This window comes from Hippopotamus amphibius, chromosome 6 (assembly GCF_030028045.1).
Source record: "Hippopotamus amphibius kiboko isolate mHipAmp2 chromosome 6, mHipAmp2.hap2, whole genome shotgun sequence".
In the NCBI taxonomy this organism is placed as follows: Eukaryota; Metazoa; Chordata; class Mammalia; order Artiodactyla; family Hippopotamidae; genus Hippopotamus; species Hippopotamus amphibius.
The window spans coordinates 128099098-128171186 of NC_080191.1; the positions used below are offsets into that span (position 1 = coordinate 128099098).

The window sequence follows — 72089 nt, forward strand, 5'->3', positions numbered from 1 at the left end:
GGACTGAAACAAATATAAAGCTTATGCTGTGTGCTGTGCTTGCTTAATAAAGTCCTTCAATTTTGATCCAGGAGTTTTGTCTTCTACCAGCATCTATGAAACTGGCTAGGTAACCTTTTATCTTGTAAGTAGGATAATATCTCGGACCCTTTATAGTTATTGAAAAAGACCCAGATTAATGTGCAGAGATAACATGCTTATAAGAAGGAAGACTCAAAAGTATAATTGCATCAATTCTCCCCAAACTGATCTATAGATCAGTATAATACCAATCAAAATTCCAGCAAGATTTTTCACAGAAGTTGACAAGTTGACACTGAAATATATATGTAAGTGTAAAGTACTTAGAATAGCCAAACAATCTTGGAAAAGAACTAAACTGGAGGATTTATACACTCTCTGATCTTAAGACTTACTATAAAGTATAGTAATTAATACATTGTGATAGTTGTAGGAACTTATAGAAATGGATCTATGGGACACAATATGAAGTCCAGAAATTACACTGCATATATACGGCCAAATGAATGTGACAGAGACATCAACTATAATTCAATGGGGAAAGAAAAGCCTTCTTAACAAATAGTACTGGATCTACTGGATACCTGTATTTTTTTAAATGTGTTGGTCCATATCTTACATTATGCATAATGACCTAAACCACAAAGCTCCTATAAGAAAACAGGCAAATATGTTTGAGGCCTTGGGACAGTCAAAGATTTCCTGGAAAAATGTAAAGACACAAATTATAAAAGAAAAACAATAACAAAAAGGCAAACAACCGATTTATTTTAAAACGCAAAAGACTTCAATAGATGCTTCACAAAAGAGCAATTAAAATGGCCAAAAAAATTTATGGTAAGATGTTTAAAATCATTGGCATCAGGGAAATATGAATTAAAACCACAATTAGATACCACTGCACACTCAGTAAAATTACCAAAATGAAAGACTAATAATAATACCAAAATGTTGGAGAGAATACAGAGCAACTGGATACTGGGGAAAGTTTAAAATGATACACCCACTGTGGGAAAATGTTTGGCAGAATCTTAGAGTGAAACCCTCACCTACACTTATTATTTAACAATTCCATTCTTATATTTACCTCCCCCAAAATGAAAACATATGTCTACCAAAGGACTTGTATACAAGATTTATTGCAGCTTTATTCATAATAACACAAAACTGAAAACAATACAAATATCCACCAACAGGAAAATAAACTATAGTATACAATAAAACATCACTTGTTAATAAAAAAGGAACAAATCAATATAATACAAACAAAACACTAATAAATCTCAAAAACATCTTGAATGAAAGAAGCCAGACACAAATAAATATATACCATATGCCCTCATCTATACAAAGCTTTAGTACAGACAAAATTAACGCATGAAGCTAGAAATCAGAATAGCGGTTGCCTGAGGGGAGTACAGAAATAGACTAGAAAGACACTCAGAGGACCTTCTTAGGGTGATGAAAATGTTCTATACTTTGATTGGGATGTTTATTACATGGGTACATATATTTGTCAAAACTCATCAAACTCTGCACTTAAATCTATAGAATTTGTTCTATGTAAGTCTCAAATCAAAAAAAATTTTAAAGGCCACAAAATAGATTTTATTTAAAATTCCTTTACCTCTGTCCTATTCAAGGTCTGACATCCAAATCAGACAGGCTGAACTTCAGATTATTTGCTCTGTTTCCACAGGTGTTGAGAGAGATATACTCTCAGACTTTACACAGCTACCAAGGCAAAAATGCCAGGAAAACCATTAATCAAGATTTGATAGTGCCTGTTTGCAGTCAGGAGAAGAAAACAAAGAACACTCTGGATTATAAAAGCAGGCGAAACCCATCGAAAGACTTAGTCAGGCACAATGTTGGCGTTCTTGATTCTCGTGACCGTGACCCTAGCATCTGCTCACCATTCTGGTGAGCACTTTGAAGGGTAAGTAACCAACACCTTAAATGAGAAAGTCCTTCCTGGCTAGCCAAAAAATTTGAACACATTACCCAATTCTAAATTTTCTCTTCTTCTTCTGTATCTCACCATTCAGTGAGAAGGTGTTCCGTGTCAATGTTGAAGATGAAAATGACATCAACTTACTCCGTGAGTTGGCCAGCACCAGGCAGGTAAATAACAATTCTATGCTATAGGTTTCCGCCACACTTATTTTAAAATCTTAGATTGCACTATGATTCCAACAAAGGAAGAATGACATGAAATATTAACCACAGCACTTTTGTAGCAAGAAATAAAAACTTGAAAAACATTTAGTGCCCCCATGCCTTCTTTTTCTGCCTAAATTAGATTGCCATAAGCCCTACAGTATTATAAATCCAGGGTAACTTTTTAAAGAGCTGCCAGAGCATGACAACTGGATGAGTTGGAACTGTTGTAAAGGTCACAGAACATCTAATGTACAGTAACTTCCCTTCTAAAGCAAAAGAGAAAAAATGATCAACTTGGATATTACAGAAAAACTGGGCTTTTGTCCAACTTGAAATTCATTTCCACATCCCATGTATCATCTGTTCTCTTTGATTTTCTTTCATTCCAAATCAAACAGCTTGAGTTTTCATGACCTTGATTCAGGCCCTCTTAATGATGTGACATGAGAGGGGTAAAGAAGGTAAAAAGCCATGAGTGATTTTCATACTTATATTTTACTTTCAAGAAACCAAAATCTCTAGGCTACTTTATAAAAAATTCCACTGTATATCGGATGAAAACTGACATTTTTAATTATATACATAGTGTGGCTATTGCTGACCACAAATAGTTTACTTGATCCAATGCTGCCTTTTCATGAATATAGAAACCAAAATAGTCTACTAGCTCCTAAGTATCTATCCATCCACCCATCTATCTATCTTTCTACAGTTATCTTTTTAGCTTTTAAGATGTGGAGGAAAAAAGAAGGTAGTGTCATAATCTGAAACAGATTCAGAAGGTTAGAATTGAAAGAGAATATAAAGTCATCTATTGCAGCCATCTACTCAAACTGAACTTCCTCAGTGGAAATAGCATCCCTGGTTACTAGCCCTAATAAAACCTGGATATTAAGAATACTGCTTTTTCAAAGTAGCAAATTTGCCTTACAAATCGTTTTAATCGTTATACTGAGCTGAAAGCTACCTTCTCTAACTTTGACCCAATGGACCTAGCTGAGTCAAATATTGTCTCACTTCTAAGATTTATCTTTTCCAGGCCTTCCATCATTCCTCTTAGCACTGGTTTACAGACACTTGATTATTCTGGTCACCTCTGGATATAGCTCAATCTTTCTGTCTATATTTCTTTTTTAAAATGTAGCTCTCAGAATTGACAATGGACCTCCAGGTGTGCTCTGATTAATACATACTGTAGGACCACTGCCTGCTCTCATTTGTAAAGCAGACACTTATTAATGGGGCCTAAGATTCTTTTTAGCATCTTGAACAGTTAGAATGCTCTTAGCTTATAGTAAACCTATTGCCAGTCAAAACTATTAGGCTATTTTTTTCTCACATGAATCACCCTCAAGCAAGGTATTCTTCCTTCTATACTTGCCTAATTGATTTTTTAACCTAAATGCAGGATTTTAGATTTACTCTGTTAAAAATGATCTTGATAGCATATTGAGATGGTTTTAAAAATTAATTCACTCATCCAGGGAAATAATTCTTCGCCCTAACTTTGTATCACCAGCAAGTTTGATAAACACGCCTTCTTGACTTTTATTTTTGTCACTGATTAAGGAAAAATATTAAGTCAGGGATCAGCACAGAATTAGAGGCACCCTTCATGATTCATTCATTTAATACCTATTTATCATGAGTCTCCAATATGCCAGACACAGTGTTAAGCACTGAAGGTGATTCATTAAGCAACTCTCCTCAGATGAGTTTGCTCTACTACTCATGTTACTGTGGTGTTACCTACAGCTAACAACGTGCTTTCCAGCTTGTAAAGAAGAACATAAATGCAGAGACTTAGTCAAATGCTTTGCGAAGATCTAGATTCAGGCTAGTGGTCTCTTTCAATAACAACGTGAAGTTAATTGGGCTTGACTTATTCTTGCTTTAAACCATGCTGGCTCCCAAGGATCACAGTTTCCTTTTCTGAGATTTCACAGCCCATCTGCTTCCAGTTTACTTTGCCAGTATCCATGCCAGGGCCCTGGAGCTCCTGCTTCTGGGATTCACATGCCTTACTGTTTATGAAATCCAAGACATGCCCCCTTCACTCTTCAGTGATCTCTTCAAGCTCTGATTTCTCCAAGATTGCTGAGAAAGTTCTGCAATCACCTCCCCAGTATTTTTTTTAGTTACCTAAAATTCAGCATTTCCTGGTGGTCAAGAGCAGAGAATCTGGACTCAGACTTCCTGGGTTCAATTCCTGGCTCTACCACTTGCTAGCTGGACCTTGAATGCCTCTCTGGGTCTCAACTTTCTCATTTGTCAAATAAGGACAATAAGAGCATTTATCTTAAAGGATTGTTGTGAGATTTAAAAGAATATCAGCAAAGCACTTAGAAAGAATTTATATAGTAAAAACTACACAAGCATTTGCTACTATTACCATCATTAGATCCAGGATTTTGAATGCAATTTGCATGACCAGACTAATCCCCTCTCTCCTTATCTAACCTGGGTATCAATGTTCTCTTTCTAAAGAAGGTATTTCTGCTAAAATCATAAAATTTCAAAAATTATTTATGGTAATTTCATCTCTCAGTAGAAGTAGAAAAAAACAAAAGATAGTATAACTCCTTAGAAAAAAGCCAAACAGGAGTTAAATATGGCTATTTCCTCTCTTCCAGCTGCAAACATGATGCTTTAGCTCCAAGCAGTAGGACTGCATGTTTCTTCTTTATTCATTTTATTTCCAACATGAATGAAAAAGAGATTTTTTTACACTCCTTAGCGATCTTGCAAGTGCAGCATATTCTGGACTGTAGCCTTCCTGATAAGATCATTACAAGGGCATCTAGTCTTTGTATTCATCCTTGGCCATGTGTCCTTCCTCCCAGCTTTGAACATGTCCTTTTTAAAAGTTGAATGTAATGGAGAGAATTGTGACCACACGGGACTCTAGCAGGCTCCCTCTTTTCATATGTAATTGTATAGTAAGGGTTTTATTTTATCTCCCTGTTCCTTTGTTGGAGACATTCACCACAAAACCTATCCTCTTTTCTTGGTTCTTTCTTGAACTCTGTTTCTCTAGTTTCAGGTGTATGCCCAAAGTAACATGGCTACAGTCTTCCAATGTTCCTATCACTTCCATTACAATCGTAGGTTCCTCCCTGCTGTCTGGAACTAGGCCTAGAGTAGAAGTCATTTCCTGTTCCAAGAAGAAAGGATAATTCCATCAAGATAAATGAAGAGTCTGTCATGTGCTCAACTTATAGTCAAACGTAATGTGAAGAAACAAATTTGTATAAATATGTAAAAAACCAAAATTCCCCAATACCAATATTTATTCTTTTATGCGTCCTTCTTATTCCCAAAAGAATTAAAAGTGAATACACTACTTTATCTTGCTTTTGTGCTGGTTTTGTAATATATTTTAGGAAGGACTCTTTAGTCATTAGCCAGCTGGCTGATTAAGTTGACATTCCCACAGTGTTATCACTTAAAGATATTCCTTTATCCTTCAACAAATGTTCTTTATGGTTCTTTTTCACTTAGGTTCCTGGATTCCTAATTATAAAACCTCAGTTTTATAACTCCTTTACATATAATTCAATTCCCCACATCTTGTATCACACATTTTACTCCACTTCCATATTTTAAATGTAGACCTTACTCACAAAATGTTGGTAATTACTGAAATTTATATTTATCTCCTTGTACCAATATTTTAAGCTTATTATTTGTAACCATACTTTATGCTTTGTAAACATCTATGAGGCTATAGTGTTGCTCCTGATTTTTGGCTCCATTTCCCCTAAGAAGAACTGGGGACTAACTCCAGGTTACTAAATCTACATCATATTTGCAGGACTCCATAGTGTTGGATGTTGGTATGTTTGCTGACCAGTTTTCTCCTTGTCAAACTGAAGTTTTTATGGGACCTCAGGTTAGGTCTGCAAGTCTTCTGTCAAACACGCTTATGAGATTTCTCTACCCCATTTAAAATATATATATTTTTTTCTCCCAATATTTGGCAGAGCCAGAACAAATGTACAAGAGGTTAGAAGATTAGCGAAGGCAACTTTCAACTTAATATCAAAAAGAAAACCATCCAGTAGGCAATTAGGCTGTTCTGAGGTGTTACTAGATACACTCAAGACTGTATTAGAACCATCACCAAGGATATTGCGCAGGCATTTGTTACTCTAAGTGGAAAGTTAGCATCTTAATGTAGGTTCTTCCAGAGCAGACCCTTAGACAAAGATTCAAGGACAAAGATTTCATTTGGAAAGTACAGGGAGCATGGGTGGAGAAGTGAGGAGTGATACAGAGAAGGGAGGGCAGCCAACGAAAGGGGCACTATTAAGCCAGCTACCACAGAGGATGACTCGGGCTTAATGCTACAAAGAAATTCTAGGAAAGGGTGCAAGTCACATGCTTCAAAATTTTCCTGGAATATTTAGACACCTACTTCCTAGGGTCATTGATTAAGCACTTCTCTGGAAAGAGTTATTTCTTGGCACCTCCTGCCTGCTGTGAGCTGTTAGGCTTTTTCCAGTTCTGGGGGAGCTTTCAAGCATGGCGATGCACATCTTGGCAGTGGGGAGTCTCCTGAGCATGCTAAAAGGTCCCAGTATTAAGTATGAGTGGGGCGCTATCAAGTTGCCTACAGATGCTTGGAGGACTTTATGTGCTATACCAATTCTAAACCTCCGTGTCTATAATAAAGACACATTTCTCTCTCCCATCACACCACAGAATTTATTAAGAACACAAATTCAGAGTTAACTTTTAAAAATACACTTTCTTCTATAATGTGCTTGTCTTCATGGCCCTTCTCTTTACAACGCTCGCTAGCTTGAATTCATCACCAGCCTTTGCTTTCTCTATCCTTAACATGATAAGCCTTTGTACTTCCTCCACTGTCTTTTAGCCTCTCATCTTTATCCTCTCATCTTTGACTCAACAGATCACATTCTGTAGCCAATCCTTATCAAATTATCAATACTCTTTCCTTTCAATACCTTAATGACAACCACGCTCACACTATTTCTTCTGGAATTCCTCCTGTGTAATACTAATATCCCTACCTCCCATTGCCCTGACATTCCCTATGACCCTGACTCATGATTCAGCACCCTGTAGACATCTACAATGGTTTGAAGATTACCGGGATGGGATTTAGGCTACTGGATTCTCCACAGGTATATCGAAAATTGAGTGATTTTAATATCTTACATCATCAGTTTCTAATGAATAACCTCTAAGTCTGCCCAAACTCCCTTCTAAGTTCCAAAGCAATCATCCCAAATACCACCACCTGTCACATCTCCAGCCTGACACTAGCTCATAATCATCTAAATAGGTTGGGTGAGACACAAGGCAGAGAAAGATCCAATGTCAGGGTCACCTCAGGCTTCTAGGCCTTTACTCAGCTCAAGGAAAGGACAGAAAAGCAGAGACTTAGTAGAGGCAGGATGTCCTTGTTTAAAGTTTTCCCAAGAATAAAGGAGATTTGAAACCCACATATCCACAAAAAAAAAAAAAAAATTAGAATTATCAAATATGTCATCCTACTTTTGTGCACAATTTCCTCTAAAATCCCCTCATGTTTGATTTGCTCACTAGTGTATTCCTAGTCTCAGGCGCAGAGCCTAGCACACAGTAGAGCCTCAGTAACAGGTGGTGAATAACGGAACAAATGAAAATGTCAGCATATTATTGGGTCCTCGAGAATATTCTGTTTCTGGCCATGGTGCCAAGATGACCACTGTGGAAAGATGCATTTTTCCTCCCTGGTGGATCTTCCACAGGTTAGGGATGCTCCTAGTTCCACACATTACTGTGACTTGTACAACACTGAGTTCCAAGATAAACTCATGAGTCCACTAAAAAGTAAAAGGGAAAGCCCAATTTCTCTCTATTAAATTTTGTGGCTCCAGTTCATTCATCACCATTCACTTAGCACATATGTCCATTACCACAAACATTGCTGTCACAATAAGCAACTGCTCTAGAAAATAAATAAATAGAGCAGTTATAGAATGCTGCAGTTAACTAACACTGGGGAGATAATTATACGCTCTTCATGCTTGTTGATAATCAATCAATGTTATGTATGTATGTACGTGTAAACACTTTTACTGACATCTAACTGCTTGTTCCCAACTCTTGTTCACTCAAAGGAGATATTTTTTTAAAATTTCATGGATAATTTGAGTCTGAAAATAACTTGTTGGCATAGAGCAATAGTGTGCTTTCTGGTGATAATCCACCCACTGAATTATAGGTGTCCAATACATCTTATTCTTTATCCAGATTGACTTCTGGAAACCAGATTCTGTCACACAAATGAAACCTCACAGTACAGCTGACTTCCGTGTTAAAGCAGAAGATATTGTTTCTGTGGAAGACTTTCTGAAGCAGAATGGACTACAATACGAGTAAGTTTTTTAGTTATGAAAATTCTCTCTCATGTATGCTCTCATCCTGGTCTCCAAAAAACCCTAGGAAGGTAAAAGTAAGACCAAGACAATGGCTTCCCCAAGGCCCCATAAATAGGTCATGGCAGAGCTGGCACTGACTTCCAAGTCTTAAGACATCAGGCCTGGTAGAATTTGTGTTTAGCTATTGCTCTAATAAAAACAGGTTTGACTCTTTAATCACAAATCTTCAGCCAGATATTTGACCTGCTACTGGGTTACAAGTGATACACAGACTAAAGGCCAAACCAATGGATATTCTATTATCAGTCAGACACAGTTTTAGTCCCAAACTATATCAAATCTTCTTTCCAGGTGAGCACCAGACCCACTGTGAGCCGTGAGAGTTCTTCGTGCTCCTTTAAATTAAGGTTCAGACTAGAGTCAGACTGAGTAGTCCTTCTGTCCTTTTGCCTCCCAAAATCCCCAACTATCTCTAATGGTAGGAGACGGCATGGAGAGAAGGACTGAAAGAACAGAAAGTGGTTCCCCAAAGGCCTATGAGTAGAGTTGGCTAAGCCGATCACTCCATGTATCTTCCCCAAATACCTCGCTGATCCATCTAAGCCTCTTAAGATGAGACTGTCCTCTAAGTGGAGGCAGTTGTGCATCTGTTGATCCAACAAATAGACAGTGAGTGCCTACATATAACAAATGCTGAGAAAATAGATAGGGCCCACCCCCTTCATAGGAAAATGAACAAAAAAATTGCAATATGTGTAATGGATGTCAAGAAGAGTAAAGAGCTAGAGCTTCAGGGGAATAGATCAAATCTAGGGATCATGGAGGGCCATAGGAAAGGAGGCTTCAGCTGAGAACTAAAAAACAAGGAATTAGATAGATAAAAACAAGGAAAAATCATACTCTAGGCAGAGAACAGACTTCCAGTCCTAAACATTCAAATGTTTATCCAACAATCCCCTACCACAAGCTCAAGTCTCCATTATATTTTGAGAAACTACGATCTACATAATTTTAACAGAAATCTTCTCTTATTTGTCACATCTTAAAAATATAAATAGTATTTATGCTAGTAAAGATATCAGAATTGTCACCTATAAAATCTGCACCTCCATCAGGAGATGTGGTACAGCATAATGCAATAAGCAAATGCTTTGGGAAAAAGGACAAGACTTAAATGCTGATTCTGCAACTTCCTGGCTGTGTGACCTTGGATAATTTGCTTAACCTTTCTGAGCTTCAGTTTCCTTGTCTTTATAAGGAAAGCATCTTTATAACTATATCTTCATAAAGTGAAGCTATATATATATATAATACCACTCTCAAAGGGCTGTTGTGAAGATGAAATAAAACAATATGTAAATAAATTACAACTGATATTGTTATTGCTGTGAATGCTGCTATGGTTTATTACCGCACAAAGAGGTAGATTATACATCTTTTAAAGGTCAACAGAAACTGTTTTGTTTAACCCCATCATCATGCTTCACACAGCTTAGCTATCTGCTTCTGCCTGAGGGAAGTGTCAAAATGTGACCTTAAGAATTGACTGTGTTTTTAAAACAAAGATATAATACAAGAAGTTTCAAAATGTGATTAAGATTCATGTCTGTGATAGTTTGCTCTTTTTATTACACTAGGAAGGACTTCTAAAATCCTAGCCTTTAGGAGCCCTCAGTAATATTCAAAAAGATGACAGTTTCTTTATAATTATTTAAGAAAAATAAAAGGAATATCAGCAACCATAAGCCAACCCTAACCACCGGAACTGATGTCCTGTTTCTACTTAGATCACAAAGCAGTAAAATGGGGCTTCTAATCAGGTATCAATCTCCTTTTACCAGGTAGAAAATTCATGTCCTTTTGGGGAACTGTGTATGAATGCTGTCTCATGGGTAAACTTTTGGGGAATTGTGTATGAATGCTGTCTCATGGAGAACACAGGATGTTCCCTGAGGGCTAACATCTTGTTAACTTTTGCTTAGCACATTTGTGGCATATAATTTTCTAAATATTAACTAATAATAAGTCCCTAGAAATTCTGGAGGAGCACACCAGCAATATCCTTGCCGGGGCTGCAAGCAGTCCCTGTGCATCCCATTATTACCTCATATGATAACTAATCTGTATTTAGATGGTTTTCTGCCAGCAAGAATTTGCAGTTGTTTTTTTATGTAAGAGGAACCATCTACTGCACAAGTTCCACCAAAATAGCTTTTCAGATTTTTTCAGTGGTTCCAACCCTCTTCATCAAGATTTTCATCATTTGGTAGTTCTAATCAGATTCTGAATTACCATGGAAAAAAATTCAAAATGTGTGCACCAAAAGAAATAACTGCATTTTTCAATGCTTATGTCACACCCTAAGTACAGAAAGACTAGGTATTGGATGGTGTAAATCTCCCACTTATGGTTCTGAAGCCAAGTTGACAGAACCCTTTGGTGGGTGGGCCTTCACAGAATTTCTTCCTATAAATTTCAGGAAGGTGGTCTATGCCCTATCCAATCCAGGAAGAGACTATCTGCCTATACCATCTTTCTGCATATTTCAGATCTGAACAGTAAAGTGTCCTTAGATAACAATGTGTACATAGCAATGTTCTTCATTAGCAATGGGTGTGTAGTCTGGGAACTGACCAAATACCCCTTTTTCAGGAATCTGAAAGGGGGAAAAAATTAAGTCATGTCTGTCCTCCTCAGACATTGTGTTTCTTGCTTTGTTGGGAGTCCCTGTTAACTACTTTGTCTGCATGCTAAAAGAAAAAAAAAAAAGTTGGATAGCACTATAAAAGGAACATATAAATGTACAAAATATGTAGCTGTCCAGTTTTCTCAGCACCATTTATTGAAGAGGCTGTCTTCTCCATTGTATATTCTTGCCTCCTTTGTCAAAGATAAGGTGACCATAGGTACATGGGTTTATCTCTGCTTCTATCCTGTACCATTGATCTATATTTCTGTTTTTGTGCCAGTACCATACTGTCTTGATTACTGTAGCTTTGTAGTTTAGTCTGAAGTCAGGGAGCCTGATTGTTCCAGCTGTGTTTTTCCTTTTTAAGACTGCTTTGGCTATTCAAGGTCTTTTGTGTTTCCATATAAATTGTAAAATTTTTGGTTCTAGTTCTGTGAAAAATGCCATTAGTAAGTTGGTGGGGATTGCACTGAACCTGTACATTGTTTTGGGTAGTATAGTCCTTTTCACAATGTTGATTCTTCTAATCCAAGAATATGGTATGTCTCTCCATCTGTCTGTATCATCTTTGATTTCTTTCATCAGTGTCTTACAATTTTCTGCATACAGGTTTTCTGCCTCCTTAGGTAGGTTTATTCCCAGGTATTTTATTCTTTTTGTTGCAATGGTAAATGGGAGTGTTTCCTTAACTTCTCTTTCTCATTTTTCATTGTTAATGTATAAGAATGCAAGAGATTTCTGTGCATTAATATTTTATCCTGCTACTTTACCAAATTCTTTGATTAGCTCTAGTAGTTTTCTGGTAGCATCTTTAGGGTTTTCTATATATAGTATCATGTCATCCACAAACAGTGACAGTTTTACTTCTTTTCCAATTTGGATTCCTTTTACTTCTTTTTCTTTTCTTATTGCTGTGGCTAAAACTTCCACAACTATGTTGAATCACAGTAGTGAGAGTAGACACCCTTGTCTTGTTCCTGATCTTAGAGGAAATGCTTTCAGTTTTTCACCATTGAGGATGATGTTGGCTGTGGGTTTGTCATATATGGTCTTTATTATGTGGAGGTAGGTTCCTTCTATGCCCACTTTCTGGAGAGTTTTTATCATAAGTGGATGTTGAATTTTGTTGAAAGCTTTTTTTGCCTCTATTGAGATGATCATATGGTTTTATCCTTCAATTTGTTAATACAGTGTATCACATTGATTGATCTGCATATATTGAAGAATCCTTGCATTCCTGGGATAAACCCCACTTGAATGAAATCAGAATGCTCCCTAACACCATACACAAAAAAAAAAACTCAAAATGGATTAAAGACCTAAATGTAAGGCCAGATACTATAAAACTCTTACAGGAAAACATAGGCAGAACACTCTATGACATAAACGACAGCAAGATCCTTTTTGACCCACTTCCTAGAGTAATGGAAATAAAAACAAAAATAAATGGGGCCTAATGAAACTTAAAAGTTTTTGCACAGCAAAGGAAACCATAAATAAGATGAAAAGACAACCCTCAGAATGGGAGAAAATATTTGCAAATGAAGCAACTGACAAAGGGTTAATCTCCAAAATATATAAACAGTTCATGCAGCTCAATATCAAAAACACAAACAGAAGACCTGAACAGACATTTCTTCAAAGAAGACATACAGATGGCCAACAAACACATGAAAAGATGCTCAACATCACTAATCATTAGAGAAATGCAAATCAAAACCACAATGAGGTATCACTTCACACCAGTCAGAAGGACCATCATTAAAAAATCTAGGAACAATAAATGCTGGAGAGGGTGTGGAGAAAAGGGAACCCTCCTGCAGTATTGGTGGAAATGTAACTTAATACAACCACTATGTAGAACAGTATGGAGGTTCCTTAAAAAACTAAAAATAGAACTACCATATGACCCAGCAATCCCATTACTGAGCATATACTCTGAGAAAACCGTAATTCAAAAAGACACATGTACCACAATGTTCATTGCAGCACTATTTACAATAGCCAGGACATGGAAGCAACCTAAATGCCCATCAACAGATGAATGGATAAAGAAGATGTGGCACATATATACAATGGAATATTACTCAGCCATAAAAAGGGATGAAACTGAGTTACTTGTAGTGAGGTGGATGGACCTAGAGTCTGTCATACAGAGTGAAGGAAGTCAGAGAAAAACAAATACGGTATGCTAACACATATATATGGAATCTATAAAAATGGTACTGATGAATCTAGTGGCAGAGGAAGAATAAAGACGCAGATGTAGAGAACAGACTTGAGGACACTGGCGGTGGTGGGGGCGGCGGGGTGGGCTGGAAAAAAGTAAGAGAGTAGCACTGACATATATACACTACGAAAGGTGAATAGATGGCTAGTGGGAAGCTGCTACATAACACAGGGAAATCAACTTGATGCTTGGTGATGACCTAGAGGGGTGGGATACGGAGGGTGGGAGGGAGGCTTAAAAGGGAGGGGATATGGGGATATATGTATAAATACAGCTGATTCACTTTGTTGTACAGTGGAAACTGGCACAACCATGTAAAGCAATTATACTCCACTAAAGATCTGAAAAAATAAATTAAAGTATAAAATAGTGTACATGCCTCTGTATTTTCGAGCTATAATGCAGTCCCTATTACATTCAGAGGCATTGTTTTAATCTCCAAGAATAGAAGCTCATTATTTAGTAATAATATTTTGTAATATAGCTAAAGTAGTACTTTATCCTAAATCTAATAAAATCAAATAGTCACAGGGCTGGAAAGGATCATTTAAGGTCAATCCCCCATCTTCAGGCAAAGGTCAGCAACACATTTCAACCTCATTCTGATACTCTTTTGCAAGTTACTAGAGGACACTTTTACTCTTGGGTGTCATCTTAAATCTAATTGGTTTTATTACATTTCTTTGTTTTGATTATTGATGAAAATGTTTAATATTTAACATAATAATAACTTTAACAGAATAGCTCTTCTTACTACCAAACAAAACACGAAACTCCACATAGTCACTTATTCTCCCAAATAATTTGAATTTGAGGATTGGATGCAAAAGAAAAGATACTGTAATATGCTGTGGAAGCCCTACTTCCCCTTCCACTCAGAGCTGGTTCCTGGTAGGTCAGAGATCACCATGGTTATGGTCTTTGATACAAATGTCTATTGAATGTCCAGAGGCTGTAGAATGCCTGGGAGCAAATAACTGATGATTTCTTTTCTCTGGGCACCCACTTAGAAGTCATGTGACCTAGATGATTATTTTACTCACTCACTGACAATGGAAAATCTTGTTAAAGTGAAAGTAGATGTAGTTTACATTACCTCTTGGATTTTTAGTTTTGCCATTCTGCCAGAGAAGTTCATCCTTGTTAGGCAGGATTTGTTCTTTTAAATTGACGATCTTGGAATATAGTTGTTTTCTTAAAGGTTTCTGTTGATTTTTAGTTTGCAAGGCTTTTTTTTACTTGTTTTGGTTTTGTTTGTTTTTAGTTTTTAGTTATATTTGAAAATCATTTTCCTAAACTATCTCTATTCTAGATGTTTCCCTGGAGTTTAAGGAGGTGGTAATTGGCAATGTTACTAAAGTTTAATTTTTTTTTCATAAACCTTAAAAGACATCTATGTAAATACTAAGGCCTATGGATTTGAGTCAAGTCGTTGCATTTTAGAACTGAAAAGGACACTGAATATCAGCTAATCAAATATCCCATTATAAAAATTATGAAATCAAGGTCCAGAGATTAAATGACTTTGCTGAAACCAATTTACATGTTAGGCAAAACTATGACCCTGATCTTTTGATTTCTAATTCTGGATTCTTTCTAATTCCACCCTATTCCCTAACAATCCAATCTGGGTGTTGAATATAATTAATTACAGTACTTACTACAATCATTGTTCCTAACTATAGCAAGCAGAATGACTGTCCCTCCAAAACATCTACATCCCAATCCCTAGAACATCTGAATATATTATGTTAATGGCAAAGAGAAGCTAGGATTGTAGATGGAATTAAGGTTGCTAAACAGCTGAACTTAAAATAGGTAGATTATCCTAGATTGTCCAGATAAATCCAAAGTAACCACAGGGTTCTTACAAGTGGAAGAGGGAGGTAGAAGAGGTGGTTAGAGTGATGAAACATGAGAAGGACTTGAGATGCTGTTGCTGGCTTTGAAGACGGAGAAGGGCAAAGAGCCAAGGAATGTGACAGCTCTAGAAGCTATAAAGGGCAAGGAATCAGATTCTCCCCTAGAGCTTCCAGGAGGAGCATGCCCTGTTGACATGCTGATTTTAAGCCCAGCGTGACCTGCGTTGGACTTCTAAACTGTAAAATAATAAAATCACGTTGTTTTAAGCCACTTAGTTTGTGGTAACTTATAGCAGCCATAGAAACGAAAACACTAACAAAGTACTGACGACTGCTTAATAGGAAATTTTCTTTCCACAGAAGAAATTTTAAACTCTTCTCCTTTTCCTTTATTTTTTTTTAAATGCTACCTTAAGGCAGTTAAGACCTTAACATGGTATTTGCCTCTTGATAGGAAACAAATATCATTTAGTATTAATTTATTGCATTTTCCATTCACAGACTCAAGTTCATGCCCAAGTTAACCAAACGAAGGAGAGACCAGGAGGGAGGTTCAGAGGATGTCCCTGACATACTTCATCAGAATGCCCTTGGGGCAGCCAGAGGAGAAGCAGACTTTTGATGTGCAGCTACAATTTTCTGTGTGTCAGATAAAAACATTTCAAGGCTTGACTGTGGATAACACAAGTTTCTGCAAACTAGCTACTGCCCATAATATTTACAGTGCTATAATCAAGGACATTAATGCTCATAAAATTTTGTCCCTTCAGAACATACTTTCCACTCAAAAGTAGCAAAGAGAAACAGTCACACATACCCACACCTTCACACCTCCCTCTTCTAATAAGAACTTTCACCTGAATAAACTTTTTAGAAATAAGCAGTCCTCAAAGTTTCTGTCACCAATTTTCATATTATCTTGCTACAGAACCATTCTTAGATTACTTTAAACCAGCCAAAAGAAAGGCAGGTGGAAGCTGGTACTTTAAACTCAGTATTCTTTTGTCTAATAAATCTTTAGCTTGGTAATATTTCTGAATTTCCACCCATCAAACTATTTTTCTCAAAACCTAGAGAAAAGCCTCAGATGACCACCTGTTCCAATTTACCTGGGATTGAATAGGTTCCTGGGACATGGGACTTCCAGTGCTATAACAAGGAAAGTCTTGAGGAAGAAAGACCACAGATAAGTCTGAGGGGCATGCTTTTGTGTGGCAGCCTAAGGCCCTAACTTAGAATGCCCCAGGTGCCAGGGAAATCATTTTCCAAGTTTAAGGTCCAAGGACACCCAAACAGGTGAAGTGTGGGCCAAAGAAGCGCCTGCCTTGCTCACAGTCTCCAGTATCCTTCTCAATGATTAACTCACTTTGTGATGAGTAGCTCAAGCTGAAGAGCATAATCAGAGAACAGATCTGACTCCATGGAGAATGCACTATACCATCTGCTAAAGCAGAGGCTCTGGATTTTTGCCTATGTTCACTGAGAAACACGCTTATGTTCACAGGAGCACCCCCTTTGGTTTATTACAGGGTATTGATAAACAACCTGAGATCTGTGCTGGAGGCTCAGTTTGATAGCAGGGTCCGTGCAACTGGACACAGTTACAAGAAGTACAACAACTGGGAAACGGTATGATGTGCACATGATTTAGATAGACACTGCTTTCGGAACTAAACCAAGAATGTCACATTAATCCACAAATGTTCCATTTGGTAGATAGAGGCTTGGACTCAACAAGTCGCCAGTGAAAATCCAGACCTCATCTCTCGCCGTACCATCGGAACTACATTTTTAGGAAACACTATATACCTCCTCAAGGTAATCCTTTTTAACCACAACCTTGCCATGTCTGAGGGCTTTAAATCAATGAATTCTAACACATTAACATCTGTTTCACAGACATGTTCATCCCAAACATTGTTATAACTCTCTCCCTGCCTATATCCCCCAGGGAATCAAACAGATTCCTCAGATTCTTTTATCATATGTGAATTTTTTAATCATTATTTTTATTTATTCAAAAGGAAAAATGCAATAAAATAAGAGAGGTCCTATAAATTTAACCACATTCCTGTAAGGAATGTAAATGATCACCTACCTTGATGAAATTCTCCTCTCCCAGATGTTGTTTGCAAATCCATTTGCTAAAGAGGTTCATAAACTTCATGTCTATCAGACAACATCATACAGCATATCAACAATTTGTTTCTGTCGTCCTCTAATGCCATTTTTATCATGCAGTTCTAATGAAGAAAATAAAAAGACACAATAAATGGGAGAGAAGGAAAAATTCTTACAAGATTAGCAACAATCATGATTACTTTTAATTACTAATCCAGTTGCCTTGGTCATGTCACCTAATAATAGCAGCAGAAAATAACCTCCATGTGAGTACAATTAAGCAGGGTAATCAAGCATCTTCTGAAAATACGAGCTTGTCAAGCTTAATAAAAATAATAAACAGCCACGTAAGCCTTCAGCTCAAACATTGTGTCTAGAGGCAAGAACATACTGTGCTAGTATTACGTTTTAATTTAATCATGGAATATATCTCTTGCTGCTGTCAAGTTTCACCTGTTGAGTCCAGAGCCCAGGCATGTGGTGAATGTTAACCCCTGAATGTGATGAATCACAGTTTCCCTTGTCCTTTTGTTTGCAATAGGTTGGCAAATCTGGAGAAAATAAGCCTGCCATTTTCATGGACTGTGGTTTCCATGCCAGAGAGTGGATATCCCCCGCATTTTGCCAGTGGTTTGTGAGAGAGGTCAGTAAGTAGAATGATTACTGGGAGAAGAAAGTAGAAAGTATTTTTTCTTTATTTCCATCAATCTCTTATAACCTACCTATAATAAAGGAGAATAACAGCACAGAAAAAATTCATAATTCCAAATTCCAAGCTATAAAGGTCACCATGAGAACTTGATAAGGCAAACTTTTTAAATAGTTATTAAGTTGTAGTTATTTGAATTTCACTCATCTTAACTTTCTCACCCACTTTGGGTAGAAAGGCTAACAGGCGGTAGATATAGTGGACAGGTCACTGAAAAGTTCATGCTTGTGGATAAACCGCTAATTTGATCATTATCTCCTGGATAATAATCAACGTATACTTCAGAATAAAAGAAAATAATACACAGTAGTCCCCAGTCTAAATGATACTGTTTTTCACTCCTTTATAATTCTAATGGTAAGGTATAGGGGAAAACCCTTTTAAATATCCATGAGTCCATAATGATATAAAAAGATGATTCAATAAATAAAGAAAAGGGAGAGAAGGAACAGCTCTTTCTTATAAAAGAATTACAATTAATGGATGTACAAATGAACAAAATAGAAAGTTACCATTAGAACACCATGGCAATAACTACTTCATGAAAATCTACGGATGGATACAAAAATTAGTGGGTAAAAGTTTAAAGAGAAATAGGTTATTTGCAGCATCAAAGTATCTCTCAAAAATATGTATTATATTACAAAGGCAAAATTCACAGTGGAGAAACCTAACAGAAACTACTTGCACCAAGTGATCAAGGTTAACAACACCAGTAACACCACCAATATCATGTAACCCCTGATATTATGCACTAAAATGATATACCATCTTTTTGGTATTCTTTCCCCAAAATGCATATACTCCCTCTAAATCATTTAAAAAATCAAACAAACTCAAACTGAGGGACCTTCTGCAAAATACCCAGACCAGTACTCCTTAACAGTATCAAAGTCATAAAGGAAAGTCTGAGGAATTGTCACAGGTAAGAGGAGACTAAAGAGATGTGACAACCAAATACAATGTGGGATCCTAGATTGTATCCTACAATAGAAAAAGGACATAAGTGAAAAAATTAGTAAAGTCTGAACTAAAGCTTACAGTTTAGTTTATAGTACTGTACCAATATTAATTTCTTCACTTTGATCATTGTACCATGGTTATGTAACACGGTAATGTTCAGGGAAGCTAGGTGAAGGGTATATGGGAACTTCCCGTATTTGCAACTCTTCCATAAGTCTAAAATTATTTCAAAAGTAAAAGTTTAAAATATTGAAATATTAAAAATATAAGAATATCATTATATACAATATATTTTATTTTGTGTAAAGGACTTCTGTGTCTATTCATTGGCACCATTTAATTTCAGTGAGTATGTCACCATCTGCCCTCTAGAAGGAAAGAGCTTTCATCATTACTTTGGTTACCTCTAATTGCAGACCACTAACAGAACATGGTTCTACAGCTCTTCCAACCTAAAAAGCATACGCTTTATCATGTGTTATTTTAATAAACGTACATGTATAGAGCCATGAAGAATATATAAAAACTGTTCCTAAATAGAAGCCTTAAAAATCTTAAAAATCTATTCAAGCAAGCCTAGGGAAGAGTTGAATGTAAATTTAATATAATCCTGGGGCTGAAGAACTGTGACAAAGAGAACATAATAAACAGGTATGAGCCGCTATGAGAAGCCCGCACACAAAAAAGAAGAGTAGCCCCTGCTCACCACAACTAGAGAAAATCCGTATGTAGCAATGAAGACCCAACACAGCCAAAAAATATAAAATAATAATAATAAATAAATAAAATAGAGATAATAACATGCTATTTACTGTATGTCATCATGGAACTAATTAAACTAAGAAAAAATTAAAAAAAAAAAAAAGCACCTCACTGGTTACCAGGGCTAGAGGGAGGGGAAATGGGGAATGATTGCTAGGGGGACAGGGTTTCATTTTTAGGGTGATGAAAATGTTCTAAAGTTAGACAGTGGTGATGGTTGTACAACTGTGAGTATACTAAAAATTGTACATTTTTAAGGAATTTTATGGTATATTAATTATATCTCAATGAAAATTATTTAAAAAAAAGTCTCCTCCTTCCCCAAAATAAAAAATAAATAAATAAGTAAATAAATAAATGGGTATGAGGCCCTTCATTCATAGATAAGTGTCCACATCACTTAGCAGGGAGAGCTAGAACTTTAACAGAGTTCCCTTCTCAAGAAAGAGGAGTAGGAAGACTTCCATCATTATGCAACTTGGAGACTTGGTGAGAGCCTCTCCAAAATCCATCGGTGTTATCTCACTTCATAGTGGGAGGCTTTTTCATTCTTCTTCCTCTAGTGAGACCACCTACTGGAGGTCTCACCAAAATTAAACAAATTTCTAGATGATAGTACTTAGGAACATGCATAGCCATACATAGACACTCCTTACTTACTAGGAATAGGTCTTACCCTCATGTCCTACTAACTTTGAAAAAAAGTTATTACAATTACCTTCTCAAAGGAAATGAGTATTCATCTTCTTTAAAAGTCTTTAATTTTATTAAATTTTTGTTCACCTTTAAAGTAAAAAGTTAAAATAAAAAGTAATAATTATATGAGTTTTAGATGGATGAAAGAGTATCCTATAAACAGAGAAGAATTAGAAATTTTAAACATCTGTCAGTAATATTTTGCTATTTGTTTTTTAAATATTGAATATTAATAATATATACCTTAAAAGGGGATACCACTTTTGTTACCAAAGATAACATTTGGCTACTCTATGTAAATTTCAACAGCATAATACATTCCATTTTTCCATGAAATTCTGCTTTGTAATTTATACACAGGCTGTGTACACCTATGGACGTGAGATCCACATGACAGAACTTCTTGACAAGCTAGACTTTTACGTCTTGCCTGTGGTCAACATTGATGGTTACATCTACACCTGGACCCAGGTATATGAACCAATACTGAGAAAGGGGCTGATGAAATTAAAACCAACCACTTTCTATTATACTTGTCCTAACCATTTACTGCACTTTTCAGAACCGAATGTGGAGAAAGACCCGGTCCACCAATGCTGGATCTACCTGCATTGGCACAGACCCCAACAGAAACTTTGATGCAGGCTGGTGCAGTAAGTATCTAGCTGACAATTTTGCATGCATATTTTGAAATGCATAGGAAGTAACATAACATAGGGAAACACAACAGTGTCTAAAACAAGAAAAATGTATAAATTTTTATATTTAGAGTCCTAACTTTCTGAAAGCACAAACAATAGTTTGTTTATTCAGTCAACAAAAATGTATTGCTTATTCTATTGTATTCCCAGCTATGCTAGATGCTAGAAACATAAGACTGCAGAAACCAGATATAATTCCACTATTTGTGGAATGTACATTCTAGAGGAGACCATTATTAAATAATTAAACAATTATTTAAATAAAATTGATATAATTATAATTTTGCAATTCAACTCTCAGTAAATGATTACACTCGTATAGAAATTTCTCATGGATATTAGTTTGTCCCTACTTATTGATTTTCTTACACTATATTGATCTCATTGTTTAGCACAGGAACATATTGGTGATTTCACATGCAACTTTTTAGTCTGTTAGCTTAAAAACACCCTAATCTTTTGACTAAATGTATGTGTACTTTATAAAGTATACATACATGAGGATGATTATAAAAACTCCTGTGAAAACAACTTATTCTTTAACTCTCTAACTCTCTAATTTGAAGTTTTGAAACATGCCCTGTGGGAACATCAGTAGATGACCATTTGCCATTAACAACAATATGTTTTTCCAGGCATCGGAGCCTCTACAAACCCCTGTGATGAAACTTACTGTGGATCTGCTGCAGAGTCTGAAAAAGAGACGAAGGCCCTGGCTAATTTCATCCGAAACAACCTCTCTTCCATCAAAGCCTATCTGACAATCCACTCATACTCCCAGATGATGCTCTACCCTTACTCCTATGCTTACAAACTCCCCAAGAACAATGCTGAGTTGGTAAGTAGTCATGGTGGTAGATACAGTATTTCACTGTTGAGATTTTTAAATTCTATTCCTGGAAAAAAAATTATATGAACAATTTCTGGAAGTTCCATTATTGATTTTTGGTAACAGAAGCAAAAAACTTACCGCCACAGATTTACAAGGAACCTGTAATTGGCTAGATAAATTGGCTAGAAGAAATGTGATTTTGATTCAGGGAATGATCCCCAACATGTGGTTAATTCACTAATCTTCAAAATGACAACAGTTCCACTTCTTCCTGCTTCTCCACAATACTGACACACATGATGACTTCACATGCATCTGGGATGATCAACAAAGTTCCTTCACCTCATATGTGTATATAATCTTAATCGGAAAGTCAACTGTATCAAGTTGCCTTGAGCTGGATTTGACAGGCGTAGGCCGAGTATGGCAGATGTCATTAGGAATTTGGCACATTTGGTTGATAGCGGCTTAAGTGATAAGATCATAAAATTGCTTATTTCACTGTTGAATTAGGTGAGACAGATGTAAATCAATTATTGAACAAGTGATGTGAATGGTTCCTTACTAGATATGAGGAATAATGCAAAGAAAATGAAGTATCCCTGACTCAAAAAATTAGCAATCTTGTTGGAGAATCAAGATATAACCACATGAAAAGTTAAATGAGCGTTTTATAATAGTCAAATTAACAAATATGGTACATCAATGCATAATTTTTTTAAATAAGCAGGTTTGAATCCTTCAAAAAAAAATTTTTTTAATGAATGAACATCTGGCTGCCAGAAGTTGGGACCAATGATCTAAAAGAACAAGTATAAGATTTAAAGCATTTGAGTTATGACAAAAAAAAAAAAATTTCCACACAGACAATGACATAGATATTTGGCTTACCTAAATCCATAATTCAAAGACCTAGCAACTTTATCAACTGGAAATTGTTGTTTGCATTTTCAGATTCAGTCTTTCAGAGACCAAATAAAATGTAATGCTGTAAATATTTTGCAAAGAGCAACATGGAAAAATAACTCAGCCTCTTAGAAAACTGATAGCTAATAGTTAGCCAGGTTCTGTTCTTTAAAAAAAAAAAAAAAAAGCTATTTTTCAAAAAACTTCCCATTTTCCCTCTCTGTGGCCAAAAAACAGAAGAGGACATCATTAGCTGGAACCATTAAATATTTCAGTTTTCCAATCAGACTCAGTCTGTAAGTGTTCCCAGCAGTGGGTGTGCACAGGGATGGGTGTGGTTCCAGAGTTGGGTGTGGTCAGCTCATTTCAGTCCTAGATTTCTGGCCACCAGAGGAGAGGAGGTGGGGGTATGTTGTTTGCTTAATTCATGTGAATATGTTTAAACTGTAACATCAGAAGAGAAAAAGACAAAGCCATAAAAGCTAAGCACTAACGAGTTAGTAAAATATCAAAACTAAAATTATAAACCATATTAAATGTAACAGTGACCAATATATCCAGTTTGCTTAATAACTAGTTTTAAACATAAACCCTAAAATACTAACGCTAACAGAAAAGCTTAAAGTGTTCTTTGGAACTGAGCTGCTTCACAAAGTTTCTTATTTGGGGAGTAAGTTTAAGCCCTTTTAGCGAAGAAAACTTTGCTGCCCCACTGGTTCCATACAACAGTAATGTAGTATCTGGACTGCTTTAAAAGTCTACAAACTGTCCTTTAAAAAAAAAAAAAGGATCAATTAAGTTCTACCTTTAGAATCGCATGAATAATTCTTGCTACTTCCTATGGCTTCTCCAGGAAAAGACCCAAGACCCAGAGTAAGTGAGTTTAGTGGGCCAATTCAATATGTGCCCCAAATGCTGTGAAACTATTTCAGAGAATATGATCCACTGATACTTTTCTCTAAGAATCACTTCTTCACTTAAAATCAAGGCAAGAAAGGTAATAGTAAAAAAATATATATATATTAGAAATTCTATCCTCCAAATTGTTTTTAAATTCTAATTAACAAAGAAGTGAAACAGAACTATATCGAAGTAAAATATTCATAATCAATTCTCAAAAAAACATAAACCACAAAATAATCTTATCTCATTTATATTTATACTCACAAATACAATAAATTCAAGGAAAAGGACATGCTACTTCTTATGTTTTCTAGAGCATGATAAGCTAGGTGAATAAAATACAAACTTGTTTGCACTTATAGCACACTCATTGATTTAAAAGTTACTTTAATTTCTAATAATTTTTTCTGTGATTAAAATTTTGCCTAGTATCTTAAAAGAAAGACTTAAATGCCATCAGTAAAATCTAAGATGCATACTATTTGATTATTTGGTTCATTTGAGATCTGAATTTAGTTTGGCATCCCATAACAATTTAAATCATTTGAATAGTTAACTAGAAATCCTTTCAGTCTTTTTCTTAGTTTGTATAAATCCAATTCACTTACTTTCTAAGAATATTTTGCTAGAACAACTCATAACCATAACGTTATTACAAACACACGTACAGCCAAAAGAGAATTTGAGTCTCTCAAGAAGAAAGATATTGGCTTTTTCATGGTTTCCATTTTCATGGTCTTGATCTAGAAAGATGAATAGTCCACCCACCTCTAGTGCCTCCATATTAATTCTCAGAAAAATGTGACCCCACTGTAGAAAACAAAAGACAGCAAAAGATTAATAAGATGAATTATTGGCACCACACCACACTCCAGATAATTCAGAATTTTCTTAAAGTAATGCAAAGAAGACTTTGTCGTATACAGATTTTAGCATATATATATATATATATGATTCTTATTTTTCTTTATATGCATAAAACGTATAAGATCATATTTGTAACTAAAAAAAGTTTCAATTAAAAAATTGGAAGGAAATTTTTCTGTACAGAAACATTAGCACTCTCAGTCCAAATCTAGAACATACCATAAGTAACAATCCTTTGACATCTGAGTCGTGATGAAAATGTATGTGGCTTCATTTCTGACACCTTACATGTAGATTACCTGACAATTACTCATATCATGAGACAGCCTTCAGAGAGGGAAAGGCAGAGGTGGGAATGCAAAAGACCAATGAAGTAAAAGTACAGAAATAATAGCATGGATTACAAAGGCTACCAAAAAATATACTTTCAGCAGATGAGTAAAAAGTTTGAGAAAATACAAGAGTATCTACATGTATAATGCTTTCCTGATTGAAAACTGTTTTTACACACACTACATTATATACAGAAAGAATACAAAATGTGCTGTGAGTTTCCAATGACTTCATAAACTGTCCAGTCCCTCAGTGTTGACTTCTTCAATATAAAGCTATCAATATCTTCAAAGGAAGTTTTAAGATTCAGAAAAAGAATATACTTACATTTCCAAAATTCTAAAGCATAATGGAATACTGAGTTATATGACCTCTTTATTATCAGAGGAAATAAAAACTAGGAGACATAATTGAAAAGGCTCCAAAATCTATCCATATCTTTGTATTTACTGAGCATGGAAAAGCACCCAATCTTAGGTCTACCTTCCCCCCAAAGAGGCCTACGTGGCACCGTTAATAATAATTATTACTACAATACTACTTCTAAATTCAAAAGCAGGAACCCAGAAAAATAACCTATCAATGAAGTATCTTCACCCTACCCCAGACTGACCAAATGGAAAGCTGATGTATACTACACAAAGCTGCCAATCCAGGGCATGCATCTATCACTACATTTCTACATTAGAAGCACAGAATTTCACAGGTGGAAATCTTGGAATTTCTCTGGTTGTGCTTTCTCATTTTCCAGCTTAGACAATGAAGACTTGGCTAAGCCAACGCCAGTAGTAGAGGCAGCCTTGAACGTGGAGCTATTGGACGCTCGAGAATTTCCTAGGCTGCCCCAATTTCCAAAGACACACACATATTTGTGTGGTCATGTTCTATGTTGGTGCTCCATGTAGCTGGTTTGCAAAAGACTGCTCATTAAATGAAGTCTTTCATCCCACAAATATATCATTATTACCTGTGATTCTGGACAGTGCTAAGGATTTACACTGGTCAGCTAAGATCCCTGACTTCTCAGGGCCCAGTCTTTCTGATTCTGGCCCATAATTTCATGAGTATATATACATTAACCAGGAGAAATATGACAATAATTTATAAAAATTTAATGATAAATAATTTTTATTATTTAATAAAATAATTTCTGAAAAATTATTAAACTTGAGCAAATGATAGAAATCCATTCCTAAAATCTAACATCTTCTAGTCCTCTGACACCTCACTACCTCTTAATTAAAGTTTTAGTTAATGAGCCACCAAGATAGAAAACCACTGCTCCCCCCAAGCACGTGAGCATAAGCCAAGACTATGATTAGACACAAACATAAACATCAGAGGGAAGAAATGTTGTGATTAGGAGGTGGGCAACTGCGGGGTCATGCGCACACTCAGCCACAGCTGTCCCCATGTCCCTGCCTAATAACAAGAGGAACAGGGTCACAGTCCCTCTGTCAGGCAGGCTGCCAGCAGCTAAGGCAGACAGGACTTGAGGCACAGAACATTTGCTTCAGGAATCTTCTCAGAATTTCTAATCTCACTTATAAGATGAAAACATTTTAAATGACAACTGCAAAATTTCTTTGATTAGAGAAACCGGTTTCTGATGTACCATTATACATTTCAAGTGGCTTCTTGGCCTGTTAAAATCCTCTTGCAGGACCTGGTCAATACATGACTCATCAGGCAATCACCAGAAATTCCACCAAGCACCTATTAAGTGCTCGGCATAAACCATGGTTCCTGCCATGAGGAAGGGAGTAGAGGGGGGTCAGCCTGTTATGAGTGTTCTCTCAAGGAAGAGTGGGAGTGAGGGAACCAGACTATTGAGGGACTTGAATGTCAGAACAAATCCTGTGTCATAGCAGGCTCTGGAGCCACTGACCTGGTAAACAGAACTGCCAGGTCAAATACAGGACTCCCAGTTAGATCTGATTTCAGATAAACAACAAATAATTTTTAGTGTTTAAGTATGTTCCAAATATCAGATGAGATAGACTTATATTGCAAAAGCATTCATTGTTTATCTGAAATTTAAATTTAACTGGGCATCCTACATTTTGGGCTACATCTGGCAACCCTGCAGGTGAAGTGCTATTTTAGCAGGAGTGACCTAGCAGAGGTACTTAGGAGGCACTTGTACTATCATCAGCAGAGGAAAAGAAGGCATTCAGAGCACCTTTAAAACCAGTTGACTTCTTTTTCCATTTTTTTCTATAAAAGACTTTCTTCTTTAACATAATTATGTCTTTTATCTGACTTTCCTTTATGCTAATGTTGCATCCTGCCCTTTCCCCAGAGGACATCTGGCAATGTTGGGGGGCACTTTTGATTCTCATAACTGTGGGAGTGCTTCTGGCATGTAGTGGGCAGAGGCCAGGGGAGCCTGAGAAACACCCTACAATGCACAGCACAGCCCCCCCAACAAAGGAATATCCAGCCCACGTGTCAACAGCGCCGAGGTTGAGAAACCCAGCTTTAAGCACAGATAAGAAAAGTTTCATTCCTGGCCAAAGGTCCCTGGCTTGCACAGAATCCTACACCTCCTCACAAACAGTTTACAATTTTCTGCACATCTAAAATGCAGCAGAGTACATTCCCATTACACAGCATTTATTTTTGAACATTTATTTCGAAGAGGCTCCACTGCCACAAAAAAAATTAAAAAAACAAAAAAACTTTCTGGACTTTGCAACTTCAGCTGACTCACGGTTCACATCTTACTTGAATTTTAAAGAGCTTACAAATATGTATTCAGATCAGCCAAAGAAAGAACTTGGTTTACATCAGTGAAAGCACTGCCACGCTCCCCACGGGCTGTGCCGAGATAGGCAGGCTCCGCTCTCCTACAGCAGGCCTTTCCCACTCCTTGCCTTTTTTTTCATCTCAGGGCTTTGCAACCAGAGCCTGCACTGTCTCCTCCTTTTTCTCAGATACATATTTGTTTTTTCAAGTCCCAAAGGCTTTCTCCTCAGTCCCTGCCTCAGTAGGCCTTGGAGGCTTCTCCTTTTGCACCAAAATTATAGAAGTTCAGTTCCTCATAGGTCCCTTGGTATAAGTTGCCCATGATCACAGGACAGAAGGAAAGAAGCTGCAGCTAAAGATCATTTTGATGCTTCCATCATCACATGTATTCACCCAGAGGGATGGTTAAACTCAGAACTTCAAGTTAGAAACAAAGTTCTGAAGAAAATTTCCCTTGAATTGGTGTAAACCCTACTGTTGGTTTGGGGCTTTCGTTTTCTTGTACCGTAATAATGGACCAGTGGAAGATCAGAAGAGGCAGCCCCTGCTGTCATGACACTGGCTGTGTACGTAGAGGTTGCAATGAGGACCATGAGCACAGTCATGAGACAGGGGCTTCCTGATCACATGTTACCTGGGAATGCAGGTCAGTGGAAAAGAACACCCTGACCTTATTCATCTCACCAGCCCCCTGGGGCTCAGAGCCTAGGGAAACGTTACACTCGTTGGTCCTTTGTCTCTTGGGCTTTGAGTCAGACGTGACATTTTAGACTCTCTCTGTCTTTTGCTCTATGACCAAGGCTTCTTTTCAAGAAAACAGGTGACAAAAGAGAACATGCATAAGATGTGGTAGGAAACTCATATCTAAGGATTAATAAAGGCTGGCCATGTTTGGCCTTGACTGAAAGCAAAGTTTTCTCTGAGGCTGATTTATATTTAGCTTCCTTCTATTCTTTACAATTGGTAAAACCAGCTCTAGCAACACCTTTTGAAGTATTCCAAGGCCACAAGGAGAAGTGAAAAGAGCATAGGATGTAAAGCAAGAAGAACCTAGCTCAAGTAAGCCACTTCTGGGGCTGCGTGCCCTTGGGCAAGTTCTTTTATCCTCTCTGAGTTTCAGTTCTTTTATCTGTAAAATGGGGATAAAAATATCTAGCTCGTATCAAGAGCTCTTTGTAAAGTCTAAGGTTTTATGTAAATGTGAGTTCTTATTTTGAACCCACTGAGCAAGGATATAAGATCTCCCTCAAATGACAGGTTATATAGAAAGTGTCACTAATTAGAGTTTCAAGACACGGACCATACTCTCTGATGTACTAATGTTTCTGCCCGTCTTTCGTCAGCTGTCTTAGTCCCTTTTTACAGAAATGTACAAGGAAAAGGAGTTACCTCTCTAACATTTTAGCAAATTCAGGAATCACCTCTCTCTCTACCATTCCTGGCAGGGGTCAGTAGTCCAGCTTGGTTGGAACATTCCCATCAAGCGTGTTGCCCCACATGGCATTCCATTCTGCCAGAAAGTTCTGTGTTGATGAAATGTGGACAGATAATTCTGGGAAGATAAATGAGCAGCATTTGTAAAAGTATTTGAACTCTTCAAAAGAAAAGACCCACACTGATTCCTGGGATTTTTGTTATGCTAATTGGAATTTAAAATATGATATTTTGGTTGATTAATGTCTGTTCTGACTTTTTTGTCTCTTGGCCTTGGAGGGGCTGACAGAAAGGGTCCATAGACTTCACTTTTTTTTATTAAAGGAAATAATTGAAGTGCACAGCAGAGGTCAATGTCTAAAAGTGGTAACCCACCAACCATCAGTACATGGTACCACCATTCTCTCCACAAGCATTCTCAATCTCCGCTCAGGGGCGTCACAGTCCAGCCTTTGTAGAGCTCAGCACTCTGCACCCCCATCCAAGTCAGGCCCACCTGAAGCCCTAGGAAGAGACTCAATTCATCAACAACATACTAGGTGTTATGCAATCTGCTGAAGACACAAAACGAATAGCCGAGAATCCTTCCCACCCCACCAAAAAGCTCACCTGGGGGACAAATAGATGCAAAAACAAATGATTACAGCACAGAGTGATAGGCACTCTGATTGAGATGTGAGCCCTCACAAAGAAGGGGGGTTCATTGCTCCCTAAGAGTGTTGGGGGCGGCTTTGCAAAGAAGGTGACATTTAGACTGAATTTGGAAGAATAGCAATTCTCCTTGTGAACAAAGAGGGAAAGAGGATTCCTACAACGGGAGAAGGGCACCCAAAGTCATGGAAGTAAAGAGAGGCAGGGAAGTGTACAGAAAGTAGTTCAGGGACACCTGGCTTGGAAGGAACATGGGGATGCATGGCAAGCGATGCAGCCTGAGAGAGAAGGGAGGGACGAACTCACAAAGACTCTTTATGTCAAGAGAGGAGGCCAGACTTCAGTAGAAGGTGAGAGAGCCATTGCAGGATGTGGTGATGAGGTGATGGTCAAAGGATGAGTGATGAGGTAGACATCAAGATGAGAGAGCAACTAAGGACAAGGAGAATAAGGGCTGAGACACAGACTAAATGTTCCTTCAATGGAACAAATTAACAGCCTTAACATTAATCTTGGATATTGCTTCAGCATCACAGGCAGAGCAACTGTTTCCAAAAGATGCCTCTGAAGGCTTAGAAAGCACTTGGTTATTGCTCCGAAGAAAGGCAAACTAAACATTTTTGTGTGGCCCTAATGGTAGTTATGACTATATGAATAAGTTGACAAATCAAAACAGCTAACAGATCACAGGTACGCCCCTTCGATTTTGCCAGATAACTCAAATATTACATTACACCAATAAAAATACAGAGAGACTTAAAGGTCATCTGACACACTGGAGGTCAAGAGATAATGACAATGATCTTGCCTTAAATTGTCTACAGTTATCATAACTTTTCACATTTGCAACTAATCCTGAAGAATTTGCCTATTTTCCAGCTTTACTGGGATATAATTGAATATAACACTATGTGAATTTAAGGTATACAACGTGATGATTTGATACACGTATATACTGCAAAAATGTTTCCCACATTAGTTTACACACCGTCTACCTCACGTAATTGTCATTTTGTTGCTACGGTGAGAACATCAAAGCTCTACTCTCCTATCCATCTTCAAGTATACAATGCACTACTGTTAACTACATTCACAATGCTGTACATTACACGCCTGAACTTGTTAGAATCTTATTTCTACTAACTAAAAGTAAGGATTCAAGGCTTAAGGGGGGAAAAAGCAGAACAGAAGGCTGAGGAAGGTAGCTAGGGAAGGAATAACAGCTCTTTAGGATCAGAGGTTCTGCCTTACAGAAAAATAAGTAACTAGAAATTTCCTTGGATGAATCAGAAGTTAAAGAAACTGTAGAATATTAGGAAACATGCTGTTTACCTACCAAGAGAACTAGCAGCTCACCATGTTTCACACCTCTAAAAGATGATTTTAAATCTCTTCTGAGCATTGTGCAATGTTTACAGATTATTCTGATTTCAATTGGCAACAGGCCCTATACTAAAGGATGGAGAGAAGACCTAACTCTAGTATGTTGGTTAGAATAAGATTAAACAACAGAAACAATACCTTTACATCACAACAGTAAAGATTCCATACAGTATAAGAAAGCACATATTAGCTTACCAGTTTGGAAAAAAGGGAAGTGAAACCCTAAAATGTTCAAGTTACTGTCCCAAAACTCTAAGAATAATAACTTAGTTCCAAGAAGCTGATTGTGTCATTTCAGTGGACCAGACCAGAAAATCATGATTTAAGTTTTATAATTCCTTTTAAATGTTCACATTTACTACTTGTTCGATGAAGCATTAACGCTTTAGGAGCTGAAACTCTTGAAGTCTTACAGCCATGCCTTCACCAATTTGACTTTAAGACTTTACTAAACTGGTTTTAATATTAGAACAAGGATTAAGGGAAGTTCCTGTTTTGTAAAAACATAATTATCCTGATGTCATCACCAACCTCACAGTTTTCCAGACATACGTACAAGACAACTATGATGCCAAAGTATGAAATATAGCTAGTTTCATAGCCAGAATGAGTTACAGCTAATTCTCCTATAGTAAACAATGAGAGCCACAAATTTGTATTCTTCAGACAGAAAAGTAAAGCTTGCTCTCAAAGTGGTTCAGTTAAATAGACAGTATGTCACTGGACACCGGACAGGGAGGAGTTAAGTGCACAGCCCTCCTCCCTGAGAAGCTGGATGTAAGGGTAGGAGGGCAGCAGACCTAATGAGAAGGTGATGCTGTTTCTGAGAAAAAAAAAAAGAAAAAAAACACATAAGCTAACGCTTGCTACTTTTTTTTTTAATTCTGGAATTCAAATGTTCTGCATTTTGAAATAAAATAAATGTTCTCTGATTTTTCAGTTTAAAAAATCTTCCATGCTGGAACTACCACTGCTCCTTGGAACTGTCCATTCTTAAGCATTTTTATATTATCACTGAATGTTGCATTGACTATCCAACCATTTGTATGAGTGGTTTGTAACACTCCTGCCCCAACTCACATAATCCTATCATGACTTAATCTTGGCTTTATAACCTACCGTATTTCCAGGTAGGTTGTTTTGTTTGGAGTTACTTTGTATGTTTTTGATTTCTGTTTGTTTGCCTGTAATAGGTAGACAATCTCTTTGCACAACTGTAAAAACCTCCTTGCCTCCTACTTTTCTCTAACAACCTCCAGAGACAAGATAGATTTGCCAAATTAATCCTTAGCTATAACCTAATTCTTCATACATGGTGACATTTTACTATATCAATAAATGTGATATCTGGGACAGTTACAAATCACTATAGCCTCATTTCTCCAGCCTGAACTAAGGTTTAAAAAAAAAAAAAATGTTTAACAAGCCTAAATAAGAATTTCAGAAAAAAAAAAAAGAGCAACTAAATTCTATGTAAGTAAAAAAGAAAACAAAGTAAAAGAATAAACTCTGAATAAAACCAAATTTACAGCTAGCACCCAGATTTTACTGCAACAATGATTTAAAATAAATGTAAAGACCTAATTCTCAAATGATAGGGTGAGCAGAGCGCTAACCATCCTCAGAGTTTCGACAGTTACTGAGTAACCACTAAGTAACAAACCCTGGGCTAGGCCCTGAGGACACTGAGATAAAGGACAGAAAAAGTCACTGAGAACTCAGAGGGCAGCTAATGGTACTGACACAATATGATACACTCTGTGTGTGACAAAGGGAAGCTCAGAGTGAGTGCCTGGAGAGCGTGTTAGGGAAGACATCCTTCCACAAGAATCACTTGGATCATATGACAAAGTTCACCGGAAAATGGGGATGGGCACTGAATAAGCTTAAGACACTAACCAGAACTGTGATTTACATGTCTTCAATGTCTTAACAATAATGTACAGGTGTTTGTTTGCTTGTCAGTGTGTGCTTTTATTTCTTCGCTCACTTACTGCTGGCTCCTTTGCAGAATGCCCTGGCTAAAGCTGCCGTGAGTGAACTTGCCTCAGTGCATGGCACCAAGTACACATATGGCCCGGGAGCTTCAACAATCTGTAAGTCTTGGCTTCAGAACTGTGCAAAGAATCCACATGTTTAAAAGGCGACAAATGGTTCCCAGCGTCTTTTCTTTCTATCATTTAAAGCATGTGACTTTTGCCTGACAGTGAATTTTTTTATAAAATAAGTAAGCAGTTTTCTGTTCAGAAAAAGGGGGAGAAATATCCTTTTCAACCCATGGAAAGATCTGTTCTCTGTAAACATCTATTGAGCATCTACCACATGCCAGGCCCTCAATAGGTGCTAGGGGATACAGGAAGGAAGGATGGAGAGAAGGCAAGAGGGAAGGAGAAAGGAAGGAGGGGGACCAGAGCACTCGTAAAGAACCCACAGCAGGGAAGAGCGAAGAGTAAACATTAACTGTCATGAAGGTGCTAAGTGCTGTGACAGAGGGATGTACAAGAAAAGAGCACACCCAAAGACTAACCACCCCACCCCACAGTATCAGGAATGATATCCCAGGATGATGACACAGAAGCTTTACCTGAAGACAACTGCTGGAGGGAAGCAACAGAGGGAAGGTTTTCCTGGCTAAACAGACAGCCGTTTCAAAAGGCTAATTCAGGCTCAAGCTGCTTGCAAGGGGTGCAAGCAAGTGGCAAAAGAAAAGGAGTCAGGTAGGGGCTAGACCCCAGAGCCTTGGGTGCTGCAGTTTGGATTTCATTGGGAAGGCACATTCTGCAGGCCCCATTTTCAATTTCTACATATATTTGCCTTTGCATGATTTCCTTCTGCCCCAAGTCTTAAAGAACCAGAAATACAAGGGGAAAAAAGGCCAGTCCCATCATCAAGGGGACTTCAACGCAGTTGCAGAGGCTCCAGTCTTGAGGGGTTTTTTAAAAGCTTCATGTACAATCGTTTTCCATATTCCTGTCCCTTATTAAACTTCTCTGTATCAGATGGGGTACACTATTTTCTTAAGGAGTTTCTGTCAGAAATTACCCACCTATTCACACATTGTGAACTTCTTATAGGTTTTATTCAGGCTAGTTCAATGACGTTTCTTTTTCCATTACACTGTAAGCCCTTGGAGGGCAGGGGCCATGTCTTTCCTTAGTCCCAGCATCTCTAGAGTTGAGCACATGGCCTGCTGTTCACTGAGAGCTGTACAACTGTTGATTGAATAAACAAATGAGTGAACGAACGAGTGACTGAACAAATGAATGACATCCTGTTACTGCATGAATAACCGAATGAAAGCCTAATCTATGCCAGGGCATATGCTAGACCCTGAAGAAACAAAAAGGAAGGCACATCCCTGCCCTCAAGCTGTTCCAGTTTCATCATTCAGCACAGTTTCAGCAGGGTTTGGAGTCCTCTCCTCTCACCAGCCATCATGCAGTGTTCCTTATTCTTCCAGGAGATACACATTCTTTTACTAGAAACTGTATGCATTTTGTAAACAAATTACACAGTACATAGCATAGTCTACCACAGCATACAAGCACACTGAGAAGTTTATATATTACAAATTACATACTTCCTGGGGTACTAAACACATCATTCCCACTAAGTAGACTTAGAGGTAAGATTGGACTAAGTTTTTAAAACAGCCCCCAGAGCCTTTGTGATCCAGGTTAGTAGAAAATTTGCCTACCTATACTGTTTTGCACAGTGAAACATTTGTAATAATAAAAGAAAGTTCGTGGGGTTTTTAAATCTCCTTCCTAGAATTAAAGTTTTTTTCCTTTGGTTTACTATTTCAGATCCTGCTGCTGGTGGCTCTGATGACTGGGCTTATGATCAAGGAATCAAATATTCCTTCACCTTTGAACTCAGGGATAAAGGTAGATACGGCTTTGCCCTCCCTGAATCCCAGATCCAGGCAACCTGTGAGGAGACCATGCTGGCAATCAAATATGTTACCAGCTATGTCCTGGAACATCTGTACTAGTCCAGAGTGCTAAGAGCCTTATTTCTAAATGTTCTCTCTTTGTGTCTTTTCTATCCTGAATTCCTACTTTTGTTTGCCTGGATGTTTTCCAGATCTTCGTCTTTCTTTTAAGCTTCCAGGTCTATTAAACTACTTGGATCTTTACTATTGATCATAATAAAAGCATATCATTATAATAAAATTGAATCTGTCAGAAAAACCTGACAGATTGTCTACATCCTTGGGGGAAAAAAGATGTGAGCAAATGACTATGCAAGCCATGCACAACTGATGATGTAGGTCATCCATACTGGAGTTAAAGTCCTTGGGGTGTTGCCAACCCTGGCAGAGTGCAGAGGTGCACAGGCTATAGTAGGGGGCTGATGAGGAAGAAGACACATGGGGGAAAGCTAGGATTGTAAAATATGGTATAGGTAAAATTATCCAATCATTGTTTAGCTTTCATCTCAGCTCATTCAACTCATTTCCTGAGCTGTTTACCACATGCCAAACACTTTGCTAAGCAATTGAGGACAGAGGAATGATAAAGAAAGAAAACATTTCTGCCCTCAATGGTTGCACAGCCCATTTGAGAAGAGAGACATGAAACAAATAATTACTTAACTAATTATGTAATAATCAGTGATTTAATTTATATTACCTATCTGATGTGAAGGAAAAATCTCTCTCAGGAAGTGCTGAAACCTGAAGAATGATCCACAATTAGCTGGATGAAGGACGCACCCTTTATAACTATGCCCTGGAACTACACAGACGCTGTAAGAAGAAAGCCAGAGAGGGTGGAACTCAGAGAACTGAGGGAAGAGGGGCATGTGTAAGGGCCGAGGAGGGAGTTGGGGATCATATCAGGCAGGGTTAGAGGCCACGTTAAGGATTTGGAATGCTGGTCTGAGAACAATAGGATGCCTTAGAAGATGGATCCAAAAATACATTGCTGCAATTTGTGTCAAAGAGTGTTCTGCCTATGGTTTCCTCTAGGAGTTTTATAGTATCTGGTCTTACATTTAGGTCTTTAATTCATTTTGAGTTTATTTTTGTATATGGTATTAGAGAATATTCTAATTTCATTCTTTTACAAGTAGCTATCCAGTTTTCCCAGCATGACTTATTGAAGAGACTTTCTTCCATTGTACGTTCTTGCCTCCTTTGTCATAGATTAATAAGTAAAAGAATCAAAAGCAAAAATAAATGGGACCTAATTAAACTTAAAGGCTTTTGCACAGCAAAGGAAACTATCGGCAAAACAAAAAGACAACCTGCTGAATGGGAGAAGATATTGCAAATGATTTGACTGATGAGGGGTTAATATTCAACATATATAAACAGCTCATACAACTCGACATCAAAAAGATGAACAACCGGATTAAAAATGGGCTGAAGAACTGAATAGACATTTTCCCAAAGGGGAAGTGCAGATGGCCAACAGGCACATGAAAAGATGCTCAACATCACTAATCAACAGGGAAATGCAAATCAAAACAAGAATGAGATGTCACCTCATACCTGTCAGAATGGCTATCATCAAAAAGAACACAAATAACAAACGCTGCCGAGAATGTGGAGAACAGGGAACCCTCCTACACTATTGGTGGGAATGTAAATTGGTGCAGCCACTGTGAAAACAGCATGAAGGTTTCTCAGAAAACTAAAAACAGAACTACCATATGACCCAGCGATTCTACTCCTGGGTATATATATCCAAAAAATAAAAACACTAATGTGAAATGATACATGCACCCCAATGTTCACAGCAGCATCATCTACAATTGCCAATACATGGAAGTAACCTAAATTTCCATCAACAGAAAAATGGATAAAGAAGATGTGGTACATACATACAATGGAATACTACTCGTTCATTAAAAAGAATGAAATTTTGCCATTTGCAACAACATGGAGGGCATTATGTTGAGTGGAATAAGTCAGACAGAGAAACACAAATACTGTACGACATCACATATACAGAATCTAAAAACACAACAAACTAGTGAATAAAACAAAAAAGAAGCAGACTCAAAGATATAGAGAACAAACTAGTGGTTACCAGTGGGGAGAGGGAAGGGGGGAGGGGCGACACAGGGGTAGGGGGGAAAACGGGGTTATTGTGGGATTACATGAAACCATGTGTGTGAAATTTCTGAGAACTGTAAAGCACTATGGAATTTAAAGAATCTTTCGTTCAACAAAAAGAAAAATAAGAAGCCACTAAAGATGTTAAATTGTAAATGACATGATCAGTGGGTTTCTTTTAAACACCAGCCAGGCTGCAGTGTGGAGAGCAGATTGGAAGTGAAACAAAAAGGTGCCAGGGACCCTGGCTGGACCAGTTGGACCTAAAATTAAAGAGGCGAAAATAACTCTATGACTTGTATGTCAAACATGACTGGAAGTTTTCCAGAATTAAAACTGAACGTGCTAATAATGTTGGAGAGTATTGTGCAAAGTTCAAATTTTAAAATATAATAATATATATTTAGATTATAATTTGGGGGCATTGCTTACTTTAAAATCATAATATAAAACATTACCACATTGTTTTCCATGAATATTCAAGGAAAACAAGGTTCCATAACTAGCATAGCACATTGAAATATCTATAACACTGTTCTATTCAAAAACAGAATCAATTAAAGTCACAATGACTTGTTTGGAACTTGTCAGCCAAAGAATGATTAATTGCACTAATTGTCCACTAGATGGTAGCAGTGCAGCTGCTACAATGTGTCAGGCAATCATCTTCAAAATAATTTAGTAATACATCATTTAAATAGGCACAGAAAAAGAGAGACCCTTAAGGGCCAAAAAAGAAATTCCCATAAGTTCTTAAGCAGTATTGATGTTAACTTTAAAAACAGATGTAATTTTGCAAAATTACTGTGTCTTTCTCCCATTCTATTTAAGTTACATCCATGTGAATTACAAGGCTAACTTCAACCATAGTTACCTGAGTGAAGTTATCTTGCTGGAGCTGTATCATTCAACTCATAGACAGTTCCACAGGACCCTCCCTTACCCTACCTCTAGCAGGTGCCATCAACCTCTAACTAAGGGATGCTGTGGCCCAAAGTTCAGTGCTTTAAAACAGACATTAGGAATATACATGGGCTTTTCTAACATTCCAGGGAATTTTTAAGAAGAATAAGGAATAGGAAAGCAAAATAAAATCCACGTATCTGAGATATCCTGCACTGGAGACATCTTTGCTGTATCTCTTGCCAACTGAACGTTAACAGCTAGCAGGCTAGCAGTGCAACTTGCCTGAGCTCAACAGAAAAAAAGAAAAGAAGTTTCTGCTTTAGGCCTTCCAGTGCAATAGGACTGCATGCCCTCCTGCCTGGCTGACCAGACACTACTGCCTTGCCAGACCAGACGCGACCCAGCCTTGTCCACACAGGAGCCCCTGGCCGTAAGGGCACCTCTCTTCTTCCTTCCTTTGACTAATTCCCACCCTGAGAACCTAGGATAGGCTCTAAGCTCTTCCTTCAGTCCCTAACTCTCCACCTCCCCAAAGCAGCAATTAACAAACAGCCCAGGAATGGCCCCCTGGATCTTTCCTACCTCAAGCAGTGTTGCTACAAAAATAGCAAGACTGGTTTTTCCGTCTGGAATATGGGAGTTCTACATATCTAGAATCACATCCCATGTATTCATCTGCTTTGCCAGATAACTTACACGAATTGAGAATTTCAATCGAAATTCTATATGAAAGAGAGAATTTCAGGCATAGAAGGAAGACAGGAGGAACCATGACAGTTAATGAGGTTATTTGGGGGCCATACGGGGTCTTGATGGGCCTCTTAGGTCATCTCATTTGAGCAGGTAGTCACTGCCCCTCTAGCCAGGTCTGACACTGCCTGAATCACACATCCACATCTCTGTCAACAAATGCCACCTTTCCTGCAACTAATAAAGACAAGTTTCTCTCCAGCATCCTGCAGGGCAGTTTCACTTCAATGTTAAAAATCCAACATCCATAAACTAAAGGCAACAATTTTTTCTTTCAACATATCCTTTATGAGCTATCTAAAGGTATCCCAGAAGTTTACTATATTTGATTTGAAGATAGAGAATTATTTGAAAGATTTTAGTAAATCACAAGAGAACTTTCACTTCCATTTTCTAGGACATTTCTTTTATATTGATAATGTTTGAAAAATATGCAGAAAAGCATAGTTTAACAAATAAAGTGATATTTTTAACTATGTTTAGACATATAAAAATCCTAGAAGTACAAACATCCAGAAAGATGGAAAACTATTGTTGTATGAAGCATTCAGCTTTAAATATTTTAAAGAGATTAAATTAATCTATGAAACATCACACCACCTTACATAGCCAATCCTAAAATGATATGGTGTCTAACAGCTATTCATCCTACTCCATGCATATGCTAAGACCTTTCATAAATCTTGATGCAGTAATATAAGGTTGTACTGAACTAAGCTGCCAAGAAACCATACTTGTTCTGAGAAAGAGCTCCAAAATGTTCTTGAAATCCACCTATTGTACTGTTTTTCAGAGGCTAAATAGAAAAATTTGAAAATTAGAAAAACAGAAAAATTGAGGAAAATAGAAAAAAAAAAGAAAAAATTAGAAAAATAGAAAAATTTGTTGCCTTTAGTTATGGATATTGGATTTTCAACATTGAAGTGGGGGAGGAGTGGGAAGTCTAAAGCATCATTTGTGTATGTCCTATTCCAGAAACAAGGAATTAATATGCAACAGATATTAAGAAGTCAAAGATTATTTATCATCAAAGTCTTATCTTGAGAAATATCAGGATCCTTCAAATGTTTACTTAGATCCCCAAATAAAAGTATCCTTCCTAGTTGACCTGAAAAACAGACATAGAAGCCTTCTCTACACATTTTTAAAACTAGTCACACAGAAAAAGGCTTTAACACAGAAAATATATCAGAATGCTAGAGTTAAGAACGACTTCTATTTTCTTCCTCAGCTATTCTGTATTTTCCTAAATTATTTTCAATGGGCACTTATTACTTTTAGAATGCAGATAAAATTCCAAAAAACAAAGCTATAACATAAAAAAATTTCTTTTTTCTTTAAACAGTCCACATTAAAACAAACACAGAGAGATATTTTGGCCCTACAGGACACAGCCACCACTTCCACCTAACACACGACACATGCTGATACTCATCCATTCTGGCAGCCTGACAGTGCCCAGTAAGTCTGTTTATAGAACTTGACAATTGTATTAACTGCTTAGAGGACACGGGCATGTTTTTTGTACCTACCATCCACCAAGTCCCTTACATATGCATCTCATTTAGCCCTCACAGCCACTTGTTAGAGTCCTATTTCATCCCCATTTTACAGATGAGGCAACAAAGGCCTGGAATGACTAGGCAGCCTGCTCAAGGTAAAGTCGCTAGTGTTTGAGAGGTACTCTGAGGTTACATTTGCCTAACTCCAAAGTCAAGCTCTTCCTTTTCCTCTGTACTCCTGCCAAACACACCCTTAGAATCAATGGAGCAAGAATTTGCTTTGGGATTTTCTAGTGCTGATCAGCTTGTCTAATGTCAAGAACATGAAGGCATTTGTAAACCCCTCCTCTTCCTTAACTGCGGGGTTGCAGCAAGGGGACCCTCTTGGGGGACACGTCATATTGCACATCTATCAGATGGAAAGGAATGAAGCTATCGCTGTGATGTACATATAACAAGGGCATCTCCCCAACATTATTATTTTGAAAATAAAAATATACAACTATGACTCTGAGAAGTTTCATGTATGACCATTGGTCAATGTGAAGTGGCAGTTTTAAAGGAAATTCTAGTAAGTTATCTGATTAGATAAATTCACTCACTACATTAGGTTACCTACAATTCTGGGCAAAGGTGTTGCCTTCTCTAATCCATAATTAACTGAGTTGTGTTCAAGATTAAAGACCCCTCCCCTCCGACACTGTTTAAAATGGTTTATAAATGACTTTCACTAACAACTTTCAAAACGCATTTACTGAGCACCTACAGCGTCTAGACCCTAAAGAGAGCAGCCAATGAACAAACACTTGACCAACCATATTATCTTGCCCTCTAAATCTCCTCAAGTTGCTTTACGAATAGGGCCTCCCTCTGAGGACAGAGGAAAGAAAAGGGGAAAGGAGTGCGGATGTGAGTAATTTAGCGATTTCTGTAATGTTTACTTCTTTACCAAGAGAGGTACCAAGCAATGATGGCAAAAGTATAAAATCTAGACTGAACATATCAAACAAAGTATTCTTAGTATATTCAAAATAATTTATAATTTAAGTGTTTTTAATTTAACAATTTACAACGTAGCTTCAAAAACATACGTTTTGCTATTAGGGACCAACCATCAAGGTTCTGTGGCCAGATATCCAAATTCATCTTGGGTTCCAAGTGCAAATTTAAACTAATTCTCTTCATCATTCAATTCAAGCATATGGTAGAGCAGTATTTTAGAACAAAGAACTGGGCTCAAATATCAACTCTGTGAACATTCTAGCTCTGCTCCCTTGGGCAAGTTATTTGCTAAACAAGGAATTTGCCTCCCATTCCATCTGTAAAATGGGTATTCCTAATTGTAAAAGGTGTATGAGTAGCATGGAATTCGCCTGTTGCAAAATGGCCATTTAGTGTTACTGTTGCCACCCTACTCCCACTCCCCTGCAACTAGAAAATATGGGGGGGGAGCATTTCATCCACAAGAACCCTAAGAGTAAATCAGCTGCTCCCCCAGATAAGAGCTGAGGCATAAAACTGGCAAAGGGTCTTGGGGCAGGCAAAGAAGAACCAAGCAGTTCATCCTGCCTCTAGGTTTGATCGCTACCGCCCTTGCAATTGCACCTGTCCGCTTTGATGGGTAAATCTCACTGTCCTGTGTTCCAGACTCCATGTGCGAAAAGGATTAAGAAAGCCTTCTTCGCAGTTCACCTTGGCTAAACTGCTATTTATTCTTCAAAACTCAGCTCAGGCAGCATCTGCTGGGGGAAGCCCTTCTCTGTTCATCAGCTCTCATGACCTAGTCTGAGTTGCCTACTGTGCTCCGAGAACACCGTGCGCTTGCCCCTGGCATTGGTCAGCATGTTGGAAGTGCATATGTGGCTCTGTCGCCCACACTAAACTTCTTGCTTCTCTTTAATAACCTCTACAACCCTGGCACCCGGCTTTACGCCCAGTGCTTAGGAAATGCTCATGGAAGTTCACTGAGCCCTAAACTCTTGTACTACATTACTCTGTTAGAACAGAGAAATTGCTACTGTGATTAGATGGCCCTGCCTAGCTCACCTTTAAACCACACTTAGACAACCTAGATGCCCATCAACAGATGAATGGGTAAAGAAGATGTGGCACACATATACAGCGGAATATTACTCAGCCATAAAAAGGAATGAAATTGAGCTATTTGCGGTGAGGTGGATGGACCTAGAGTCTGTCATACAGACTGAAGTAAGTCACAAAGAGTAAAACAAATACCATTTACTAATGCATATATATGGACTCTAAAAAAAAAGGTACTGATGAACCCAGTGGCAGGGCAAGAATAAAGACACAGACATAGAGAATGGACTTGAGGACATGGTGGGGAAGGGGAAGCTGGGACAAAGTGAGAGAGTAGCATTGACATATATACACTACCAAATGCTTGGTGATGACCTAGAGGGGTAGGATAGGGAAGGTGGGAGGGAGGCTCAAGAGGGAGGTGATATGGGGATATATGTATAAATAGAGTTGATTCACTTTGTTGTACAGTGAAAACTGACACAACACTGTAAAGCAATTATACTCCAATAAAGATCTAAAGGAAAAAAATTTAAAATAAATCATGCTTACATCTCTCACATGTGTAATTCATGCCGTAGCTTTTTGATCAAAATAAGCCAGTAAATATTGGTTGGTTCACAACAACCTCACACTGGCACATAATCAGTTGACCTAGAGGTAGAGTGGCAGCCAACCACAAAACAGCCCGGTAGACTTAGACACCCCCACAAGTTTGGCATGATGGGTGCCAAGTGAGCATTTTCTCTATATTTCCAAGTCTGGGAAACTATCCTTCATTTGGTTTCACAACTGAACATGATTTTGAAGAACAAGAATTGGAATCTTCTCAAATTATTTTAATCTGAATGCTATCTTTAGAGTCCCATTCACCAAATTTCTGAAATTCTCAGCTAGAGGAAGATAAAGAGAAGGCAACCAGCATGGCCCAGATGTCACAGCTTTTTCACAGTCTTCACAACACTCCCAATGGAGGACTGTCAGCCCCATTTTTTAGGGGCAAGGACTGAAACTCAAAGAGTTTTAGTAATTTGCCCAAGGACATACTGCTAGAAAAAATGACAGGGCTAGAGAGTATGCCTTCGTTGGACACAAACCTTCCAGGAATTCCAAAGTTTATAGGGACATCTGGTTCTGAGGCCTGACTCAGAAGCAGGGGCAGAGGAGGGAGATGCCTTATATTAATCCATATTCCCAATCAGAGACAGATGCTGTGGCTAAGTCAATTGTGAAACAACTCCAGTTGACCCCAAGGTGGTAGAAGCAAACACATTAACCAAAATGTCTTTTTGCATTTGTATATACTGTGTCCTAAAAAAGTGATCCGTACAATAGTTTTTTTCCCACTCCCTAATAGTCAACATTTCTTAAATATATTGGCAAAAAGCTCATAGGTTTATTAAGAGAAGAGTCTGTACTTCAGTCACATTGAACCTCAAATTCCTTTCACTGTGTATGACACATAGTCATTTCTTAATAAATATGTGTTGGGTGAGCAAATAAACATCTGTGACTAACACTGAACTCATCTCCAAAGCTTGACTTCTGGTATCCAGATGCCACCCACCACGTAGCTGCTAACATGATGGTGGATTTCCGAATTAGTGAAAAGGAAGCCCAGTCCATTCAGTCTGCCTTGGATCAAAATAAAATGCACTATGAGTAAGTCCTATGCAAATATTCAAATGTGTTAGAGACTCAAAATCTAGGAGTCTTGAAATTGAAAGGGAAGTAAAATTTTTAAATTGGGCTCCCAAAACTGAAAGCTCTACCTATGAGATAAAATTTACAGTTGCTTCCAAACAGACTATGGAAGCCCGCTTATAAAAGTGATGAGCTCCAACGTGGCCACTCAACTTCTATCTTACGTTTGCTATGATCTGCAAGAATGACAGTTACAACATCTGCCGTCTCTAAAAGCCAGCCCCTAGTAAGGACAGAGTGCACGTGAGCAGGCATGCATGCTTTGGTCACATTCATCACCCCTGACAGGTAATCAATCCAAGCTCAGCACTACTGATGACTACCAGTACCACATTCTTGTATTGGAATTCTTCTGATACACAGAAAGAGACACAAATAACAATGTTCATCCTTGAGTCAGAGATGCAGGAATGTAACATAATAATTAAATAATTCTTTATGAAAGAAATTCTTCCTCAGAGAAAGCAAAAGCAATGCAGTAAAATAAAACTTACATCTAAGAGGAGAGAATCCTCGAATGGCCAAAGATGTAGAAATAAGGCATGTGGTCCCATAGAGAAATAAGAGGAAATCTGAACTTACACCAACCATGAGTCGTGCACACACAGTCTGGGCCCTGGGGCAATGAATAAGAAGTGAGCCCAGAGACGAACATCACAAGTCAACATATAACGTAGAAAACAAAACATGTTTTTATAATTTAAAATATTTAACAATTTGATGTACTGAGGGGTCCTGTTTTAACTCCCCCAGCCCTTGTCATTCCAGCAGTCCCCTTTATTGAGACCCCCACCGCTCAAATCTGCCAAACACTAGTTCTTTCTTTTTGACTTGCTATTTCATGCCTCTGCTACCTAACTTAGTGCTGTAACTCAAAAGGCCTTCTACTTCTGGCTCAGACAAAGTTCCTAAAATGTCATATTACAGACCAGGATTTATTGCGGCTCATCATGACTTGACTGTATGTATTATATTGCTTCAATATTCCTAGTAAATGTAAATACTTTCAAATGAAGGAAACACATACATAGACAAGTAAACAAAAAATATTCTTGCCTGCGGCTTAATGGCTTTAAGTGATTGTTTTTATCACTGTCTTTATTTTTGTTGTTGTTTCAAGAGGGCTGTAAAACAAATGTAGAAGTTAATATACGGGGAGAACATATTCAAAATCAATTTATACCAGCATTTAAACCTTTTTAAAAATAACACATCGATATATGCTTTTCTATGATTTTATAAACTGTACCATTAAAATTAGAAATAGACACTTTATAAATACAAATATAAAATACCCCCAAGATCACAGAAATTAGTAGTGCATTATGGACTCTATGCTTATGCTAAGGTTGATATGACGTCTTGGTTCTCTCATCTAAAAGAAATCACCCCTCTACCCTATATACTCCCTGGTGACCGTGTCTCTTGATTTACTTCACAACCAGACTTCTCACACGTGTGCCTTGATTATTACAACCTTCACTTTACTTCATTAATATAAACCTGACCCAGATTCCTATGACCAACTAATTCTTACAATGTATTGAGCCCAAGCTAAAATACATTTTAGTCGGCCAACTTTGTATAATTTGAACAGCAGGGTAAAAATGAAGTAGTATGTTTCCTTAATATCCTAGAAATGTAGATAAGAAGCTACTTGTTTGATATTGAGTGTAGATAGTGCAATAAATCACTGTGACAGAAGACATCTAGGCAGGGGGTTTCTATCCTTCCATCTTATCAAAAAAATTCACACCAGCCCTTTCTCCTCTTTGGTCCTCTCCTAGCCTGGAACAATTCTGACTCAAACAGAAGTCTAAATCCAGATCCTCACAAATAGTGTGCTTTTCACTTTTTCTTATGCCAAATACTTCCTTGCTATCTACGTCAAGAACCAAAGTGTTAAACTACCTATAAAAATTAGTTTTACCTAATTAGGACATGATTTCTAGAAATTGATCCAAATTAGTCACAGTTGTGGGAAAGCCACATAATTAGATAGTTACCTTCCTCAGAAATATAAATATGTAAAGTGATCTGCACAGACAAGAACTATTTAAAATCTTGTCTCCAAGTACTAATTATATAGATAATTTTACTTGCATATTAATTATATGTGTTACTTGGTGCCAGTCAGTAACAGAAGAGGGTTCTAAGAACAGAAACATCTGGTTGGACCCAAACACCAGTCTGAATAAAACCACATTAAGAAGCTGGTTTGACACAACAATTTACTAAGACACCCTCCATTAGACAGTACATATAAACCACTATTTAGTTTAAAGCATCTCTGTGATTTTTTTTTTAATTTTCAAAAATTAAATTACCAAGACAGATTTTATTTTAAGTAGCATGTTTGCTCCCTTTCTACTTACACTCTTACAAAACCACAAAAGGCCAAGTCTAAAAAACAAATAAAATGTATATACTAACAAACCTGAACAGACTGGTTCAATAGATGTCTAAAAGAATGTACATCCGTTGGACTGAGTCTTAAAGGGTAGATGCCATATTTAATAAACTCAGCAGTTGAAAACCCTGGTGTTTTTACTATTTTTTTTTTATGTTTTTTACATTTTGTTTCATATTTTAGATACATTTTAGATTATCTCTTCTTTGATCAAAAGTTAAAATTAGAAAATAAAGAGTTGTTAATGAAAGGTAATTCAGGAAACAACAAATATAATAGTAAAACTCAAATGACATAAGTAAAATCTTATTAAGATCCACATAAGATTATGTGAGAAATGTGGAAGAGATCTATACCAAACTGATCAACACTTCATATCAATGTCTAATTACCTAATAATGTTCAGTCAGATGCAAATCCATATTCCCAAGTATATACATGGTCCTATAAAATAAGTATTTCAATCAAATAAGTCATTCTAATGTTTCATCCTATTCATTTTTCCTTCTGCTCCACATTTTTATATATTCCTTACCCAAGAATAAAATGGGTATGTTAATATCCAATACAAATGTCAAAGAGATGTCAGTCATGGTGGAAAGCAGAAGCGTGTGGTAGATAAGAATGCAGATTCTGGAGTGAGGGTGTCTGAATCTAGTCCCATTTAAACCACGCATTAGGTATTTAACATTGACAATGCGTTTAACTTCTCTCCATCTCATTTTCTTCATCTTTAAAATGATGTTTCATAGGGGTTTCATAAAGATTGGCTGGGGCCATAAAATTGTTTTTTGCCTGGTTCCGTTACTACTTTTATTAATGCAAGTGGAGGAAAGACCAGTTATACCTGTGCTTACGTTAGCGTGTGCACATACACACGTGCACACACACTGTGCAACAGGTGATAACTAGAGACTACCAACAACTGCACCCCTTCCCTCCTACTGAATAAATCAGTGCCTTAAAGTTTATTATCCAACACTGAGGAATGCCTCAAATGTTGGGGGAAATCCATGTCGATAAGTGCCAAGTATGATACAAGGTAACCCAGTTAGGGAGTTACTGGAAACTAATGAGATCCTGTAGAAACCTGAAATCATGGTTTTTGAGTAGACCCTATCCTGCAGGAATGTGGGCACGGGGGGAAGGCAGTCTAGACCAGTTCATAACACACCATAACAATGACTCTGCCTCCCTGAAACATCCTTCCCCACTGCACTTACACATGTGCACGCGCACACACACATACACACCCCCCAAAGTTGATGGTAGTCACATACACTGGCCCACAGTTCTCCATTCCCTCCTTTTTTTTTTAACTGAAGTACAGTTGAGTACAATATTATATGAGTTTCAGGTATATAGCATAGTGATTCAGTCTTTTTATAGATTATACTCCATTAAAAGTCATTACAAAATAATGGTTATAATTCCCTGTTCTGTATAATAAATTCTTGTTGCTTATCTATTCTTATGTATAGTAGTTTGCATCTCTTAATCCCATACCCCTATCTTTTCCTACTCCACATCCTTCTCCCCACTACTTTGTTTTTTAAATCTGTGAGTCTGTTTCTGTTTTGCTATATATATATTTGCTTGTTTTATTTTTTTAGATTCCACAAATAAGTGATATCATACAGTATTTGTCTTTCTTGGTTTGACATCTCACTAAGCATAATATTCTCTAGGTCTATCCACTTTGCTGTAAATGACAGCATTTCATTCTTTTTTATGGCTGAGTAATACTCCACTGTGTATACATACCATGTACTCTTTATCCATTTTTCTGTTGATGGACACTTGGGTTGCTTCCATATCTTAGCTATTGTAAATAGTGATGCTATGAACATTTGGGTGCATGTATCTTTTCAAATTAGTGTTTTGTTTTTTCTGGATATATACCCAGGAGTGGAATTGCTGGATCATATGGTAGTTCTATTTTCAGTTTTTTGAGGACTCTGCATCCATGGTGGCTGCACCAATTTACATTCCCACCAACAGTGTACAAGGATTTCCTTTTGTCCACATCCTCACCAGCATTTGTTATTTGTAGACTTTCTGATGATGGCCATTCTGACAAGTGTGAGGTAATATCTCATTGTTTTGACTTGCATTTCTCTAATAACTAGCAATATAGAGCATCTTTTTTCATGTGCCTGTTATCCATCCATATGTCTTCTTTGAAAAAAAAATGTCTATTCAGGTCTTCTTCCCACTTTATGATTGGATTATTTTTTTTCTTTATAATTGAGTTGTATGAGCTGTTTACACATTTTTGGATATTAGTCCCCTATTAGTCCTATCATTTGCAAATATTTTCTCCCATTCAGTATGTTGTCTTTCTGTTTTTTGGATGGTTTCCTTTGCTCTGCAAAAGGTTTGAGTTTAATCAGATCCCATTTGTTTATTTTTGCTTTTATTTCTTTTGCCTAAGGAGACAGGTCCAAAAAAATATTGCTACAATTTATGTGAAAGAGTGTTCTTCCTATGTTCTCTTCTAGGAGTTTAATGGTTTAAGGTCTTATATTTAGATCATTACTTCATTTTGAGTTTATTTTTGTACATAGTGTGAAGAAATGTTCTAATCTCACTATTTTACATGTAGCTGTCCAGTTTTCCTAGCACCACTTACTGAAGAGACGAGACTGTCTTTTCTTTATCGTATATTCTTGCCTGCTTTGCTACAGATTAATGACCATAGGTGCATAGATTTATTCCTGGGGTCTCTATTCTGTTCCATTGATCTATGTGTCTGTTTTTGTGCCAGTACTCTACTATTTTGATTACTGTAGCTTCGTAGTATAGTCTGAGGTCAGAGAGAGTGATACCTCCAGCTAACCGAATCCAACAACATATAAAACGGATCATACACCATGATCGAGCAGGATTTATTCCAGGAATGCAAGGATGGTTCAATATTCACAAATCAATCAATGTGATACACCCCATTAACAACAGCAAGTATAAAAAATCACATGATCATCTCAATAGATGCAGAGAAAGCATCTGACAAAATTCAACATCCATTCATGAAAAATCCTTCCAACAAAGTGGGTATAGAGGGAATATATCTCAACATAAAAGCCATTTATCACAAATCTAAGCTAACCCAAGCTAGGCAAAAAGCTGAAAGCCCTTCCTCTAAACTGAGGAACAAGACACAGATGTCTACTCTTGCCACTTCTATTTAACATAGTATTGGAGGTCCTACCACCATAAGCAGACAAGGGTAAAAAATAAAAGTCATCCAAAGTGGAAGGTAAGAAGTAAAAGTATCACTATTTGCAGATAACAAGATACTTTACATAGAAACCCTAAAGTCCCTACCCAAAAACTATTAGAACTAATACATGAATTCAACAAAGTTGCAGGATACAAGATTGATATGCAGAAATCTGTTGCTTTTCTATACACTAATAATGAACTATCAGAAAAAGTTAAAAAAAATTCTGTTTAAAATCACATATGCCTTAGAGGTCCAGGACAGGGAGAGCGGGAGGGAGTCGGCCGGAGGGAGGGAATATGGGGATAAATGTATAAATACAGCTGATTCACTTTGGTGTACCTCAAAAGCTGGTACAAGAGTGTAAAGCAATTATATTCCAATAAAGAGCTTAAAAAATAAAAAATAAAATAAAATAAAATCACATCACAAAGAATAAAATACCTGAGAATAAACTTAACAAAGGAGGTGAAAAACCTATACTCTGAGAACTATAAACACTGATGAAGGAAACTGAAAATGATACAATCCCCATGCTTTTGGATTAGAAGAATTAATATTGTTAAAATGGCCATACTAGTCAAAGCAATCTACAGACAATGCAATCCCTATCAAAATACCCATGACATTTTTCACAGAACTAGAACGAATAATCCTAAAATTTATATGTACTCACAAAAGACCACAAATTGTCAAAGCAATCTCCATTCCTTCTTTGCTACTCTCTAAAAGCAGCAGAAAGAGGGAGCCTTGAAATTGTCAAAACAGGATTCATTTTGCCTCTTCTCTGAACTTACCCACTACCTGATCTTGGGACTCAGGCTTCCCGGAGAGCTGGTCAACTGGGAACAAGCCTCAGTAGACTAAGAAGACTAAAGATCTGACAGCAATACCCAGGGATTTCATTCCTTGTGATGGAGGCACTATTGTATAATGGTTCACAGCTAGAGTACTAAAGTCTGACATCTCTAGGTTCAAATCCCAACTTCTGTATTTTAGTCATATCAATGTTGAAAATCTACCTAACCTCTATAAAAATGGGAGTTATAATGGAACCCAATTAATAGTGTTGGTGTAAAGATTAAGTGATAAAATGTAAATATGCTGAAGAGAGTGCCTGGCACATAAGAAAGACTCAATAAACATTAGCTATTTATATCATTAAATTCTCAGGGATACTTATTTATCCTTTCACCTATATTTAGGAATAATTTTTAAGAAATTAAGCAAATCTTGGTTTTTTAAGTAATTTGGTTTCATCAACTTAAACCTGGTTGCTTGTGAGTGGAAGGGCTCATGAAAATAACATCTGGCCATAGTTCTTAATTTCCAGCCTTAGGCTGAATTTCTAACCCCTATCAGCAACAATCTGGCACCATTCTCATGTCCTCATGAAGCTGCATTTGTGGAAAGGTCCTATTTCAGCTCACATTATTTTCTTTTGCTGCTGTTATCACAAGAACTAAATTGATACGTGTAAGTCTAAAAATACTCTTAGATATACAAGCTTCCTGTGACTAATTAATAATGCCGTATGTTACAAACCAACCTCCGTAACCATAAAAATCTCTCTTTTGCCTGGTTCCTCTACTTCATTTAACGCAGGTAGAGCAAAAGCCACATGCCCTCTTTAGAGCTTAAGACAATTAATTATGTCCGTAGGGACAACCCAAAATATAATTTCCAAACTTCTCAGACTTCGTGTGAGTTTTAGTGCAATATGCCCCACCTTGTTGTCACATTTTTTTTCCTCAGAAATCCCAGATTCACCTAAGTCAAAACCAAAGCACACAGTGAGTTAGATATAATATGCATAATAATGTGCTTGTCTGTGATGTTAACAGGAATCAACATTCATGAGCAGTACTTGGTCTCATGTGCTAAATACACTCTAACTAGGAGTACACCTCGTTTATGTTCCTCCTCTAAACTCAGATCAGTCGATCAGCAAGAACAGCACAGCTCAAGATAACTGGGAAGATCGGGAGCCAGACATATGACACATCTAAAAAACATGGTTGGAGAATAATGAAGAAACAGGGTAAACTTGATCTAAGATAGAGATGAAGGAAGAGAAAATTTCTGCAAATGAATGATAACTGTTTTTTCTTTCTCCAGTAAAGGTGTATTTTATCATCCCCCCTGTCAAACAGAATCTTGATTCATGATGTACAAGAAGAGGTTGAGAAACAGTTTGATGTCAAAGAAGATATCCCAGGCAGACACAGCTATGCAAAATACAATAACTGGGACAAGGTATAGTATAAAATGCCTGGACTTCCAAAAAGAAAAATGTTACCCTCAACATTTGTTGTCATTTAGTTTTCTTTTATTCTAATCTCTCAAAATTGGTTTTGTTCTTAAGATTGTTGCTTGGGCTGAAAAAATGGTGCATGAGCATCCTAAAATGGTCTCTCGTATTAAAATTGGAACTACTGTTGAAGATAATCCACTGTATGTTCTCAAGGTAAAAGTAACTTAAGAAATACTGATTCTTACTATCGTTGAAAACTAATGAATTTAACAGTTACTTTGTGACACAACTAGCTAATGTCTAGACAATAAAAAGTCTTATTTCTTTGAAGATCATATAAGCTCTAGACATCCATTCAAGAATAGAAGTGACAGGTAGTTTCAGGTAGAACCAAGAAGTCCCTAAATAAACCACCTGACAGACACAGTGGACAAAGCCAGGCAAGTTTCTTATGCCATATCTTTGTAACAAGAGTTTAGGATGTCCCTGGTGTATGTTTTCCATCCATTAAAAAATTGAGTGAAACTGATGACTAAATGTCAGGAAGAAAAGAAATTTAAGAATCATATAATCATAGGATCCCATTACAGTAAGTGGGGCACTTCAACTCTGTGTTGATAGGGAATTCCCTTCTATGACCAAGCTGCAATTGCCATTCAGCTCCTGCTGGATTTTCGTACGTCCAAAGACAGTGCTCTCTAAATCATCCCCTTAATACTGAGATGCCCTTCCTTACCCTGAATTCCCATCCATTCATGCTCTCCAACCACTCAAAACAAATCTAAATTCTCTAAAGTGACAGTTCTTCAAATATCAGGCCACTAACCCTCCTCCCCACTGCAAACACAACTACAAAATCTTTTCCACTCCAGGCTAAACATCAAGTCTATGAAGAAAAACAAAAGGAAATGGCAGAAACAGAAGCAACTTTATAATCTGTTTCTCAGACTAAAGGATGTTAGCAATAAAATAAGAAAAACAATAGATTGTGATTTTTTTCAAACCCTAAAAGCATCTTATGCTAAGAAAATTTTTTGAAAAATATACTATGAAATAGGTTAGGAATTGTGTATTTTAAGGATATGTGCCATGGTCCTCCCCAAGAAAAATATGTGCGTACATAGTTACTCATTCAACAGGAGACAGGTGAAAGAACTGCTTTGAGACTACGAATGAGTTATTGGACAACAAGAGATCAATGTGTGAGTTCATGTAGAATAACATCTCAGATTTATTTTTTAAAAGATTGGGAAAAAGAATGAAAGAAGAAAGGCTATTTTTATGGATTGTGGCATTCATGCACGAGAATGGATCTCCCCAGCATTCTGCCAGTGGTTTGTCTATCAGGTAAACTAATCGGAACATTCGCACAGTTCTCCTTTGATTGTCAAGGCTCCAGCACTTCACTGAGTGGCAACACCCCTTTACAAATGAGTGCAGTTCCTCTTAACTGGAAGAGCCCACATTTGGTGCTATCAGGAAATAAATGCTCTGGATTTTACTCATTGTTGAGGTTTTTATAAAATTGACACCTTGCTTCAAACTTCCTGAACTCCAGCTGACAGTTTATAAAACTAAAAAAAAAAAAAAAAAAAAAAAAAAATTGGGGCTACAATATGGTTTTTTTCCTATAGTTGAGTATGAGAGATCTGAAACTATCTTTATACTACAGCCTAGAAGCTTGGCCTTTCTTCAGTGAGCTCAATGGCACAGAACATTAATTCCTGTTTAGATATTTAACTGGCTACACACACATTTGGAATTTTCATACTTAAATTCCTTTCCAAGTGAAAAATAACTCGCTTTTTTAAAAAAGTAAATCCAGTTTATAAGTTTGTTGTTCCTCTCAGTCTATTTCTATTGTATTCTGACTCCTGCTGTCTTTTAACTTCCTCTTTTCTGCCAGCTTTTGCATACATCATGCTGCTGGAATATGACATCACAGCTGCTTTCAGGGCAAGGATACTTTTCACTAGGAACGAATCTGCCAGTAGAACTGATTTATCCCTGCAGTTGTTTTAGTTCTTCCATCTGAGAGCCAGGAGCTCCACTTACTTAAGCCATAAAGGAACACACGAGATAGGGCTACAAGAAATATCTTGGCTCCAGTACAGATATATCTGGAAGAGATTTACCAAGGATAATGGGAGATTTTAGGTAGCCATAGAAAGTCCAGATAGAGAAATTTCCATCTGATGTGAGAAAACAAGTTGATTGGTCAATCTAAATGCTCTCATTTTTTATTAATAGTGTTTTTTCTTTAATCCTACTTATAATTAATTCATGAATCCTCCCCAATATTTATATATTCCTATGCCTACAAATTCAATCTATATTTCCCTAAAGATGTAAGGGAAAGAATCTATTTAAAACAAGTTGTACGGCTAATTTTTCACTTGGTCTCCATTTTTTCTATGAAATGTATCTTGCATGCTACATTTGGAATGCTACAAGTCTTGATAATTAAATGAGCCTTTAAACAATATTCAGTTCAATTAATTTCACTAATCTGAATAAGTGTCATTTTTTTTCTGTCATCTATATGGGTCATTTATCTTTATGCATTTTAGGGGAAATATGTTTGAAATATGTGACTTGGGTAAATGACTTAAGGAATGGTAGTCATTACAACTATAACCACAGCTTTCCACATGGTAGCTAAACTTTATACCAATAGCTTAATTTTTTCCTAACACTACAGGCAACCAAAACTTACGGTAAAAACAAAATTATGACCAAACTCCTGGACCGAATGAATTTTTATGTTCTTCCTGTGTTTAATGTTGATGGATATATTTGGTCATGGACACAGGTACTGCTCTGTAGTCTCTTGTTTGCATTTAGATAATATATTACTTACTGACTTTCATGCTCATTGATTATTACACATTAAGTTTAAGGTTTGTTTAACCAGTTGATTCCAATTCAGAGAAGCATGTTTTTAAAAACTCAGTTTCAACTAAGGAAAGCATCATTTCCAGGTTACGCAGGAGTCCTTGAAATAATATGAAATTTCTGCTGCTGAAGCTAATAATGCAGAAAAATGAATAAAGCAGTAATTATAAAGGAAATGTATGTTATACAATATGGCAAAGTATTTCTAGCTAAGAATAAAAGTCACTTAGAGACATTATAAACATACTGACTTCAAAACAAAAGTCATCGTATTCCATCAACTTGGGACAGAATTTGAGGTGGAATAATTGTATCAAAAAATAAATAAAAGAGTGACACAGGTATCTGTCTTTGAGAATTCTTTATGCCTTGCTGTTGCTAAATAAGACTAATTTTGAGAATTCAGACAGATACTATCACAAAAAGTTTTTTTCTAAAAATTATGCTCCAACAATCACAATTTGACCTGTATTATATCTGAATCTGTAAATGGTAAAAGATGTAACGAAGTTAAAATTCAAATTATAGGTAATTTCAGAACATCACTGATCATTTTTTAATACTCAGAACTAATCAACAGTTTTTAAAACTAACTGAATTTTTTATCAAGGCCTTAGAATATCAATATAAAAATAATGCTTCTGAAAACATTACAAGTTATAAGAAAAATATATTTTTTTCTTTATAATAATGGGTCTCAGGTTAACTGGATAAATTTCAAATAAAGCTGTAGACACCTGCAGGGAGAATCTTAGATGATCAAATTGAAAAATGCAAACTGATCTTGTGTAAACACTTCCATCATTCAATCCTGCAGGACCGCATGTGGAGAAAAAATCATTCCAAGAACCAAAATTCCAAATGCATTGAAACTGACCTCAACAGGAACGTCAATGTCTCATGGAACTGAGTAGAAGACAAGATCTCAAGAAAAATGGCCATAAAGAGTGTTTAAGACACCAAATTTAGTTAAACTACCTCCTTATTTCAGTAGAGATAGGTATTCCCTAAGTATTAATTTTCTAATCTAAAAAATGAAAGATAAGCATCACTACCACAGAAGTGTTATGAATGTTTTGTTGAATGGGAGGAAGTAGGGGGTAGGACTGTTCATCAAACCAACTCTAAGTTAATATATCTAGCTTGCTAAAAATCAGGCACGATTTAGAAATTCAGATAATCTGAACAGAGATCTCAGGCCCCTCCTCTTCCTGATCTGAGAAAATTTGAGCAATACCAGTGGTTAGAACAAAGATACAGGTAGTTTTTCAGATATGTAAAGAAAAGAAACAGCTGGGGCAAAGAAAGTGAAAAGGTTGCATGGAAAAGCAATGATAAGCAGAGGCCTGCTACATCAGATGATACTGCAGCAGCTACACAAATATGACTTTATCATTACATACATTCAAGGAAAAATTACCACTACCCCAATTCATAAATTTCTTCATCTAACTTTGTTGAAAATACCCCCTCAGCAAGTAATTCTGTTCTACCATGATGAATATGATAATACCATATATCCCTAAGTGAAATTTGCCTACTGAAACAGGTTAAAGAAACTCAGGCTCAAAGAAGGTAACTTACACCAGTCTCCGAGTTAGAGCTCAAGTTAAACTGGAACCGACTCCAGGCCCTGGGCTGCTTCTGATGCGTTATTTCTGTGACCCTGGGAAATGGAGGGAAAATAAACAAGGCTAAGAATAAGAACACTCAAGTGGGCTAAGTCTGTTATACTCTGAGTTACATGTACAAAGTCAGTCTGCAGTGACTGTGGCACCAGGGACACTGAGGCAGCCTTGTAAACCTGGGAGACTAAAATGTTAAAAACACTTTGTGAATCCATGTCAAAAGAAGTAGGGGCTGTACCGATGGGGGGCAGATTCTGGTCTCATCCCTCCATGTCTTCTGCAGCTTTCCCTCACACCAAGGACTGGTGTAAGGACATCTATCGGGGCCCTGCACCAGAGTCCGAGAAAGAGACCAAAGGTGTCACTGACATCATTCGAAGCCACCTAAAATCAATCACCTTCTATTCCTACTCCCAGATGCTATTGTTTACCTATGGATATACATCCACACCGCCACCTAACCATGAGGACCTGGTATGTAGGAAAAGCTCATGGTTTATGCACTGACACCACCACTGACTTTCAGTCTGTTCATCATTAACAACTCAGGTTATTTTGAAAAAAATTTCACATTTTAATACCAAAGAAGAGAACTAATGAAGTTAGAAACAAAATCATAACCACAGGTTAATTTTTCATGTTATAAAAGTATATAGATAATAGAATCTTTTGATGTGATTCTAGGATAAGCCAGTATCAAGAAAGGTGTAGGCTACCAGAGTAGAATTCCATTACTACACAGATGGTTGTGTAGTTAAAATTTCCATGTGTCATAACATAAAACCATACACAGCAAAAGCCTAAGACAATAGCAAAGACATCTGTTATTCCTGTCCCCGAGACCCCAGATTTAAGGAGAGCCATTGTATTTTTAACCTCCTGAACAACTTGGAAATTATATTAACTCTTTTACTAAACAGGGAAAGAAATTATGAATTTTTGTGAAGCTGCTGCACTAAAAACACACTCTTTCCAAAACTATGATCCACTTTCCTTTCTATGAAAACTAATTTGATTGTTAGCTTTAAAAAAAAAATTTCTACATATTAGGGATAAATATTTCTAATTGCTATAGAAGAAATAAAGGCTGTGATTCAAATACTGCCTCACAAATTTTTCTTTTAATTTCTTTGAGGTTACAACTGTCATTCTGACTTTAGTCAACTGTTGTCAGCACTCAACTCTGAGCAGGAGCAGAGGTTTGAATCAGTCATCAAAACCTTCTGTGTATATACAGCAAATATACAAGTACTATGTGGCCCATAGAGCCATTTACTTAATTAATCTAGTTGAGAATCTGAACCCATGAGTTTTTATTAATTTATGCAAAGGCACAGCAATGCAATTAAGTCTACCCTTAGGAAAGTGGTATTATGGATTAAAAAATACAAATATACAAAACAAACCACTTTGAGTAAAGTAAGCGTTCTTACATAGCAACTAAATTGACTAAGAAAAAAACTTGTTGGTAATATACATTACACATACATACTGAAAAAAATCTTCACTTAGAGTACAAAAACGTTAGTGACTATATTCCATTAAAGTGAATTCCAATAATCACCCCCATAGCACAAAACACTCATGTGTATTAAAGGGCATAAGCTGCCACTCAAGAAGAAAAACTCTAATTTAAGCAGAAGTACTTTAAAGAGGAGTCTACCACCTTGCTTCTCTTGGCATACTAAAATCATATGTGGAGAAACACTATGGCAGTGTGGAACCTATGAAGACCAAGGAAGGAGGAACGTGGCAGAAACTGACTTTGGGAGAGACAAATATCTGAAGCCAAAAAAAGAATCTGAGAGGAAAAAGAAAGAATATGCTTTTTTAGAATGAAGGTCAAAAGGCAAAAAGGAAGAAAAGGAGAGAGGAAACAGGAGTATACAGAAAGGGTGGAAACACAAGATGAGATATGACATTACTATATATAACTGATTTCCCATTTAGAAGGCCTCACAATAACACTATGTATATCCTAGTGAAAATAAATTTCTCAATCATTTATTTTATTTTGATCTTCAAATGCCAAATAGCCAGTAAAATTGAATTTTTTTCAATCCCCAGTAAATTAATGGCATTTACAAAGTATCCTGTTACTCCATTCTAACTTCCCTTCTTTCTAGGCCAAAGTTGCAAAGATCGGCACTGAACTTCTATCAACTCAGTATGAAACCTGCTATACCTATGGCCCAATAGCATCAACAATTTGTAAGTTTTTTCTATTATCTACTGTGACATTTTTCCAAATTCTCTTTTACAGATAGTAAAGAAAATTATAGAATTTGTAAATTAGAATTAGAACATCTGGAATTGTTAATTTAAACTTCAGTTTTAACAGGAGATTCTGAATTATATGTGATTCTAGGAGATAGATTTCACCCTTTTGAGGGGATAAGATTTTTCTAAAAACAAATTATACTGAACTTTTACAAGCTTACAAGATCAACAGAAGTAGTTACATGAAGACAAATTTACAGTTTAATTCTTTCACCATTCTGTTCTCTACCACCACCACCACCATTTTATCCTCACAGGAACTAACAAGAATTATTTAGGGCAGAGTCAAACCTTCTTTTTTTTTTTAAACCATTTAACTTTGACTGGACTCCTTCTCCCTTGGCCTTGTCCCTATGCAAGTACAGTGTTTTCCCTAGCTCCTGGTGGGAAAATGGGCAGGCCAACAGTTTCAGCCACTGTGATCATGTAAAACCAGTCTCTCGTCCGTTTCACCAACCCCTTCCTGTTGTGTTCAATTAAAATCTATATGGTGGATTAAGAAAGGAGGTCACAAGGTCCTAGTTCTGTTGCTTTTGTTTTAATGTCTCCGCACCACTTCTTAATCTTCACTATTTTTAAACTTTGCATTTTTTAATTACTGACAGACTTCTTACAAGTCAGGCACTGTGCTTAGCCATTGATTTTCACAATCTCAGTTACTCCTCACAATATTCTGTGAGGTGTGCAGTACTTGTAACTAGCTACTAGGAATCAATCCCAGGTTGTAACAAAACCGAAGTCTGTGATCTTGACCATTGTGCATACTGCTTTCCCATTTGATTTTTCCAGCTAAAATAACCAGGCTTTTCTATTTTCAAGCAATAAAAAGAAATTCATTTAGTTTTCACCAAAGATCATTAATTCAGACCCTGGAAAGTGAGACCATTTCTCCTCAGATCCCAATGATCTTAGTTTGGAAATTCTTTAGTAAAAATCTCCTTTTCTCCAAATTATTTCCAAACTTAAGTTCCTGGGCCCAAACTTTACGGGAAATTCCAATGAAACCATTTACAAAACCTTAACTTCCTAACAAAATTTAATTCCTCAAAAGCAAGAATTACACTTCAGATTTCCTCTCAGATCATAATAATATCAAGTACAGGGCATGGAATAACAGCAGAATTAATTCTCATAAACTTGATAGATGAAAATGGTGTCCTGACTTGTCCAAAAGGAGTGAATGTAGATTGAAACCACAAAAAAATAGACTTGAATTAGCCTGTATCACTCTCTAGAGCCATGACATCCAATATTTTTAGCATGAAGACTGTTTAACTTTTAAACATTTCATGGAACAACTCTCCACCGCCAAACACAAATGATTATTTCCATGATACTTTTAGACTGTGTGGATTGAAAAAATAAATATGCCCATCTGTGGATTCCATGCAATAACCCTACCTGGCCAAACCTTACAAACTGCTTCCCTAACCCAAGCTGAATAAACTGTAACTAAAAGTCTATACCCTCAACAATTGCTATGGAATTTGAAAATGCTGTAGTAATCACAATTTGTAAAGCCTATTTACTGGAGGTTTCTTTGGTGGAATTAGAAAAATGACTTCAAAAAACAGACAAGTTCCATTCCTAGAGAACATTCATCAGCAATCATGTATCAACCAATTGTGTGCTTTAAAGGGCTGAAGAGAAAGTACAGTGACACAGCCAATCACCAGCATCCAGATAGATCTGCTGCAACATAGCCAGGCCAGGGGTTCATTACACATACAACTGGATGACAACACGATTTCAGCTACATGAGTGACAAAAGTAAGCAAAGAACCAAAGGACAGGTTAGAACATCAGTTTAAAATGGCAGCTACGTAGTGGGAACTGAGAAATAGCAGGGCCAGATAAGCCACCCAGATATGATGTAAGAGTAATTCTTACATCATAAGGAGAAAAAACACACAGATATTCTTGGTAGCAAAGAACAAAAGGTTACAAACAGGAACAAACTTTGTAAATGGCGGCTAGTGCATCAAAAGATTATTACTCTCACACTTTCCATATATATATATACACACACACACACGTATGTATATATGATGTATATTTGCATACATATGCAAATTATGAGCATACTAGAGCTATGTATTTGCATTGCATCACAATCATTTAATAAGCAAGAATTTATGAAGCACCTACCTAATAGTCCAGCACTTGGAGCTTTGAGAGAGAGGTGAGAAGAGTGAAGACACAATAACTGCTTTCAGAGTTACATTCTAACTGGGAAGAGGAGGCGACCAAAGATAACACAGCTCCATACTATCATGTGTCACTTTCAACATGGGAGGATAAAGAGAAATTACTATTCTATACAACTGTGTAGCAGTATTTAAATTTTTTTTTTATTATAAGATTTTTTTAAGCAATTCAGATTTAGAAAGAAATTGCCTCTTCCATACGGGGCTGCAGCAGCTTGAGAGATGTTCAAAACTTTTAGGAGTGACTGATTTAATAAAGCATCTGATTAAATGTTAATCAAACATTCATAAGAAGCAGGGGGGTAACAAAGCGGTTGACTTGGTAAGAATAGAAAATAGGAGCATCCCACGATTACAGTTTAGTCATTCCAATATCCTGTCACTTAACAAGTTCCAGAATTTGGGGGAAGCATCTAACACTTTTGCATCTCTGATTTAATGGAGACAGAAGAAAAGGACTGAGGGAGCATTTTTAAAACCCAAATTGTGTAGAGATCTCTGATATTCAGAAAAACATAAATATGTTTGCAATATGAACCTAATAAGGAAATAAGTTAAAACTATAAAATTTGAAACCAGGAGGAAACTTAGGAAATGATACAATTCATGGTTCTCAAGTCTGACTTCCAATTAGCATTACTGAGGAGCTTTTAAAATATGCAGATGATCAAGTCCTACAGAGATTCAGATTGCATTAGTCCACGGTGGGGCCTAGGCACTTGAATTTTTTTAAAGTGATTCTAAAATGAAACTAGGATTGAGAACCACTGATGTAAGCTAAATTCCCCATTTATAGACAATGAAATTGAGACATAGAAAGATTTCATCACTGAAGGGCAGAATAGGATCAAAAATCAGCATTCCAGACCAAAGTGTATACCAACTACTTTGCCATGAAGCAGCAATATTCAGATGGTAGAAAAATTGATATTAAAACATTGTGAAATGCTTATATTTGCATATTGACAGCATAGCCAATCCTTTACCATCTTAGAAATAACTGAACATGGTACCTAGTTAACAAGAATAGTTCACTGAATTGATAGGAACCGAGTACTGTAGCTTGTATCATTAATGTCTGTCTATGGATCACATCATGAGCTAAAAAGTAATTTCAAAGTGCCTTTCTTGTTGCCTTCCCCACACATCAAAGTTGCTAGCTCTACTCTTGCTTCTCAACTCTGTACTGTTTTCTATACTTTTTACCACTCTACGTTTTGAAAAGGAGAAAATCAAGACCCTGAATTGGTAGCTCAATACCCACTAAGAGACATGCAAGCTGAAATTATACTAAGGGCAACAGAAGTGCAAAGAAAATATTTCAGTTCATGCCCATGCATCTCTAGCTTCAGCTCTTGCTTCAAATAGAATTTTCACTCTTGTTGACATAAAAGTGCATGTTATTATGTTTAATGCATATTGATAATATTTTTTTAAAAACATACAAGTCAAGTCACCAGTGTCACTTTACATGGATTTCTTTGGGATGAAATGAGATTGTTAGTTCAGCTCAGTTTTATTTTGACTTGTTTTGATTGTATTACAGTGAGTTCTGTGCACTTAATGTGCCTTGAAAGGAGTAGAATTTTTTTCTTATCGTCAATATTTTAAGAAAATGGTAACAAAAAAATTTATCTTGTAGAACTCAATGAAGACTCTATTAAAAGGACTATAGATTGATATGTGGTAGGCAGTACAGTACAATGGTTAGTCACACAAACTCTGAAGACATGCAGCTTGGGTTTGATTCCTAACTCAACCACTTACTAGCTATGTGTCCTTTTTTTTAATTGAAGTATACTTTATTTACAATATTATATTAGTTTCAGGTGTACAGCATAGTGATTCAGTATTTTTGCAGATTATAGGTTGTTATAAGATAATGGCTATAATTACCTGTACTATACAGTATATCCTTGTCACCTATCTATTTTATATTTCTAGCTATGATGTCTTTGACTAAATTTCTTAATCTCTCTGTGCCAAAATTTCCTCTTCTGTAAAACAGCAATTGGTACTTAAATCATAAGGTTGTATGAAATGAGTTAGCATACATAAAGCACTTAGAAGAGTGCCTAGTATTTATTTAGCAAGTAATTGTTATATTTTATAAATACATACACATATTTAATGGGTACAGATGGAGATAAATAAAACGCTAAGTAGCATGTTCAACAAATTAAGTTGTATAATAATATATTCTTACAAGTAAAAAGCTTTCAGTGTTGTATTTATTATATGTCTTAATATAGTTTTTGTTTTCAAATTTAAGGTTTCGAAGATACAAAAAATGGTATCATAAAAAAAGTATTACACTCAATAACATCACACAATTATGAAAAATCACAAATCACATAGATTCTCAATCATCACTATTAATCTTAATGAGAAATTTCACATAAAGTAAATCTGTCAAAATGGAATGTCCATGATCTTTAACTCTTTAAAATCATAGCCATTTACTTAACTGCAAATGGAGGGCTGGTACAGCTGGAAACTGGCCACATATACTGAAACGCCTACCACACTCTAAATCATCATGCAAGACAGAATTCCTATTTACCGTACATCCATTGCTACAGAACTCTTACCTTTATGTTCTTTTTTCCTAATGTACTTAAACTCAACTCTAGCTAAAAACGGCAGCCTTCTTGATCACTAAAGCCAGTATATTTATCTCCGCTCACGTGTTCCACAAACTCTCTGCAACACTGAACTTTTTGATATACCCTCTTCTTCTTGCCATTCCCTTGGCTTCCTTGACAGCAAACTCACCTGGTTTGCCTCCTCCTCCTTCCTTTCTACTCTATCTCTGCTGACTGCTTCTAACAGCAGATATTTTCCCCAAAATAGCTATTACACAGATATTTCACAAAGTTCTTGCTTCAGGGCCCTCCTCTTCCCTCTGCTTCTTTCCTTATCAGGAAAGTGCTCTCTATCCTCACAGGCTGGAGCCTGCATTTGCCACCTAGCGGCGCCAGGTGGCCCAGCTAAGAAATCACTTTTCACCCATGCAGCAGTCACCTGCAGGGATCAGAGGGAGCCCAGCCGCACTAGGGGAACCAACTAGACGAAAACAGCAACGCAGACTCTGAAAACTATATTGACACTGGAACCAGAAGTCACTAAAGAAGACCAGGGCCTGCATGCTAAACCTAAACAGGGTGACTGCCTGACAAAATAGATTTCCGTTAAATTTTAAGATTTAACATAATAGTCAAAGTGTCTAGGATACAATCAAAAATCATATGCCAAAAATGAAGAAAATCACAGCTGGAATGAGAAAAGACAATCAACAGAGGCCAACACTGAGATGATTTAGGTGTTGAAATTATCTGACAAGAATTTCAAAATCTTCATCATAAAAATGCTTCAGTGAGCAATTACAGATAACCTTGAAACAAATAATACAGAAAATCTCAGCAAAGAAATGCAAGGTATAAAAAGGAAGCAAATTATAGAACTGAAAAACACAATAACTTAAATGTTAAAAAACTCACTGGAGAGGATCAATAGCAGAATGAATATAATGGAGGATCAGTTAACTTGAAGATAAAACAACAGAACTTACCCAATCTGAAGAGAGAAAACAAATTGAAAAACTATATGTATAAAGCCTAAGGGGCCTGTGGCATAATAACAAATGATCAAATGTTCATATCATCAAATTCTCAGAAGGAGAGAAGAGAAAGCATAGTGTTGGAAAAAAATATTTAAAAAGAAATAAGGACTGAAATTTCCCAAATTCCCTAAAAGACATACTCAAGAAACTAAGTGGACCACAAACAGAATAAGTTCAAAGAAACTCACATCAAGCCACAGCACAATTAAAGTTCTAAAAACTAAAGACAAAGTAAAAACTCTTGAAAGCAATGAGAGAGAAGCAATCTAGAGGGGGAAAAACAATTCAAATGACAGCAGATTTCTCGTTTGAAACCATGAAAGGCCAAAAGGAAGGGATAAAATTTTTCAAGCGCTAAAAGAACCATCAGTCATGAATTCTACATTCAGCAAAAATATCCTTCAGAAATGAAGAGGAAATAAAGACATTCTCACACAAAGGAAAACTAGGAGAATTTGTCACCTGCCAGACCTACCCTTTAAAGATGGATAAGGAAAGCTCTCCAAATAAGAAAGAAATGATAACAGAGGCTTGAAACTGTGGAAAGGAAAGAAAAACAATAGATTAGGGAATGAAGGAAGGAAGGAAGGATAGACTATCTTTTTCCCCTGAGAGTTGAATCAAAAAGTATGATTCCATCTGATGTTATGTTTAATATACATAGAAAAGTAATCAAGACAACTGTATTTTAAAAGTGGGAAGGGGAAAAGAATCTAAATGCAAGTAAGATTTCTATATCTTACTTGACATGACAAAACACTGATACCAGTAGACTATGATAAGTCATGTATGTATATTATAATACACAGAGTAGCCACTAAGAAAACTATACAAATTGATATACTCAAAAACATTATTATAAATAAATCAAAGTGGAATCCTAAAAATATTCATGTAACCAAGAATAAGACAATAAAAGAGAAATGGAGGAATGAAAAACAGAGGGAACAAACAAAAATCAAATAGTTAAGATGGCAGATTTAAGGTATATCAATAATTTACCTAAGTATATTAATTAAAAGACAGAGATTGGCAGAGTAGATTAAAAAAATATGATTCAACAATACTCTGGCTACAAGAAACTCAATTCATACACAACAAAGGTTGAAAGTGAAAGGCTGGAAAAAGATACACCATGCAAACATTAATCAAAGGAGGGGTGGCTATATTAAACATCAGATAAAGTAAATTTCAGAACATAGAAGTTTGCCAGAAACAAAGAGGAACATTAATGATAAAAAGGTCAATCCACCAAGAAGACATAATGATCCTGAATGTGTGCAAGTCATTTTCACCTATGATCCTTCCATCAATAATTTCCAAATCCATATTCCCAAGCTCCTTCCTCCATGGCACAGTAAATCAGAGAAAGGTAGCAGCGACGCCTGGCTTTCATCAGCCTCCCCACCCTCCCAACTCACGTGTCAATGCAGGACTGAGGCTTCACATATCCTTCTGCGTCAAACACTGTATTTGGCAGGTACTGTGCACAGGACTGAGGGGGAAAGGCACACACACAGAGACCGACTATTGCCTCAGAGACCCTGCACAAGTCCCGCCCATGGAGTCCCCACTACCTTGTACCCCAGGGCTGTACATGATTCTTCCATTCTGCCAAGGCTTGACATCCGACCATACTCATCTGACTGCACCAGCCCACACAGCTCCCCAGTGTTCCACCACCGGTCCCCAGATCCCTAGCAGGAGGCGCCAAACACCTGTCTGACTGATGCTAAACATGTCATTTTGTCTTCCTTCCTTTATCCTTTCTTTTCCCCATCACTACTCTCTCCGAGTTCCTGTTTATAACATGTGGGTTTTTTCCAGCTACCCAGATTGAAATCTCATTTTCATCAAATTCTGTGACTCTTCCATGCCAATGTTTCTTACATAGAGCCCCGCCAATTCTATTCCAGTGTGGTGACTCTACACTAGTTCAGGCTTTCACTTCACAGTACCCCCTAACTGTTCTCTTTCCAGTGCTGTCCTAAGTACAGCACTGAAATGGCTATAACTGCTTCCCCAAATAAAACATCTTTCCTTTCTTATCAGGTTTTCTGAGCTTTGCCCACAAACACTTACCGCTCCATTTTCCAGTCCAATTGGATCTCACTGGTCCCTAAAAATGCCTCCAGGCTTTCCATCTTTGTAGTTCACTGGCTGGAATGCCTTTCTTCAGTCTCCACCTGGAAAAATACTAGCCTTTCTTCAAGGTTTTCCCCAAATACAACCTCTATCATGAAGGTGGTATTTGAGCAGGTATTAAGCATGAAACACCATCCTCCTCACCAGGCATAATCTCTTTCTTCCTGTAAATCTTCACAAAATACTGTACCTTTCCTATGGTACTTTTATATTCTGCCACGTATTTGCATATTTGCATATTTGACTTCTCTCCCCTCAACTGTAAGTTCCAAAGACACCAATAACATCTTCGTCTTTGTACCCTTGCACCACGCACCCTCCACAGTGCCAAGTAAAGTGCACTGTGCATATTAAAGGTTTAATCAATATTTTTTGAATAATTTTAAAGCCAACCCTGTCTCTCTCTACCAAAATATTCCTTCTCTTTTCATCATAGCTTTGAATCCTTATCTTTCAAACCTAAAATATGTTAGTATCAGTTAAACTCATTACTTTTCCTAAAACATAAGTAATTTTATATACAAAAAAGTTAGTTTTTCTATTATGTAAATCAAAATATACATAAATGCATTTATATACATTTGTACAAACCTTACATATATAACCTCTAGATGTTTATATTTTTGATTTTTTGACAAATAACATTCTTAGTAAAATTTCACAAAAATTGACATGGAAAAGTTGGATTAGGGGATTAAATATATCCTTAAAATAATTGATTTACACTTTCTTGGTCTTTTAACTATAAAATAGTTTATCCTAGCAACATGAATGGGAAGAGACCTGAACTATTAGAAAAATGTAATTTTGCATAGCTTGAATGTATAGTTCTCCTTGGTGGGTTTTCAGTGACCAGTGACCCCTCCTCAGCTGGTCTCCTCAGCTGTTTGCACTTGCTCAGACCACCTCCCTCTACGACAATGTACACCCAGAAGACAAACTCAATTTAGACTCAAAATGATCCAAGCAAAATACAATTTTGAAAATGCAGCACATATTTAAAATGTGTGGTGGATTCCAAAGCCATGATTATTTTTCACTCGACACTATTCTATGCAGACACTACTCCCATTCATTACTGCAATTAACTGTACATATAATTATTTTTATTGCTAATTTTACACCAGTGAATTTCCATTTCAAAAAAAGTTAACATTTGTTTCTAATTAAATATTTATTGCTTATATCTTACAGACCGGACATCAGGTTCTTCTTTAGACTGGGCTTACAACCTGGGCATCAAATACTCATTTGCCTTTGAGCTCCGAGACAAAGGCAAATTTGGTTTTCTCCTTCCAGAATCTCAGATAAAGTCAACTTGTAAAGAGACCATGCTAGCTGTCAAATTTATGGTCAAGTATATCCTCAAGCATACTTCCTAAAGAACTGCCCTCTGTTTGGAATAATCCAGTTAATTCTTCCCGTGTCTTTCACTAGAAAGTCAATCTTTGCTTATTGCTAGATGTGGTTTGCACATCACCTGAATAGGTCCTCTCTTGCTCACTTAAGTCCTATGTTATTTCTTTTTGCTTTTATTTACTCTCAATAGCATCTTAACAAATAGCTTTAGGTGAAAGTTTAACCACTTTAAGTTGGAAGCCAGCACAAAGTATTATTTTGAGTATTTTGAAAGGTGATACACAGTGGGTCAAGGGAAGGAAATGAGAGCCTTCACTTTCTCCAGAACCAAACTTTCACCATGTGGCTTCATCGTTTCATGTGCCAATATAATAAAAATAAAGCATGCTCTAAAATGCACCTTCTGTTCTTTATAACTTACGGTCTCTACATTCTTCTATTAGAATTCATAATCACGCATTAATGTTTCTTATGTATTCTGTTAATAAGAAAGAATATCTTCAATTTTTAAAAACATATTTTGCCTACAATTTTTTTAACACAAGTAGACAATGTTTATATCTTCACAACAGCAAAAGGATGTTCTAGCAGGAAATGAAGTGGTTTATTTAGAGATGAATCTCAGTACTTTAAACAACCAATCCAGTTCCCATCAACATAACGTACATTAAATTCAAAAAAGTTTAATATAAACTGCCATAAACAGAGGAAATTACCCCTCCAAAACACCTCTTGGCAGTTACGGAAACAGCCAGAACATCTGGTCAGCTGTGAGCACTGCCTAATAATGGATAGAAAAGAAGCCTGAAAATATAATACAAGTTGCAAAGAGAAAGTCACGTTGACCAAGCGCAACTGGAATAACTTATTACCTTTATACTGCCTACAATCGTATTGCTTAAGATAGTGTTACAAAATACCTTTTCCCTAACTTTATTCTTCAATATTTCATCATGTGACAACAGTGGTATCTACATCTAGAAATCCAGAACATAGATGCCTGACAAGAATTTGAGGAACAAGTAGAGAGTTCATTGATTTCCTATAAACTTATTTCTCAGAACAACCTGGATAAAATTTTTGAGGATCTTAAAAGATCCTGAGAAATTAGACTAACAAATAATCTGGGATATTTGTCATGACTCCTTTAAAGGCCCATGAAAGAAAGAGTGCCATCGAATCTACAAGGTGATGGTATTTCTGATAGTTAGAAGACAGGTAAAAGTGTCCCAGGCAAAACTGTCAAGAGGAAAACAGTATAAACTAATAAAATTGCTTTACAGGAGGAGGAGGGAAAGGTGACAGAGACAAGAAAGTAAAAGATAAAATTCCGATTATGAAGGTTAAACTGTCCATTATAAAAAATATAATATCTATACCTACATATTTAGCATTCAAAACTGGCTCAGAACATAGGAATGTAAATTTGTTCCATTAAACACGCCAAATGATAATTATACACTCATTCACACTTACTCAACTGATAAAGGACTGAAAGAACTTGTAATCTTAAAATTTACATAAATATTTCTAATTCCATTACATCTTTAGGTGGTGGAAGTAAGAGATAATCCCCATTGTTGAATATCATCCAGTGTTCACCCAGTTTATAAAAGACACAAAAGTTTTACTCACCAGTAAAGCCTTTATGTAGCTTAATATTTCTTCTCACAATCAGAGAGAAAGCATTAGAGTGACTAAAAATCAAAAATCCTAACAAGATCATTCCTTATCTTAATTGAATACCTTTAGATGACATCTCAAGGTATCTTGCTTGACTTCATACAAATTGTGAAAATAAATATGTGAAGAAAAATATCGATATTAAAATTTAAAAAAGAAAACTTCATTTTATTTATGGAAAAGTTTGAGTAGTCAGTGCTTGATTCTTCCCTTGTCATTTCTCATTTATCAGTAAAATGACTTTGTACCCAAGTTACAAGTAGTGCTGTCTCAACATATTCTTGACGATGTTTCACAAAAAAAATCTTCTAAATCATCATTCCTATTGTCAACAACAAATAGGCACTTGCCATCTACCTCTATAAGGATGAAATCATGTGCTGCTGCAGCTGCTGACTTTCAACACCCCCTAAAAGGAGTTCAGGGTGGAAGCAGAAATGAGGCACTCTGTGCTCTGGGAAAAACTCCAGAATAGGTCTTCAGATAGTTAGATATTTTCAGGAGCCAATTTTGTGAGCCCAATTCTTACATCTCCTCATATCTAGAAAAGCACTAAAATCCTTCATGATGACAACTGCTCCTCGTGACTAGCGGAAACTTTCTGCAAAAAAAATACGTGCTTGATTGCATGGACTCCCCCTTCACCAGATGCACATGTATACTGACCTTGCTCCTTACCTCTTTGGAGCAGTTTCTCAGAGCTATCTGAGATGCTGTCTCCCAGGCTATTGTCCTCATTTTGTCCCCAAATACAACTTGACTCACAACTCTCATGTTGTGCTTTTTTTTTTTAAGTCGACACTATTCTAGCTTTTATACCACCAAATTCACTCAAGAAACATTGTTTCATATCTTGAAAATTTTTATGGTAATGATCCAGTAGCTGAGACATACATCTCCATTATATGAGAAAATGAAACATCTTACTGATTATTTTTAGTAATGCAAATAAATTTGAGTTTCCAATGGGCATTATGACTCCAAACTAATTTTACAATGTCATATCAGAAGTATCCTCCCCACACCCTACATATCGGATACGTTCTATTAACTACATAAGTGCTCACTGGCTCAGTAAACACTAGGCTTATTGACAAGAGTTTCTGTTTCTAATTTAAAACAAACATTGTTGCCTGATTTTCTTTAGATGAAAAAATAAACAAGTAATTCCCAGAGAAACTTGCAAGAGATCACTGAAAACATACAAGTTCTCTCTACTCTCAGGTTCTATTGACTTGTTCTCACAAAGTGTTTATTTTGGTCATTTCAAATGGATGACTGTTAGGCTTTTGTGGACACGGGAGAAGATCAAAGACAGAGAACTTCTTGATGCCACCAAATGGTTCTCAGTACTATAAACTAACCTTTTACCTTTAACATAGAAAATGAGAGATTTTCTAAAAGAGAGTGTGCATTGGTTCCAAAAACCTACAATGAAATATGGTAGTATTAAATTGATGTTAATTTCCCAGGATAAAAATAATACAAAGCAGTAGCAATAAGCAATCTTAGTTGAACATTCATTTATATGAACGTCTATAAGAAGCAATGACATTTAAAAACTGTGCCCAAGCTTATAAACTGCTAGTTATCCCCTAAAATCTATTCTCCCCTCTTCTCTAATAATAGGCCTCCCAATTTTGAACTGGGCACATGGCCACTCAAATAAAGGCTCAACTTCCAAACTTTCCTTTCAAATAGAGGTGGCTCTTGGACTGTTCTAGCCAGTGAGTTGCAAAAGGAAACACCATGTGGCAAAGTCTAGAAAGCTAACTTCAAAGACCTCTGGCATATACACTTTAGTCCTTCCTTTCCGTCATTTTCTCTTTCTTTTTGACTGGAATACAACTGTGATGACTTAGGCTGAGCAATCAGCTTGGATCATAAAATGCTCTTGAGAACTGAAGCTAAAAATATGATAGTAGGAGCTATCATAACAGTTCCAGATGTGATCTGGATGGAAATCCCTAGAGGATGTTATGCAAAATCACAGGACTAGAAATCAGGAGGTTGGCTCAGAACCCTGAATGCACTGAATGATATTTACCGAG

At 36.8% G+C, this 72089-nt stretch overlaps 2 protein-coding genes across 2 annotated transcripts; both read left to right on the forward strand.

Moving 5' to 3' along the window:
• The first annotated feature begins 1884 nt into the window (after positions 1 to 1884).
• On the forward strand, positions 1885 to 35523 carry CPB1 (carboxypeptidase B1). Its single transcript, XM_057739483.1, has 11 exons — positions 1885 to 1960; positions 2070 to 2145; positions 8449 to 8573; positions 16887 to 16986; positions 17074 to 17175; positions 18020 to 18121; positions 20969 to 21079; positions 21171 to 21261; positions 21945 to 22147; positions 33378 to 33462; positions 35173 to 35523. Exons 1-11 carry the CDS (start codon positions 1890 to 1892, stop codon positions 35358 to 35360), a joined length of 1254 nt encoding a protein of 417 aa, XP_057595466.1. The 5' UTR covers positions 1885 to 1889; the 3' UTR covers positions 35361 to 35523.
• A 5388-nt stretch (positions 35524 to 40911) lies between these two features.
• CPA3 (carboxypeptidase A3) lies at positions 40912 to 68378 on the forward strand. Its single transcript, XM_057737797.1, has 12 exons — positions 40912 to 41033; positions 42129 to 42209; positions 42373 to 42424; positions 44166 to 44290; positions 52119 to 52221; positions 52331 to 52432; positions 53465 to 53566; positions 54921 to 55031; positions 55932 to 56022; positions 57026 to 57216; positions 58869 to 58953; positions 68191 to 68378. The coding sequence occupies exons 1-12, from the start codon at positions 40912 to 40914 to the stop codon at positions 68376 to 68378; spliced, it is 1353 nt and encodes a 450-aa protein (XP_057593780.1).
• Positions 68379 to 72089: the final 3711 nt, after the last annotated feature.

Bases quoted from the DNA above. Each gene is read 5' to 3' on its own strand.
- CPB1 (XM_057739483.1), top strand. From the start codon at position 1,890: ATGTTGGCGTTCTTGATTCTCGTGACCGTGACCCTAGCATCTGCTCAC. The intron at 21,080-21,170 runs GTATATGAACCA...TGCACTTTTCAG, and splicing joins ACATCTACACCTGGACCCAG to AACCGAATGTGGAGAAAGAC. The intron at 22,148-33,377 runs GTAAGTAGTCAT...GCTCCTTTGCAG, and splicing joins CCAAGAACAATGCTGAGTTG to AATGCCCTGGCTAAAGCTGC.
- CPA3 (XM_057737797.1), top strand. From the start codon at position 40,912: ATGAAGGCATTTGTAAACCCCTCCTCTTCCTTAACTGCGGGGTTGCAG. The intron at 42,210-42,372 runs GTAAATCTCACT...CTCATGACCTAG, and splicing joins GCACCTGTCCGCTTTGATGG to TCTGAGTTGCCTACTGTGCT. The intron at 58,954-68,190 runs GTAAGTTTTTTC...TATATCTTACAG, and splicing joins CCCAATAGCATCAACAATTT to ACCGGACATCAGGTTCTTCT.